The sequence below is a fragment of the Bombina bombina genome, chromosome 5 (assembly GCF_027579735.1).
Source record: "Bombina bombina isolate aBomBom1 chromosome 5, aBomBom1.pri, whole genome shotgun sequence".
In the NCBI taxonomy this organism is placed as follows: Eukaryota; Metazoa; Chordata; class Amphibia; order Anura; family Bombinatoridae; genus Bombina; species Bombina bombina.
In genome coordinates, this window is record NC_069503.1 from 70,566,676 (window position 1) to 70,638,764 (window position 72,089).

Consider the following 72,089-nt stretch of genomic DNA (forward strand, 5'->3'; position numbering starts at 1 on the left):
CTTTGTGTTTTACAGCTGACAAAGCCCTTTATAACAATAACATTAGTTTATATAAATGTATATACAGGGGCAGACTGAGACCAACCAGGGCCCCTGGGCAAAAAGTGTGACAGGACCCCCCACCCTCTTTAATTCCAGTGACCATAAAGATTAGAGCTGTCATTCCCTGCAGATTTACATCCTGAGCTCCCCAGCAGCACAGAAACCCTATAGATGTGCATTCAAATAAATGTGTTATTCACCCTAATTTCACATAGATGATCCCAAAAAAGAGAAATACATAGAAAATCCACCTGTGAGAGCCCATGTGCATGGTCTAGGGAATAATTGGATCCATTGAGAAATCCCTGGTCTGTACTTTTTTGGTTTCCGTCATTGCCATAATAAATATATAATATATTACTGCTTGAGCTAACCCAGGTTTAGACCCTGCTAAGTAGCGTTAAGTGTACCCAGTGATGCACTGAAGTATAAGCCGGTGGTGTAGTATCATTAAAGGGACCTGAAACACAAACGTTTTTTATTCATGATTTAGGTAGAAGATTCTATACACTATTGGTTTCTAACTGAACACATAGGGGCCTAGTTATCAAGCCGTCAACCTCAAATACGCTGGAATCCCGCAGCGTTTTTGTGGCGAGGCTGATTCGCCTTAGTTATCAAAGGCTAGAGACCGGCAAAAGTAGAATTTTGTGACGTAAGCTTTCGATCCGCCGGACTCAGTCCGACACAGATCGATTCTTACGTCACTCCAGATGTTCCGCACACAAGTGCGGCACAATCTGACTACTTTTACTAGTTATCAAAAAACTAGCAGGTACGCTCGGCACTTTTACGGCCCAGCGTACCTGGTTTTCAAACCACCACCCTGGAGGCGGCGGATCCCATAGGAATCAATGGGAGTCTGACCATAGCGAAAGTACAAGTTCGCTGCTGCCAGACATCCCATTGATTCCTATGGGAAACGTCTGCACCTAACACCCTAACATGTACCCCGAGTCTAAACACCCCTAATCTGCCCCCCCCTACACCGCCGCAACTAAATAAAGTTATTACCCCCTAAACCGCCGCTCCCGGAGCCCACCGCAACTATAATAAATGTATTAACCCCTAAACCGCCGCTCCCGGAGCCCACCGCCACCTACATTATACCTAGTAACCCCTATCCTGCCCCCCTATACTGCCGCCCTCTATAATAACGTTATTAACCCCTATCCTGCTGATCCCGCACCTCGCCGCAAATAGTTTAACCCCTAAACCGCCGCTCCCTGAACCCGCCGCAACCTATATTAAATTTATTAACCCCTATCCTGCCCCCACTACACCGCCGCCACTGTAATACATTTATTAACCCCTAAACCTAAGTCTAACACTAACCCTGAAACCCCCCTAACTTAAATATTAATTAAATAAATCTAAATAATATTTCTATTATGAACTAAATTAATCCTATTTAAAACTAAATACTTACCTTTAAAATAAACCGTAATATAGCTACAATATAAATAATAATTATATTGTAGCTATCTTAGGATTTATTTTTATTTTATAGGTAACTTTCAATTTATTTTAACTAGGTACAATAGCTATTAAATAGTTATTAACTATTTAATAGCTTACCTAGCTAAAAAAAGAGAAATTAACCTGTAAAATAAAAACTAACCTAAGTTACAATTACACCTAACAGTACATTATACTTAAAAAATGTATTCCTATTTAAAACTAAATACTTACCTTTAAAATAAACCCTAATATAGCTACAATATAAATAATAATTATATTGTAGCTATCTTAGGATTTATATTTATTTTACAGGTAACTTTGTATTTATTTTAGCTAGTTAGAATAGTTATTAAATAGTTATTAACTATTTAATAACTACCTAGCTAAAAGAAATACAAAATTACCTGTAAAATAAATCCTAACCTAAGTTACAATTAAACCTAACACTACACTATCATTAAATAAATTAAATAAATTAACTACAAATAACTACAATTAAATACAATTACATAAACTAACTAAAGTACAACAAATATTACAACAATTTTAAGCTACTTACACCTAATCTAAGCCCCCTAATAAAATAACAAACCCCCCCAAAATAAAAAAATGCCCTACCCTATTCTAAATTAAAAAAGTTCAAAGCTCTTTTACCTTACCAGCCCTTAAAAGGGCCATTTGTGGGGCATGCCCCAAAGAATTCAGCTCTTTTGCCTGTAAAAGAAAAATACAACCCCCCAACATTAAAACCCACCACCCACATACCCCTAATCTAACCCAAACCCCCCTTAAAATAACCTAACACTAATCCCCTGAAGATCATCCTACCTTGTCTTCACTCAGCCGAGCAGCGATGGAACCGAAGAGAACATCCGGAGCGGCAGAAGTGATCATCCAAGGGGCGCTGAAGAAATCTTCCATCCGAAGAAGTGATCCTCCAAGCGGCGCTAAAGAAGTCTTCCATCCGGGCGATGTCATCTTCCAAGAGGCGCTGAAGAAGTCTTCTATCCGGGCGATGTCATCTTCCAAGCCGGGTCTTCAATCTTCATCCCGCCGACGCGGAACATCCTTCTTTACCGACGGACTACCGACGAATGAAGGCTCCTTTAAGGGACGTCATCCAAGATGGCGTCCCTTCAATTCCGATTGGCTGATAGGATTCTATCAGCCAATCGGAATTAAGGTAGGAAAAATCTGATTGAATCAGCCAATCAGATTCAAGTTCAATACGATTGGCTGATCCAATCAGCCAATCAGATTGAGCTTGCATTCTATTGGCTGAATATCCCGTGACGTCACTGATCGGGAGGCGTCGTCTCTGTAGGGAAATCCTATTGGTCAGGATAACTTGACAGATGAACTATAGCGGCCGCTATATTGTAGATGTTGAACCCCGCTCTTAGTGCAGAATCGCACGCAGGTTCATAGTATATCCAGATTTCTCCCGTAGACCCTGTAGTAAAAGGATTTTGGTGTGCAACTTGAAACCGGCCTAGCTTAGGCGCGTAGCCCTCCACAATGCAGTCCTCTTGCTCTCCGTGGGTAGCTGAAGGGATTTCAATGTGCAACTTGAAACCGGCTTAGCTTAGGCACGTAGCCCTTCACAATGCAGTCCTCTTGCTCTCCGTGGGTAGCTGAAATAACTTGTCACTTCAATAAAGTATTAAAGTCCTGATAGACAATAAATTAAGTGTAAGATAGCTGTAACTTTCATCAACGCGTTTCTTTCTTGAGAAAGCCCTGTAAGAGGGAGAAATGCAGCACAGAAACCCTATAGATGTGCATTCAAATAAATGTGTTATTCACCCTAATTTCACATAGATGATCCCAAAAAAGAGAAATACATAGAAAATCCACCTGTGAGAGCCCATGTGCATGGTCTAGGGAATAATTGGATCCATTGAGAAATCCCTGGTCTGTACTTTTTTGGTTTCCGTCATTGCCATAATAAATATATAATATATTACTGCTTGAGCTAACCCAGGTTTAGACCCTGCTAAGTAGCGTTAAGTGTACCCAGTGATGCACTGAAGTATAAGCCGGTGGTGTAGTATCATTAAAGGGACCTGAAACACAAACGTTTTTTATTCATGATTTAGGTAGAAGATTCTATACACTATTGGTTTCTAACTGAACACATAGGGGCCTAGTTATCAAGCCGTCAACCTCAAATACGCTGGAATCCCGCAGCGTATTTGTGTCGAGGCTGATTCGCCTTAGTTATCAAAGGCTAGAGACCGGCAAAAGTAGAATTTTGTGACGTAAGCTTTCGATCCGCCGGACTCAGTCCGACACAGATCGATTCTTACGTCACTCCAGATGTTCCGCACACAAGTGCGGCACAATCTGACTACTTTTGCTAGTTATCAAAAAACTAGCAGGTACGCTCGGCACTTTTACGGCCCAGCGTACCTGGTTTTCAAACCACCACCCTGGAGGCGGCGGATCCCATAGGAATCAATGGGAGTCTGACCATAGCGAAAGTACAAGTTCGCTGCTGCCAGACATCCCATTGATTCCTATGGGAAACGTCTGCACCTAACACCCTAACATGTACCCCGAGTCTAAACACCCCTAATCTGCCCCCCCCTACACCGCCGCAACTAAATAAAGTTATTACCCCCTAAACCGCCGCTCCCAGAGCCCACCGCAAGCTACTCTATACATATTAACCCCTAAACCGCCGCTCCCGGAGCCCACCGCAACTATAATAAATGTATTAACCCCTAAACCGCCGCTCCCGGAGCCCACCGCCACCTACATTATACCTAGTAACCCCTATCCTGCCCCCCTATACTGCCGCCCTCTATAATAACGTTATTAACCCCTATCCTGCTGATCCCGCACCTCGCCGCAAATAAATAGTTTAACCCCTAAACCGCCGCTCCCTGAACCCGCCGCAACCTATATTAAATTTATTAACCCCTATCCTGCCCCCCACTACACCGCCGCCACTGTAATACATTTATTAACCCCTAAACCTAAGTCTAACACTAACCCTGAAACCCCCCTAACTTAAATATTAATTAATTAAATAAATCTAAATAATATTTCTATTATGAACTAAATTAATCCTATTTAAAACTAAATACTTACCTTTAAAATAAACCGTAATATAGCTACAATATAAATAATAATTATATTGTAGCTATCTTAGGATTTATTTTTATTTTATAGGTAACTTTCAATTTATTTTAACTAGGTACAATAGCTATTAAATAGTTATTAACTATTTAATAGCTTACCTAGCTAAAAAAAGAGAAATTAACCTGTAAAATAAAAACTAACCTAAGTTACAATTACACCTAACAGTACATTATACTTAAAAAATGTATTCCTATTTAAAACTAAATACTTACCTTTAAAATAAACCCTAATATAGCTACAATATAAATAATAATTATATTGTAGCTATCTTAGGATTTATATTTATTTTACAGGTAACTTTGTATTTATTTTAGCTAGTTAGAATAGTTATTAAATAGTTATTAACTATTTAATAACTACCTAGCTAAAAGAAATACAAAATTACCTGTAAAATAAATCCTAACCTAAGTTACAATTAAACCTAACACTACACTATCATTAAATAAATTAAATAAATTAACTACAAATAACTACAATTAAATACAATTACATAAACTAACTAAAGTACAAAAAATATTACAACAATTTTAAGCTACTTACACCTAATCTAAGCCCCCTAATAAAATAACAAACCCCCCCAAAATAAAAAAATGCCCTACCCTATTCTAAATTAAAAAAGTTCAAAGCTCTTTTACCTTACCAGCCCTTAAAAGGGCCATTTGTGGGGCATGCCCCAAAGAATTCAGCTCTTTTGCCTGTAAAAGAAAAATACAACCCCCCAACATTAAAACCCACCACCCACATACCCCTAATCTAACCCAACCCCCCCTAAAAATAACCTAACACTAATCCCCTGAAGATCATCCTAACTTGTCTTCACTCAGCCGAGCAGCGATGGAACCGAAGAGGACATCCGGAGCGGCAGAAGTGATCATCCAAGGGGCGCTGAAGAAATCTTCCATCCGATGAAGTGATCCTCCAAGCGGCGCTAAAGAAGTCTTCCATCCGGGCGATGTCATCTTCCAAGAGGCGCTGAAGAAGTCTTCTATCCGGGCGATGTCATCTTCCAAGCCGGGTCTTCGATCAGCCAATAGAATGCGAACTCAATCTGATTGGCTGATTGGATCAGCCAATCGGATTGAACTTGAATCTGATTGGCTGATTCAATCAGCCAATCAGATTTTTCTAAATTAATTCCGATTGGCTGATAGAATCCTATCAGCCAATCGGAATTCGGCGGACGCCATCTTGGATGACGTCATTTAAAGGTACCTCATTCGTCGTTCAGTAGTCGTCCAGGATGGATGCTCCACGGCGGCGGAGCGAAGAAAGAAGATTGAAGATGCCGCCGGAAGAATGAAGACTTTGCTGCCGCTTGGAGGAAGACGTCGCCGGAGGAAGAATTCTTCTTTGCCGCTTGGAGGAAGACATCGCCGGAGGAAGAATTCTTCTTTGCCGCTTGGAGGAAGACATCGCCCGGATCGGATCAGGAGTTCGGCCCGGTGTGGTGAAGACAAGGTAGGGAGATCTTCAGGGGGGTAGTGTTAGGCTTTTTTAAGGGGGGTTTGGGTGGTTTTAGAATAGGGGTATGTGGGTGGTGGGTTGTAATGGGGGGGGGGTATTGTATTTGTATGCAAAAGAGCTGAATTCTTTGGGGCATGCCCCACAAAAGGCCCTTTTAAGGGCTGGTAAGGTAAAGAGCTTTGAAATTCTTTTAATTTAGAATAGGGCAGGGAATATTTTTTTTGGGGGGGGTTTATTATTTTATTAGGGGGCTTAGAATAGGTGTAATTAGCTTAAAAATCTTGTAATCTTTTTTTTATTTTTGGTAATTTAGGGTTTTTTTTTTTGTAATTTAGTTTAGTTAATTTAATTGTATTTTTATATAGATGTTTGTAGTTTATTTAATTTATTGATAGTGTAGGTGTATTTGTAACTTAGGTTAGGATTTATTTTACAGGTAATTGGGTAATTATTTTAAATAGGTAGATATTAAATAGTTAATAACTATTTAATAGCTATTATACCTAGTTAAAATAATTAACAATTTACCTGTAAAATAAATATTAACCCTAACATAGCTACAATGTAATTATTAATTATATTGTAGCTATCTTAGGGTTTATTTTATAGGTAAGTATTTAGATTTAAATAGGAATATTTTAGTTTATAAATGAATTAGATTAATTTAATATAAATTTAGTTAGGGGTGTTAGGGTTAGATAGAGTTAATATAGTTAATATAAATACTATAGTAACTATATTAACTATATTAACCCTAATATAATTAGGGTTAATATAGTTAATATATATAATGTAATACCTATTTTAACTATAATATACTTAGGGTTAATATAGATAATATAGCTGGCGGCGGGGTAGGTAGATTAAATTAGGGGTTAATCATTTTAATAGAGATGGCGGCGGTGTAAGGGGCTTACATTAGGGGTTAATAATTTTAATATAGATGGCGGCGGTGTTAGGGGCTCACTTTAGGGGGTTATAGATATAATATAGCTGGCGGCGGGGTACGGGAGCGACGGTTTAGGGGTTAATAACTTTATTAGGTTGCGGCGGGGTACGGGAGCGGCGGTTTAGGGGTTAATAGCTTTTTTATTGTTAGGATAGTGAGGGGGGATAGCGGATAGAGGGTTAGACGTGTCGGGCTATGTTAGGGAGGCGTGTTAGACGTGTCGGGCTATGTTTAGGAGGCGTGTTAGACAGTGCGAGTGATTTAGACTTTAGTCAGGTTTTATAGGCGCCGGCAGTTTCTAACGTGGCGCAAGTCACTGGCGACTCCAAAAATCTGTACTTACGCAGATTTCTGGACATCGCTGGTTTGTGAGACTTGCGCCACTTTAGCAAGTGACGGCGCCGCATATTGGATGGCTCGAGTTGCGAGCTGAAACTGCGGGCGACGTGGGTTCCCTCGCTTGCGCTGCAAAATGCGATCTATATCGGATCGCGCCCCTGATATTCATTGTTTTGTACAGGCTTTGGTTCGTATCAAGCCTGTCATTAATCAATTTCTCCTCCTTGGAGTCTTTTATTTTGGTTTTGAAGGCTTTACAGGCTCCTCCGTTTGAGCCTATGCATTCTCTGGTGATTAAATTACTTTCTTGGAAAGTGTTGTTCCTTTTGGTCATCTCTTCTGCTAGAAGAGTTTCTGATTTATCTGCTCTTTCTTGTGAGTCTCCTTTTCTGATTTTTCATCAGGATAAGGCGTTTTTTGCGGACTTCGTTTAAATATTTACCTAAAGTTGTGAACTCCAACAACATTAGTAGAGAAATTGTTGTCCCTTCATTGTGTCCTAATCCTAAGAATTCTTTGGAAAGATCTTTACATTCTTTATGGCTCATTCTACTAGGTCAGTTTCTACTTCCTGGGCTTTTAAGAATGAAGCTTCTGTTGATCAGATTTGCAAAGCAGCAACTTGGTCTTCTTTGCATACTTTTACTAAATTCTACCATTTTGATGTTTTCTCTTCTTCAGAAGCAGTTTTTTGTTAGAAAAGTTCTTCAGGCAGCTGTTTCAGTTTGATTCTTTTGCTTATAATTTCATTTTTTTTTTCATTATAAAGATTAAAACTTTTTGATTTGGGTTGTGGATTCTTTTTTCAGCGGAATTGGCTGTCTTTATTTTTATCCCTCCCTCTCTAGTGACTCTTGCGTGGAGTTCCACATCTTGGGTATTTGCTATCCCATACGTCACTAGCTCATGGACTCTTGCCAATTACATGAAAGAAAACATAATTTATGTAAGAACTTACCTGATAAATTCATTTCTTTCATATTGGCAAGAGTCCATGAGGCCCACACTTTTTGTGATGGTTATGATTTTTTTGTATAAAGCACAATTATTCCAATTCCTTGTTGATGCTTTCGCTCCTTTCTTATCACCCCACTTCTTGGCTATTCGTTAAACTGAATTGTGGGTGTGGTGGGGGTGTATTTATAGGCATTTTGAGGTTTGGGAAACTTTGCCCCTCCTGGTAGGAATGTATATCCCATAGGTCACTAGCTCATGGACTCTTGCCAATATGAAAGAAATTAATTTATCAGGTAATTTCTTACATAAATTATGTTATTATGATGCTTGCTTTATTCTCTATGTATCTTTTATTGAAGCAGCAATGCACTACTGGGAGCTAGCTGAGCACATAAAGTGAGCAAATGACAAGAGGCTTGTATGTGCCACTAATCAGCAGCTAGCGCACCATAGTGCATTATATGCTTTGTCACAAAGGTCCCCAAGGGAATAAAGCAGATTTGATAATAGAAGGAAATTGGAAAGTTGTTTAAATTTGAATCCTAAAAGTTTAATTGGGACTTTGCTGTCCCTTTAATGTGTTTCTAATTACTTGTTTTACCGGTGTATAAAATAGTATAAAGTGTATGGGAAATTTCACCTTTAGCTTTATTTTTTATTGAAAAGAGTTCTGGCATACAGCATGTAAACAATTACATACAGATAGTTTGTTATTATTCAAGGTCACACTTAATAAATTTAAAATAGATATTGTCAGAAAAACACGTTATACAACATATGAACATAGGAGACATTAACTTCAAGAGTATAGCATTATGAGCGACACAATTCTATGCGAATAAGAGGTGACTTTCCAAGACGTGTGATAAATTAAATTATGAAATATGAGCATATGGTAATACATTCAATACAGGTATACAATATGTTCATTGCACTTATTTACCTAGGCTTTCCCACTGTCTGTTGCCCAAACTCTCTCATTTTTAACTAAACTAAACAAATCAAGTTCCAAATAGGTCCAGAAGTATGTGAGCATCTGTCTTAATAGGACAAAATCGCAGCTAGATAGTTCTCCGCTAGATATGAATGATATGTGTAGATGGGTGTGCTACTCAGCACTGAAAAATATGTGTGGGAGGGGTGTTGGATAATAATTCACTGAAATAATATACCTGTCAAGGTGTGTCTGAAAGTAACAATGGTAATGAGGGTAATCTTGTTAACTGTTGAAATATACTGCTAGGCAAACTTCTTCCAATAAACATCAGTCTAGTAGCTGACTGAACAAATGAACCAGCCAAGACAAAACAGAGGAAACTCAGAGTTAAGTAAGAAACTGCCTCCATGAGAAAGTTTTGCATTATCACAATGGATCCCTAAAGAGTATTGATGATGTATGAGGTTAATTAAAAAATAAGACACATGTGGCTATAAATCATAGCAGGGTGCTATATGTGGATAAGTGTTAAGTAGTGATTTGCAGAGATTTTGTACAGCACAGAGATACGTCTGATAAAAGTATTATTTGCAAGGGGCATATTGTTAATTGATAGAATACTATTCTGAGCAGAGTGCTACTAGTAGGATATCATTCCCTTTGCCAGATTCTACCTCAGACCATTACAACTGTGCATGCTGAGTCAGTGGAACGGTGATCATTCGAATCTGTCTCAACAGATTTCTCTGGACTGCCGGTCGAGGGAGTCTCTCTCTTGGTGGCTTTGTCCGGATCATCTGTCCTGAGGGACATCATTCCTCAGACCATCCTGGGTGATTGTAACCACGGACGAGAGTCTGTCAGGATGGGGAGCTGTTTGGGGTTCCAAGAAGGCTCAGGGCATGTAGAGTCAGGAGGAGAGTTCTCTCCCGATCAACAACCTAGAAATTCGAGTGATCCTCAATGCTCTAAAGGATTGGCCCCTACTGGGTGCGTACCAGTTTATCAGATTCCAATCAGACAACATAACCTTAGTGGCTTAAATCAACCACCAGGAGGGTACGAGAAGTTCCATATCAATGAGGGAGGTATCTCAGATTCTGGAATGGGCAGAGGCCCACAACTGTTTGCTTTCAGTGATCCAAATTCCAGGTGTAGACAACTGGGAAGCGGATTTTCTCAGCAGACAATCTTTCCATGCTGGGGAATGGTCTCTCCATCCCAAAGTGTTTGCAGAGATTTTCAGCAATTGGGGGACTCGAGATAGACCTGATGGCATCCGTCTCAATACCAAGCTACCCAGATATGAGTCGAGGTCCAGGGATCCCCAGGCAGAGCTAATAGATGCATTAGCAGTGCCATGAAGGTTCAATCTAATTTATCTGTTCCCGCCAATCCCACTACTTCCTCGGGTGGTGGCTCAAATCCGACAGGAGCAGGCATCTGTGATCCTGATTGCTCCGTGGTGGCACGAAGGATATGGTTCGCGGATCTAGTGAGGATGTCATCTTCTCCTCTGTGGAGGTTACCTTGTCGCAGGGATCTCCTGGTACATGGCCCCTTCCTTCATCAAAATCTAGATTCTCTGAGGCTGACTGCATGGAGATTGAATGCTTAGTCTTAGCCAAGAGATGATTTTCAGAAAGTGTTATTGACACTCTCATTCAAGCTTGTAAACCGGTTACTCGTCACATCTATCATAAGGTGTGGAAGACCTACCTATTCTGGTGTGAAGAGCGTGGGTTTTCCTGGCACAAGGTAAGGGTTGCCAGGATCTTTTCTTTTCTCCAGGATCGACTGGAGATGGGCCTATTGGCTAGTTCCTTGAAGGGACAGATTTCAGCCCTATCTGTTTTACTACACAAGAGGCTCGCTGAGCTTCTTTACCTGCAGTCTTTTGTTAAGGCTCTGACCAGGATCAAGCCGGTGTATAGATCTACTGCTCCTCCTTGGAGTCTAAATCTTGTTCTTAAGGTTTTGCAGAGGGCTCCATTTGAGCCTATGCATGAGATTGACAAGGCCCAGACTGACTATTGGGTATAGCGGGCAAATGCCCAGTGGGCCGCTGGCTCCCTTATCCCCGCCCACCTATTAACTACCCCCCAATCTTTAAAAGCTAGTTGGTGTATTACTTGTGGGCAGACAGTAACTAAGTGCTGCGCACAATGTTTTGAAAGTGGACTGAACAGAGGAAGTGGGTGGAGCAAATGATGAACCTCAATAGTAATAATTAGAGTGGGCTCAGGAACTAAGCAGCTTGATGCAGGACAATTAAGACTGCCTTGATGAAAGTGTTAGTGCCGGGTACTGGGGAGTGTCTGTGTAGGCTTGCATATAATTTTATTAGCTTTCAGCTTGCTTAGATGTAGAGAACGGTCTTGTGTGGGGAGGTTAAGACTTGAGTTTTGCCTGCTTATATGACCTGCTGAATGGTGCTCTAGCTGTAACGTAAATCACTCCCTCTGGAATGTTGGCTTCTCAGTTCCTGCTACTTTCCAAAAAAAACAAACAAAAAATAGGGCTTTCTCTAACATCCTCTCCCCGCATGGTGCTGCTGCCCTGTCTGGCTGTCATATCAGCACACTGCCGTAATTAAGGTCCAGTCTGCAGATCATGTTACAGTCAGGAAAGGGTGAGTCTGTATATGGCAAGTAATATGTGGCTCTGTATTTGCAACACAAGTTACTGGGATCCTGCTGCTAAAGGAAAAAAAAAATTGTCTCATACTTATAAATATCAAATAGTAATTAAACCATCACTACGCTGACCCTTCATTTAAATATATGCTTATTAATTTAAAGACTTGGGTAAATCAAATAGGATGGCTTATTTATCTGTTTAAAATATTGATTCCTTATAAACATTACTCATTTTAAATGCTACATTTATCAGGTTTTCAGCTTTTCGAAAATAAAAGCCATTAATAAACTACTTTGTAGATCCGTGTCAGCAAGTGTGAAAGACACTAAATTATCTGTTTAATACAATATATACACAAATTCAGTTATTGCATTGATTACGACATGCTTGCTATTTTTTGCATCCCCCCCTCGGAAATATTCCTGCAAATGCCAATGTGTGTGTTTGTGTGTATTGTTTGTGGAGTGTGTGTGTGTGTGTGTGTGTGCGTGCAGCGTTTTTGTGTGTCTGTCCCTGACTGACTGTGTGCCTCTCTATTTCTTCTTCAGATGTCATCAAGCTGAGGCAAAAGTCGCTCCTTAGGTAAGAAAATGTCTATATCATTAATAGGTTTATAACTATATACAAAGTGTTTTATTGTTTATACAAATGTGTAATAAAAGTGTATAACTGTGTATTACAAGTTTACGTATGACACTGTGACAATTTTGAGTTAAAGTGGGACTTCTAAGAAATTTCATGGGACCCCACTAGCTTTTGGACAACTTTTTGAACCCCTGCTTATGCATTTTGTTGAAATTGTATAAATCTGTTACATGCTACTGGTTTTATTCTTAGCTCTAAGCACAAATAAAGTAGTCCTGGCTTTTAAATTTGTTTTATATCCTGATTCCTAGTTAAGTAAGATTATATATTGTTTTGTTTTGTGTGTGTATGTGCTGTGTGTGTGTGGTGTCTGCATGTATGTGTGTGATGTATACACAAGACTTGCTTTAGAAGAGTGTAGTAGTGGCAGGCATGCTAAACGTTTTCCTCTACAGATATGTTGACAGCCTTTCTAAAATGTAATCGAATACCGCTTGGTAAAATAAAACTTCCTTTTATTCCATCATTTAAAAAATATAGCAATGTGACTCACGTGCAGTAAAAAATGTGAAAACAAATACAATCTCACAGACTTAACAGATCAGTCTGACACGTTTCGGCTGACTGCCTTATTCATAGACTCATTCTACTAGCGTTACCTGTGGAGCTTTATACGCTCCCTCACATTCTCATTGGATACCTGTGTCTGTGTGCTCTCCTCCCATCTATTGCTATAGAGTACAATGGAACTCCATCCCCACTTCAATCACCAAATACCATATATATTTCCTTGAGAAATACTTTTAACAGTCATACACTTCCATAATACATAACTGCCTCTTTACATCATCTTTATGTCATCATTGTATTATACTCAACCTAAAGGGAAACAAGAACATGGATATACCTATTGCTTTGACCTGTGTTGTCTATTGGGTATAATAAAATCACTGTCTTGTGTGTAATCAATTTTAACTTTTGTTCAGGTCTTTCAATTTGTATTCTATATGCTTCTTTATTGATTGATGTTTTAAATTTTTAATTTTCAATTTTTGATACTGGAAACATATACACTTGTATACTTTAATTAGCTACCATATCTACTTCTAGTATTATCATTCCTGTAATTCTTTTAATCAGTTTAACTATGGCATCTTATGATACTGTAAATAATATATTATTTCCCTAAAGTGTATTGTATTATATAGTTGAGGAAAGCAATTAGAATCCTTATCTTGATAGTCTATTGTTGATTTCATTCCCAAAAGTTGATATCATCACCCTCAATATTCATACCCATCGGTTTGCGAGTGTTAAGGGTGAAGATCCAATAAGCTTCTCTACGAAACATTTCTTGGACTCTATTACCTCCTCTAGGCTTTTTGTTAATAACATCAATTATCATCCATCTGAATGAATCTACCACTCCTTGATGTTCTTAGAGAAAATCGGCTAGATTTAGAGTTTTGTCGGTAACGACCCGCGTAGCTAACGCTGGCTTTCTTTCCCCCGCACCTTTTAAATACCGCTGGTATTTAGAGTTCACAGAATGGCTGCGTTAGGCTCCAAAAAGGGAGCGTACAGACATATTTACCGCCACTGCAACTCTCAATACCAGCGGTGCTTACGGACGCGGCCAGCTTCAAAAACATGCTCGTGCACGATTCCCCCATAGAAAACAATGGGGCTGTTTGAGCTGTAAAAAAACCTAACACCTGCAAAAAAGCAGCGTTCAGCTCCTAACGCAGCCCCATTGTTTCCTATGGGGAAACACTTCCTACGTCTGCACCTAACACTCTAACATGTACCCTGAGTCTAAACACCCCTAACCTTACACTTATTAACCCCTAATCTGCCGACCTCGCTATCGCTGACCCCTGCATATTTTTTTAACCCCTAATCTGCCGCTCCGTACACCGCCGCAACCTACATTATACCTATGTACCCCTAATCTGCTGCCCCTAACACCGCCGACCCCTATATTATATTTATTAACCCCTAATCTGCCGCCCCCAATGTCGCTGCCAGCTACCTACAATAATTAACCCCTAATCTGCCGACCGGACCTCACCGCTACTATAATAAATGTATTAACCCCTAATCCGCCTCACTAACCCTATAATAAATAGTATGAACCCCTAATCTGCCCTCCCTAACATCGCTGACACCTAACTTAAAGTATTAACCCCTAATCTGCCGACCGGACCTCACCGCTACTCTAATAAATTTATTAACCCCTAAAGCTAAGTCTAACCCTAACACTAACACCCCCCTAAGTTAAATATAATTTAAATCTAATGAAATAAATTAACTCTTATTAAATAAATTATTCCTATTTAAAGCTAAATACTTACCTGTAAAATAAACCCTAATATAGCTACAATATAAATTATAATTATATTGTAGCTATTTTAGGATTTATATTTATTTTACAGGCAACTTTGTATTTATTTTAACCAGGTACAATAGCTATTAAATAGTTAAGAACTATTTAATAGCTACCTAGTTAAAATAATTATAAAATTACCTGTAAAATAAATCCTAACCTAAGTTACAATTAAACCTAACACTACACTAGCAATAAATTAATTAAATAAAATACCTACAATTATCTACAATTAAATAAACTAACTAAAGTACAAAAAATAAAAAAGCTAAGTTACAAAAAATAAAAAAATTAATTACAAACATAATAAAAATATTACAACAATTTTAAGCTAATTACACCTACTCTAAGCCCCCTAATAAAATAACAAAGCCCCCCAAAATAAAAAATGCCCTACCCTATTCTAAAATTAAAATAGAAAAGCTCTTTTACCTTACCAGCCCTTAAAAGGGCTGTTTGTGGGGCATGCCCCAAAGAATTCAGCTCTTTTGCCTGTAAAAAAAAACATACAATACCCCCCCAACATTACAACCGACCACCCACATACCCCTAATCTAACCCAAACCCTCCTTAAATAAACCTAACACTAAGCCCCTGAAGATCTTCCTACCTTGTCTTCACCATGCCAGGTATCACCGATTGTTCCAGGCTCCGAAGTCTTCATCCAAGCCCAAGCGGGGGCTGGCGATCCATCATCCGGCTGAAGTCTTCTATCAAGCGGCGGCTGAAGAGGTCCAGAAGAGGCTCCAAAGTCTTCATCCTATCTGGGAAGAAGAGGAGATCCGGACCGGCAACCATCTTGATCCAAGCGGCATCTTCTATCTTCATCCGATGACGAGCGGCTCCATCTTGAAGACCTCCAGCGCGGATCCATCCTCTTCTTCCGACGTCCTAAGTCCGAATGAAGGTTCCTTTAAATGACGTCATCCAAGATGGCGTCCCTCGAATTCCGATTGGCTGATAGGATTCTATCAGCCAATCGGAATTAAGGTAGGAAAAATCTGATTGGCGGCGATGTGGGGGGCCTCGGTTTAGGGGTACATAGGTAGTTTATGGGTGTTAGTGTACTTTAGAGCACAGTAGTTAAGAGCTTTATGAACCAGCGTTAGCCCAGAAAGCTCTTAACTACTGACTTTTTTCTGCGGCTGGAGTTTTGTCGTTAGATTTCTAACGCTCACTTCAGCCACGACTCTAAATACCGGCGTTAGAAAGATCCCATTGAAAACATAGGATACGCAAATGGCGTAGGGGGATCTGCGGTATGGAAAAGTCGCGGCTGGAAAGTGAGCGTTAGACCCTTTCCTGACTGACTCTAAATACCAGCGGTAGCCCAAAACCAGCGTTAGGAGCCTCTAACGCTGGTTTTGACGGCTAACGCCAAACTCTAAATCTAGCTGAATGTTTGGCTGCTCCAGTGGTGGTCTTTTCATTATCTATATCATTTAGATGTTCTCTAATTCTGACTCTAGCCTCCCTAGAGATGCAACCTACATACTGTATATTACATTTGTTACACTGTATCATGTAGATAACAAATTCCGTCCTACAATTGGTACATTGTTTACTTTCATACACCTTTTGTGTGTATGCAGACTGAAAGACCTTACTCACCAAAGTGTGACTACACGCTATGCAACTTCTTGTGCCACATTTGAAGTGTCCCTTACAACTTAACCAACTACTCACCTTCTTAGGATTTCTTAGAGCAGTAGGGGAAATCATGTTCCCTATAGTCAAATTCCTTCTGGATGTAAATCTACACCCCTTATCTACAATGTTTTTCAAAATATCATCCCCCCTCAGAATCGGGATATTCTTTTTAATTATATTGCAAATGCTCTTATACTGACTTGTATAAGTTGTCACAAAAGTAATTTCACTCTTATATTTATTACATTGTTCAATTTTATTTGACTGTAATAAGGTAGACCTAGGTATTAACCTCACATCATTAAGTGCTTTATTAACGGGACCTTCTGGATACCCCCTATCTCTCAATTTGTTCAATAATACCATACTTAATTTGTTCAATAATACCTTACTTTCTGCTTGATAATTTGTTAACAATGGAGTGGGTGAAGCGCTGAATCTATCCTCCACAGCCTCACTGAAAAACACTACCCCCTTCCTGGATAGTATATAATACAAATAGATCAATCAAAAATAGATACAGTGGGCGCATACAGCGGAAGGATATGTAGATATGTATGTTTAAATCACTTTATAGGGAATATTGTGACCACATTAAATACTTTTTAGGTCTATACTATATGACCCAGTCAAAAGAATATAATAAATTTAGAAAAACCGTTTCTATTATTCCCAGTATTTATTTAGACAATTCAACCTTATACACGAAAGATAAAAAAATACAAGTGACAACAATCTGAAAATATCCACTCACTCCCAACTATAGTTATACATACAAACACTCACACTATCATAAAATAGTATTAGGCTCAAATTTATAGAATGGTATCCAGTTCACAATATAAAGAGGTGTGTATACAATATAATAACATCTAATTCCCAGATAACGAAATTGTGCTTGATTTAGAAATGTCCCTTATTCAATTCAGAGGTGGAAATCCCCCTTATATGTTTCTGTATCCTTAAGGGTTAATGTTGGGTCTATTGCTTGTAACAACCCGTTACATCAGGGCTAGGTGTTTCTCAGAAAAGTTCCAAGTTCAAAATACTCCCAGCCGTCGGTATTTATCACCGGCGCTGTTTAAAGTTCACACTGAATATGTTAAATCAAGGAGGTCACTGAAATCTCTTATTTTTATTGTAAATGCTGGATCGTTGTTGCCAGCACTTCCTGCTTACCAATGTGTTTAGGCATTAAAATATTGAGGTAACTATCGCTGAATTCACGCTTAGTCCTCTCTACTTCATTCATGTCTTTTGTTAACCTATTGTTACCTTGTCACTAGGCTACCTAAGAACAGGAACATATTGCTTCTCCTAAATACAATGTTGCTTACTAACTATATTATCCAAAAGAGTAAACTATTAACCACTACAGGAATTTACTTCCCCATTTAAAAGCATGGCAATTACTTTAACAGATTTATGATCATAATAAGAACTTATTTTTTATATTCACTTGTCAAAAATGACTTATAACTTGTTCTGGTATTCTTTAGTCACACTGCTATTTAATGAAAAAATCCGGTGAGTTGTGATAGTTATTTTCAAAAAATAAATAAATAATAATAATGTTGTTGTTGTGAATATTGAATGGATGTATCAAAAACTATCATCTACTTTGGGCCATTCTAGGATATGTAGAAAAGTTTTGTGTAATAATTTACCAAAAATTGATAAGGTCAAATTCTGAGTTGAGACCTTCTGGAACCCTGGTTTTCAAACGGAATATCCAGAAGGCCTCTCTCTCACCCACTTTGCGGGTTCTATCCTCCCCTCTGTTCTGTGTGGGAACCCTCTCAATTATGGTCCATGTGAAGAACCTTGGGTCTTTTTGATGTAAGACCGAAAAGTGATTGATCAGGGGTGTTGTTAGTACTCCTGCTTTTATATCTGCCAAGTGTTCTTTTATTCTGACTCTTGCCTCCCTGGTCGTTAGACCAACATATTGGAGGGCACAATGTGTACATGATATTAGGTATACCACAAAATTTGACCGACAATTTAAACAAAGGCTCTTTTGGAAGGTTTCACCCGTGACCAGGGACCTGAATGTGTCCCCTACTGTCACACTTTCACAAGCCTTGCAAGGAAGAAAATTACATCTGAAGGTTCCATTTAGTCTCAGCCAGGCTGAACCATTCGCTTCCTCTCGTTTTAGTTTAGTAGGGGCTATTATGTTACCTATCGTTCGATTCCTTTTGTATGTGAACCGTATGCCTTTCCCTACTGTTGTTTTTAGAGCATCATCAGCTAGAAGTTGGTAATTACTTCTAATTATCTCACATATCTGATTGTATTGTCGTGAGTAATCAGTTATGAATTGAATCTTATTATTATCCTCATTCGCCCTTTCCTGCCTACTTTTGTTTTTATTTTTATTACTGGATTTTTCCAGAAGTTTTGCCCTATCAATTTTATTAACCATATTTCTTTCCTTGCTTATGGTCGACTTTTGATAGCCTCTTTCTAGTAGCCTGGCCGCGAAGTCATCCGCTTGTTTCTCATATACATGATGACTAGAACAATTCCTTTTTAGGCGGATGAACTGCCCTCTTGCTACTCCTCTAAAGACTCTCCTTGGCTGGCAGCTTGCCGCATGTAGGAGTGAATTCCCTGAAATGGGTTTGTGATACATTTCTGTTTTGATTGATTCTCCTACGTGGCCCTTTAATGTGATATCAAGAAAATTTACAGTATGTTTTTGTACTTCTGAAGTGAAGCTGATCCCTACTGTGTTCTTGTTAAGACCCTCTATAAACTTCTCCAGATCTTCCATTGATCCCCTCCAAATGAATAGGAGATCGTCAATGAAGCGCCTGTACCACACTATTTCCTGTCCGAAGGGGTTCCGCTCACCAAAGACGTGGGAGAGCTCCTACCAACCCATGAAAAGGTTGGCGTAGGAGGGGGCAAACTTTGCCCCCATTGCCGTCCCACGCCTCTGGAGAAAGAATTCCCCCTCAAACAGAAAATAGTTGTGGGTCAGGAGGAACCTTGTTACCCTCAGGATGTATTCAATGAACTCCAGATTCCCTGGGTATCTCCTGGAAAGGAAAAATCAAGAGCCTATAATCCCTTTTCATGAGGTATGGTCGAATAGAGAGATCTAACATCTACTGTGAGCCATCTGTAATCTTCTTTCCAGGTGATTTCAGATAGTAGGTTTAGAACATGTTTTGTATCAGCCAGAAAGCTCCAAAGGGTGCTCACTATCGGCTGCAGAATGTCATCCAGCCATTCTGAAAGGTGCTCAGTGAGGGAGCCTATTCCGCTGACAATTGGTCTCCCTTGGACATTTATGCACTTTCGGTAAGTGATTGAAAACCGGTGTTACCGGGTTTTGCACAAGCAGATACATTTTTGTTTCTTGGTCTATAAAACCCAGCTCTACTCCATCGTCCACAAGGGAGACCAATTGTCGCTGAAATGACCGAGTTGGGTCCTGTTGTAACGTCTCATAATCGCATTCATTTCTCAGCTATCTAAAAGCTTCCTGGACAAAATTTCCTCTGTCTTGAACCACAATGGCTCCGCCCTTGTCCGCAGATCTTACTACTATGTTCTTATTATTCCTCAAACTATCCAGGGCTTTCTTTTGTTTGTGTGTGATGTTTGATTCCTGTCCCCTTTGTGTAGTGTAGTGAAGTTTAACTAAATCATTTTCTACACGTTTCTGGAACTTCTCCAAAACGGGACCCCTACTCTGTATGGGGTAGAATGAGGATTTGTAATATGGGAGTTTCTAAACAACCTTGTTCTTCATGTTCTATCTCCCCTTGGAGAGATTCCAGAACCCTAACATCACAGAGTTCTTGGAAATCCATAGTTAAATTGGAATTCCCATTTTTATGTACATTGTTAATGGAACATGGATTCTCATTAGTTTCAAGGCACTCCCATTCTTCTGTCCCGAAGTGCTTTCTTAAAGTCAGATTACGAATCATGTTATTAATGTCCAAAAGAGTCCTGAATAGATTGAAGTCTGTAGTTGGTACAAAGGTTAAACCTAAACAAAGAACTTCCAATTCAAATTTATTTAATGCATAGCATGAAAGATTAATAACATTCAGTCCCTGTAGTTGCCCCTACTCCGTCCTCTCCTTTGGGGTATCTTCTCTGTTCTTTCGGTTGATGATAATACTCTGGATTGTCTCTTCCCCCCCCCTTCTGATTCTCTTGGGGGTACTTGAAAAACCTGCTCGATTTGGGATCTTTCCGTTTCTCCTGCGAGCCTTTGGTTCTCACTTGGTTGTATATCAGTGGAACACACAGTCCTCCAAGAGGAATAGACAACCAAGGAAATTCAAGAAGGGACATGTATCTGGAGTGAGAAACCAGACTATAGAACAAGGGAAAAAGCAAGTGACATTTTCAGACACTGAATCTGAGGATAATGGTATTTGTAATTGTTTGGACCATACTACCAGTGGGGGCTCCTCCTCAGAAGAAGGCCAGAATAATACTTTTAATGAGCGTCCCACGACAGTTCCATTCAACACTAATGAAGGTCACACTCACCCATCCACCACCACTACCAACACCACCCAGGCAGGGACTATAGGCATCCTCAAGACAGGGGGTAGGGGTATGAATACAGCTAATAGATAGATATATGATAGCTTCAGGCATACTGCCGCCCCCTACAAATTTTCCTTCAGTAGAGACAAAGGTTTTTCAGCAGGAAGAGGCCAGGGAGGAAGAGGCAGAGGAAAACCACTAGCCAAGAGGGAACAGTATACCCTCAGGAGGGGCAAACAAAACAAATACAAAATATGAGGGTCATTAATCTTCCAGGAGTAACACTGAGTACAGAAGAGATCAAGGTATTAGAGTTATGTCTCAATTTTGTACCTTTAATTGATTTTGATGTTTTTGATACACTCGTGGATGTGAACAGATTTGTACGGGCACTCACTGTAAATAAATTTTATTATGGTGAGGATACTTCAGAGTCTATCAAAACATCAGAATCAGAAGGAAGGAATGTGGAACATGATTACTTTAGGTTTACAGACGCAACTGACTTTCTTACACTAAGCCACCTAGAAAAGGAAAGTAGCGTATTAACTAATCCTAAAACCACACATGTAGGGTTCAAGAATAAATCAACATTTTATCCCACCCATTTTAGGGGGGCGAGGTTTTGTAGAGTTTCCATAAAAGGGTTGAAGAAGATTTGGTAAAGCTCAAACTAGAGAGCAACAAACATAAGTACAATCTCTCACATATTGAAAGACAAGGCCTTAAGAAACTAAAACAAAGGAAAGGCATAATTATTAAAAATGCGGATAAGGGAGGTACTATTGTTGTTATGGATGAGTTATCTTATGTGCAGGAAGCAAACAGACAGCTTAATGACAGAGAAGTCTACCAGTGTCTACCCTATGATCCAACTATGCAGTTTCAGAAAAGGCTCAAAGATCTGTTGGATGATGGATTAGAGGCAGGGGTGATGGACTTGTCTACCTTCGAGTATCTTTATGTTAAAGAACCAGTGGTACCGATATTCCATCATTTGCCGAAGGTTCACAAGTCCATCACCAATGTCAAGGGGAGACCAATCGTTTCGGGGATTGGCTCCCTTTTTGAAAATCTATCAAATTGCATAGAGTCACTTCCGCAACCGCTTGTTGGGAAACTCCCATCCTTCCTAAGGGATACAAAGCATTTGCTCAATATTATGGAAGAATTTACTTGGTCACCTGAGTTCGGATGGCTCACAGTAGATGTGGTTGGCCTTTATTCGGCCATTCCAAATGACAAGGGGCTGGTAGCCCTGAGATACATGATGGACCTTATGAGTGACTATGATTTAGGACTCAAGGACTTCATTTTGAGAACAATAGAGTTTTTGTTATGTCACAACTACTTTGAATTTGGTGGTAATTATTATCTGCAAAGACGTGGGACAGCAATGGGGGCAAAATTTGCCTCAGCCTACGCCAACCTTTTTATGGGTTGGTGGGAGCTGTCCCACATTTTTGCAGAGACCAATCCGTTTGGCGGCCTAGTGACATGTTATAAACGGTACATAGACGATCTGCTGTTTGTATGGAATGGCAATAAGAGCAATTTGTAGCCTATCTGAATAGTAACGATGTTGGTCTGGAATTTACATACACTTTTGATAGATCGAAAGTAGACTATTTGGATGTTACATTAACAGATGACATTACTGATAAGAAGGTTAAATCCACACTATATACCAAACCGATTTCAGCTAATGCCTTGATACATGCCAAGAGCTGTCATCCACGCCATATGCATATGGCATGGCTAAGGGACAGCTCATTAGGGAAAAACGTAATTGCTCTGTTGAAACAGCTTATCAAGCAGAAAGTAAGGTATTATTGAACAAATTGAGAGATAGGGGGTATCAAGAAGGTCCCATTAATAAAGCACTTAATGATGTGAGGTTAATACCTAGGTCTACCTTATTAGAGTCAAAGAAAATTGAACAATGCAATAAAGATAAGAGCAAAATTACTTTTATGACAACTTATACAAGTCAGTATAAGAGCATTTGCAATATAATTAAAAAGAATCTCCCGATTCTGAGGGGGGATGATATTTTGAAAAATATTGTAGATAATGGGGATTGAAGTGGGGATGGAGTTCCATTGCACTCTATAGCGATAGATGGGAGGAGAGCACACAGACACAGGTATCCAATGAGAATGTGAGGGAGCGTATAAAGCTCCACAGGTAACACTAGTAGAATGAGTCTTTGAATAAGGCAGTCAGCCGAAACGCGTCAGACTAATCTAAGTCTGTGAGATTGTATTTGTTTTTACATTTTTTACTGTACGTGAGTCACATCGCTATATTTTTAAATGATGGAATAAAAGGAAGTTTTATTTTACCAAGCGGTAATTGATTACATTTACTTGCAACCAGCCTAGGAGAGGGCTGGGGTTTACTGCAACAGGGCAGTTAGCCCGCCCGTTGGAGCTCCGGGGATGGCAGTGCAGACATAGCTGCCAGGATCAGTAATTCAGTTACAGGACAGACGGAACAGCACCAAGCTCACACAGACTTCCCTCATTGGCCGCGAACAACCACGTGTCTTAGACGTGACGTCAGACGCCATTGGAGGATCATCGAGCCACGGATTAGGTGGAGAGGATACGATAGAGTATGGATGGAGAGTTACCTGCGGCGGGGGTAAGTCTGTAACTGTGAATTTGACCGGAGTTGGCAGAGGTGAGAACGTCTTATTTCTCCAACATAGGTGTGTCCGGTCCACGGCGTCATCCTTACTTGTGGGATATTCTCTTCCCCAACAGGAAATGGCAAAGAGCCCAGCAAAGCTGGTCACATGATCCCTCCTAGGCTCCGCCTACCCCAGTCATTCTCTTTGCCGTTGCACAGGCAACATCTCCACGGAGATGGTTAAGAGTTTTTTGGTGTTTAAATGTAGTTTTTATCCTTCAATCAAGAGTTTGTTATTTTAAAATAGTGCTGGTATGTACTATTTACTCTGAAACAGAAAAGAGATGAAGATTTCTGTTTGTAAGAGGAAGATGATTTTAGCAACCGTTACTAAAATCGATGGCTGTTTCCACACAGGACTGTTGAGATGAAGTAACTTCAGTTGGGGGAAACAGTGGGCAGACTTTGCTGCTTGAGGTATGACTGGCCACATTTCTAACAAGACTTTGTAATGCTGGAAGGCTGTCACTTTCCCTATGGGAACCGGTAAACCATTTTCTTAGTTAGTTATAAGAATAAAGGGCTTCATAAGGGCTTAAAGACTGGTAGACATATTTCTGGGCTAAAACGATTACGTTCTAAGCATATTTTGAGGATTATAACGATTAATAGAGCTTATAATCTTGGGGATTGTTTTTAAAAAAACGGCAGGCACTGTATTGGACACCTTTTTCACTGGGGGCCTTTTCTAGTCATAGGCAGAGCCTCATTTTCGCGCCACTAATGCGCAGTTGTTTTTGGAGAGCAAGGCATGCAGATGCATGTGTGAGGAGCTAAGAACCACTGAAAAAGCTTATTGAAGGCGTCATTTGGTATCGTATTCCCCTCTGGGCTTGGTTGGGTCTCAGCAAAGCAGATACCTGGGACTGTATAGGGGTTAAATGTAAAAACGGCTCCGGTTCCGTTATTTTAAGGGTTAAAGCTTTCAAATTTGGTGTGCAATACTTTTAAGGCTTTAAGACACTGTGGTGAAATTTTGGTGAATTTTGAACAATTCCTTCATACTTTTTCACATATTCAGTAATAAAGTGTGTTCAGTTTAAAATTTAAAGCGACAGTAACGGTTTTATTTTAAAACGTTTTTTGTGCTTTGTTATCAAGTTTATGCCTGTTAACATGTCTGAACCATCAGATAAACGATGTTCTATATGTTTGAAAGCCAAGGTTTCTCCCCATTTAAATATATGTGATGATTGTGACATAGTGTCCAAACAAAATAGGGACAATGATGCCACTGATAATGATGTTGCCCAAGATGATTCCTCAAATGAGGGGAGTAAGCATGGTACTGCATCATCCCCTTCTGTGTCTACACCAGTCATGCCCACACAAGAGGCACCTAGTACATCTAGTGCGCCAATACTTATTACTATGCAACAATTAACGGCTGTAATGCATAATTCTATTAAAAACATTTTATCCAAAATGCCCACTTATCAGAGAAAGCGCGATTGCTCTGTTTTAAATACTGAAGAGCAAGAGGAAGCTGATGATAATTGTTCTGACATACCCTCACAACAATCTGAAGGGGTTAGGAGGGAGGTTTTGTCTGAGGGAGAAATTTCAGATTCAGGAAAAATTTCTCAACAAGCTGAACCTGATGTTATTACTTTTAAATTTAAATTAGAACATCTCCGCGCACTGCTTAAGGAGGTGTTATCTACTCTGGATGATTGTGACAATTTGGTCATTCCAGAGAAATTATGTAAGATGGACAAGTTCCTAGAGGTCCCGGTGCCCCCCGATGCTTTTCCTATACCCAAGCGGGTGGCGGACATTGTAAATAAGGAATGGGAAAGGCCCGGCATACCTTTTGTTCCTCCCCCCATATTTAAGAAATTATTTCCTATGGTCGACCCCAGAAAGGACTTATGGCAGACAGTCCCCAAGGTCGAGGGGGCGGTTTCTACTCTAAACAAACGCACTACTATCCCTATAGAAGATAGTTGTGCTTTCAAAGATCCTATGGATAAAAAATTAGAGGGTTTGCTTAAAAAGATGTTTGTTCAGCAAGGTTACCTTCTACAACCAATTTCATGCATTGTTCCTGTCACTACAGCAGCGTGCTTCTGGTTCGAAGAACTAGAAAAGTCGCTCAATAAAGAATCTTCGTATGAGGAGGTTATGGACAGAGTTCAAGCACTTAAATTGGCTAACTCTTTTATTTTAGATGCCGCTTTGCAATTAGCTAGATTAGCGGCGAAGAATTCAGGGTTTGCTATTGTGGCGCGCAGAGCGCTTTGGCTAAAATCTTGGTCAGCGGATGTGTCCTCCAAGACCAAATTGCTTAACATCCCTTTCAAGGGTAAAACACTGTTTGGCCCTGACTTGAAAGAGATTATTTCAGACATCACTGGGGGAAAGGGCCACGCCCTTCCTCAGGATAGGTCTTTTAAGGCTAAAAATAAGCCAAATTTTCGTCCCTTTCGCAGAAACGGACCAGCCTCAAATTCAATACCCTCTAAGCAAGAGGGTAATACTTCTCAAACCAAGCCAGCCTGGAGACCTATGCAAGGCTGGAACAAGGGTAAGCAGGCCAAGAAACCTGCCACTGCTACCAAAACAGCATGAAGTGTTGGCCCCCGATCCGGGACCGGATCTGGTGGGGGGCAGACTTTCTCTCTTTGCTCAGGCTTGGGCAAGAGATGTTCAGGATCCTTGGGCGCTAGAAATAGTTTCTCAAGGTTATCTCCTGGAATTCAAGGAACTACCCCCAAGGGGAAGGTTCCACAGGTCCCAATTATCTTCAAACCAAATAAAAAGACAGGCATTCTTACATTGTGTAGAAGACCTGTTAAGAATGGGAGTGATTCATCCTGTTCCATTAGGAGAACAAGGGATGGGGTTTTACTCCAATCTGTTCATAGTTCCCAAAAAAAAGGGAACATTCAGACCAATTTTAGATCTCAAGATTCTAAACAAATTTCTAAGGGTTCCATCGTTCAAAATGGAAACCATTCGAACGATCCTTCCTACCATCCAGGAAGGTCAATTCATGACCACGGTGGATTTAAAGGATGCGTACCTACATATTCCTATCCACAAAGAACATCATCAGTTCCTAAGGTTCGCCTTCCTGGACAAGCATTACCAGTTTGTGGCACTTCCATTCGGATTAGCCATTGCTCCAAGGATTTTCACAAAGGTACTAGGGTCCCTTCTAGCGGTGCTAAGACCAAGGGGCATTGCAGTAGTACCTTACTTGGACGACATCCTGATTCAAGCGTCGTCTCTGTCAAAAGCAAAGGCTCATACGGACATTGTCCTAGCCTTTCTCAGATCTCACGGGTGGAAAGTGAACATAGAAAAGAGTTCTCTGTCCCCGTCAACAAGAGTTCCCTTCTTGGGAACAATAATAGATTCCTTAGAAATGAAGATTTTTCTGACAGAGGTCAGAAAATCAAAACTTCTAAGCTCTTGTCAAGTACTTCATTCTGTTCTTCTTCCTTCCATAGCGCAGTGCATGGAAGTAATAGGTTTGATGGTTGCGGCAATGGACATAGTTCCTTTTGCACGAATTCATCTAAGACCATTACAACTGTGCATGCTCAGACAGTGGAATGGGGATTATACAGACTTGTCTCCCGACGATCCAAGTAGATCAAAGGACCAGAGATTCACTCCGTTGGTGGCTGACCCTGGACAACCTGTCGCAGGGAATGAGCTTCCGCAGACCGGAGTGGGTAATTGTCACGACCGACGCCAGCCTGGTGGGCTGGGGCGCGGTCTGGGAACCCCTGAAAGCTCAGGGTCTATGGTCTCGGGAAGAATCTCTTCTCCCGATAAACATTCTGGAACTGAGAGCGATATTCAATGCTCTCAAAGCTTGGCCCCTTCTAACAAAGGCCAAATTCATAAGGTTTCAATCAGACAACATGACGACCGTTGCATATATCAACCATCAGGGGGGAACAAGGAGTTCCCTGGCGATGGAGGAAGTGACCAAGATAATTCAATGGGCGGAGGATCACTCCTGCCACTTGTCTGCAATCCACATCCCAGGAGTGGAAAATTGGGAAGCGGATTATCTGAGTCGTCAGACCTTCCATCCGGGGGAGTGGGAACTCCATCCGGAAATCTTTGCCCAAATAACTCAATTATGGGGCATTCCAGACATGGATCTGATGGCCTCTCGTCAGAACTTCAAGGTTCCTTGCTACGGGTCCAGATCCAGGGATCCCAAGGCGACTCTAGTGGATGCACTAGTAGCGCCTTGGACCTTCAACCTAGCTTATGTATTCCCACCGTTTCCTCTCATTCCCAGGCTGGTAGCCAGGATCAATCAGGAGAGGGCCTCGGTGATCTTGATAGCTCCTGCGTGGCCACGCAGGACTTGGTATGCAGACCTGGTGAATATGTCATCGGCTCCACCATGGAAGCTACCTTTGAGACAGGACCTTCTTGTTCAAGGTCCGTTCGAACATCCGAATCTGGTTTCCCTCCAACTGACTGCTTGGAGATTGAACGCTTGATTTTATCAAAGCGTGGATTTTCAAATTCGGTCATAGATACTCTTATTCAGGCTAGGAAGCCTGTAACTAGGAAAATTTACCATAAAATATGGAAAAAAGATATCTGTTGGTGTGAATCTAAAGGATTCCCATGGAACAAGATAAAGATTCCTAAGATTCTATCCTTTCTACAAGAGGGTCTGGAGAAAGGATTATCTGCAAGTTCTTTGAAGGGACAGATCTCTGCTTTATCTGTTTTGCTTCACAAAAAGCTGGCGGCTGTGCCAGATGTTCAAGCTTTCGTTCAGGCTCTGGTTAGAATCAAGCCTGTTTACAGACCTTTGACTCCTCCTTGGAGTCTAAATTTAGTTCTTTCAGTTCTTCAAGGGGTTCCGTTTGAACCCTTACATTCTGTAGATATTAAGTTACTATCTTGGAAAGTTTTGTTTTTGGTTGCAATTTCTTCTGCTAGAAGAGTTTCAGAGTTATCTGCTCTGCAGTGTTCTCCTCCTTATCTGGTGTTCCATGCGGATAAGGTGGTTTTGCGTACTAAGCCTGGTTTTCTTCCGAAAGTTGTTTCTAACAAAAATATTAACCAGGAGATAGTTGTGCCTTCTTTGTGTCCGAATCCAGTTTCAAAGAAGGAACGTTTGTTACACAATTTGGATGTAGTTCGTGCTCTAAAATTCTATTTAGAGGCTACAAAGGATTTCAGACAAACATCTTCTTTGTTTGTTGTTTATTCTGGTAAAAGGAGAGGTCAAAAAGCTACTTCTACCTCTCTCTCTTTTTGGCTTAAAAGCATCATCCGATTGGCTTATGAGACTGCCGGACGGCAGCCTCCTGAAAGAATCACAGCTCACTCCACTAGGGCTGTGGCTTCCACATGGGCCTTCAAGAACGAGGCTTCTGCTGACCAGATATGTAAGGCAGCGACTTGGTCTTCACTGCACACTTTTGCCAAATTTTACAAATTTGATACTTTTGCTTCTTCAGAGGCTATTTTTGGGAGAAAGGTTTTGCAAGCCGTGGTGCCTTCCATTTAGATGACCTGATTTGCTCCCTCCCTTCATCCGTGTCCTAAAGCTTTGGTATTGGTTCCCACAAGTAAGGATGACGCCGTGGACCGGACACACCTATGTTGGAGAAAACAGAATTTATGTTTACCTGATAAATTACTTTCTCCAACGGTGTGTCCGGTCCACGGCCCGCCCTGGTTTTTTTAATCAGGTCTGATGAATTATTTTCTTTAACTACAGTCACCACGGTATCATATGATTTCTCCTATGCATATTCCTCCTTTACGTCGGTCGAATGACTGGGGTAGGCGGAGCCTAGGAGGGATCATGTGACCAGCTTTGCTGGGCTCTTTGCCATTTCCTTTTGGGGAAGAGAATATCCCACAAGTAAGGATGACGCCGTGGACCGGACACACCGTTGGAGAAAGTAATTTATCAGGTAAACATAAATTCTGTTATTTCCCCTGACACTGTTAGCAGCTAGGACACTTTGAACCATGACGTTACCACATTGACTTTATTAGCCTTTCTAAAATGTCCAGTTACTCTTTTCTGAATAGCAAAATTGTGTGTGTGTGTGTGTGTGTGTGTGTGTGTATATGTATGTGTGTTTGTGTGTGTGTATGTGTATATATATATATATATATATATATATACTCAGGGGTTAGGTTCCAGAAGAATGGTTGTAAATCGAAACTGTAAGTCAAAGGGAAGTGAGGGAGTTGGGTTCCAGGCCCCTCTCTAAATTGACATAAGTAACACCTAATACATTATTTCTCCTGTTAAGTGTAGTCAGTCCACGGGTCATCATTACTTATGGGATATTAACTCCTCCCCAACAGGAAGTGCAAGAGGATCACCCAAGCAGAGCTGCTATATAGCTCCTCCCCTCTACGTCACACCCAGTCATTCTCTTGCACCCAACTAATAGATAGGATGTGTGAGAGGACTGTGGTGATTATATTTAGTTTTTATATCTTCAATCAAAAGTTTGTTATTTTAAACAGCACCGGAGTGTGTTGTTTCTTCTCAGGTAGAATTTGAAGAAGAATCTACCTGAGTTTTTTGTATGATCTTAGCGGACGTAACTAAGATTCATTTTGCTGTTCTCGGCCATTCTGAGGAGTGAGAAAAACTTCAGATCAGGGGACAGCGGGCAGGTTCACCTGCAAAGAGGTATGTTGCAGTATATTATTTTCTAAGGAATGGAATTGACTGAGAAAATACTGCCAATACCGATATAATGTAAGTTCAGCCTTAAATGCAGTAGTAGCAACTGGTATCAGGCTGTTATGTATATATGTTTACACTTCAGTATTCTGGGGAATGGCACTTCACTGGGACAATACTGTATGCATATAACTTTTAGCCTAACTTGCAGTGTGAACGACTAGCAGCAGGCTTTTTAATGACATTTCATATTATTAGATTTTAAACGTTTGCTGGCATGTTAAATCGTTTAATTATCTGAGGTACTTGGTGAAAAATTGTTTTGGGCGCTATTTTCCACATGGCTGTCGTTTATTTTAAATTAAAAACAGTTTCACTGAACTTCCCTCACTGCTACGCATTAGAAATTCAGTCACAAGTCTGTTTCTCTCCCTACATGATCCGGAACGTCTCTACAGAGCTCAGGGGTCTTCAAAACTTATTTTGAGGGAGGTAATCACTCACAGCAGACCTGTGAGATTGTGCTTTGACTGTGATAAAAAACGCTTATATTTTAAATCTTATACATTTTTTCTGATATTAAGGGTTAGTCATCCATTGCTAATGAGTGCAATCCTTTGCTAATTTTATGCTTTTACCGGGAAAAATTTGGTTTTTATAACTACTCCGGTTCATTGTTATTCAACTGTCATAGTTTTTTCTGTGCTTCTTAAAGGCACAGTACGTTTTACATATTACTTGTAAATTTAGTTGAAAGGTATTTCCAAGCTTGCTAGTCTAATTGCTAGTTTGTTAAACATGTCTGACTCAGAGGAATATCTCTGTGCTATATGTGTAAAAGCCAAGGTGGAGCCCAATAGAAATTTATGTACTAATTGCATTGATGCTACTTTAAATAAAAGTCAATCTGTACATGTTGAACATCATTCACCAGACAACGAGGGGGAAGTTATGCCGACTAACTTGCCTCACGTGTCAGTACCTGCATCTCCCGCTCGGGAGGTGCGTGATATTGTAACGCCAAGTACATCAGGGCGGCCATTACAAATCACTCTACAGGACATGGCTAATGTTATGACTGAAGTTTTGTCTAAATTGCCAGAACTTAGAGGTAAGCGAGATCACTCTGGGGTGAGAACAGAGTGCGCTGATAATACTAGGGCCATGTCAGATACTGCGTCACAATTTGCAGAACATGAGGACGGAGAGCTTCATTCTGCAGGTGACGGATCTGATCCAAATAGACTGGATTCAGACATTTCAAATTTTAAGTTTAAACTAGAAAACCTCCGTATACTGCTAGGGGAGGTATTAGCGGCTCTGAATGATTGTAACACCGTTGCAATCCCAGAGAAATTATGTAGGCTGGATAGATACTATGCGGTACCGGCGTGTACTGACGTCTTTCCTATACCTAAGAGGCTTACAGAGATTATTACCAAGGAGTGGGATATGCCCGGTGTACCCTTTTCCCCCCCTCCTGTATTTAGAAAAATGTTTCCAATAGACGCCACCACACAGGACTTATGGCAGACGGTCCCTAAGGTGGAGGGAGCGGTTTCTACTCTGGCTAAGCGTACCACTATCCCGGTGGAGGATAGCTGTGCCTTTTCAGATCCAATGGATAAAAAGTTAGAGGGTTACCTTAAGAAAATGTTTGTTCAACAAGGTTTTATATTGCAACCCCTTGCATGTATTGCGCCTGTCACGGCTGCGGCCGCATTTTGGTTCGAGTCTCTGGAAGAGACCCTTGACTCAGCGCCAATAGATGAGATTTCAAACAAGCTTAAAACCCTTAAGCTAGCTAATTCATTTATTTCAGATGCCGTAGTACATTTAACTAAACTTACGGCTAAGAATTCCGGACAGCATGAATTGAGGGCCCCCGATCCGGGAACAGATCTAGTGGGGGGCAGACTTTCTCTCTTCGCCCAGGCTTGGGCAAGAGATGTCCAGGATCCCTGGGCGTTAGAGATCATATCTCAGGGATATCTTCTTTACTTCAAAACCTCTCCCCCAAAAGGGAGATTACATCTTTCAAGGTTGTCAACAAACCAGATAAAGAAAGAGGCGTTTCTACGCTGTGTACAAGATCTTTTACTAATGGGAGTGATCCATCCGGTTCCGCGGTCAGAACACGGACAAGGGTTTTACTCAAATCTGTTTGTGGTTCCCAAGAAAAGAAGGAACCTTCAGACCAATCTTGGATTTAAAGATCCTAAACAAATTCCTAAGAGTTCCATCGTTCAAAATGGAAACTATTCGGACAATCTTACCCATGATCCAAAAGGGTCAGTACATGACCACAGTGGATTTAAAGGATGCCTACCTTCACATACCGATTCACAAAGATCATTACCGGTATCTAAGGTTTGCCTTCCTAGACAGGCATTACCAGTTTGTAGCTCTTCCATTCGGGTTGGCTACGGCTCCAAGAATCTTCACAAAGGTTCTGGGCTCTCTTCTGGCGGTACTAAGACCGCGAGGAATTTCGGTGGCTCCATACCTAGACGACATTCTGATACAAGCGTCAAGCTTTCAAACTGCCAAGTCTCATACAGAGTTAGTACTGGCATTTCTAAGGTCGCATGGGTGGAAGGTGAACGAAGAGAAGAGTTCTCTCTTACCTCTCACAAGGGTTCCCTTCTTGGGGACTCTTATAGATTCTGTAGAAATTAAGATTTACCTGACAGAAGACAGGTTAACAAAGCTTCAAAATGCTTGCCGTGTCCTTCATTCCATTCAACACCCGTCAGTGGCTCAATGCATGGAGGTAATCAGCTTAATGGTAGCGGCAATGGACATAGTACCCTTTGCACGCCTGCATCTCAGACCGCTGCAATTGTGCATGCTAAGTCAGTGGAATGGGGATTACTCAGATTTGTCCCCTACTCTGAATCTGGATCAAGAAACCAGAAATTCTCTTCTATGGTGGCTTTCTCGGCCACATCTGTCCAGGGGGATGCCCTTCAGCAGGCCAGACTGGACAATTGTAACAACAGACGCCAGCCTACTAGGTTGGGGCGCTGTCTGGAATTCCCTGAAGGCTCAGGGATCATGGACTCAGGAGGAGAGTCTCCTTCCAATAAACATTCTGGAATTGAGAGCAGTTCTCAATGCCCTTCTGGCTTGGCCTCAGTTAACAACTCGGAGGTTCATCAGGTTTCAGTCGGACAACATCACGACTGTAGCTTACATCAACCATCAAGGAGGGACAAGAAGCTCCCTAGCGATGATGGAAGTATCAAAGATAATTCGCTGGGCAGAGTCTCACTCTTGCCACCTGTCAGCGATCCACATTCCGGGAGTGGAGAACTGGGAGGCGGATTTCCTAAGTCGTCAGACTTTTCATCCGGGGGAGTGGGAACTTCATCCGGAGGTCTTTGCCCAAATACTTCGACGTTGGGGCAAACCAGATATAGATCTCATGGCGTCTCGCCAGAACGCCAAGCTTCCTTGTTACGGGTCCAGGTCCAGGGACCCGGGAGCGGTCCTGGTAGATGCTTTGACAGCACCTTGGACCTTCGGGATGGCTTATGTGTTTCCACCCTTCCCGATGCTTCCTCGATTGATTGCCAGGAGAGAGCATCGGTGATTCTAATAGCGCCTGCGTGGCCACGCAGGACCTGGTATGCAGATCTAGTGGACATGTCATCCTGTCCACCTTGGTCTCTGCCTCTGAGACAGGACCTTCTGATTCAGGGTCCTTTCAAACATCAAAATCTAATTTCTCTGAAGCTGACTGCTTGGAGATTGAACGCTTGATTTTATCAAAGCGTGGATTTTCGGAGTCAGTAATTGATACCTTAATACAGGCTAGGAAACCTGTTACCAGAAAGATTTACCATAAAATATGGCGTAAATACTTACATTGGTGCGAATCCAAGAGTTACTCATGGAGTAAGGTTAGGATTCCTAGGATATTGTCTTTTCTACAAGAAGGTTTAGAAAAGGGTTTGTCTGCTAGTTCCTTAAAGGGACAGATCTCAGCTCTATCCATTCTTTTACACAAACGTCTGTCAGAGGTTCCAGACGTTCAGGCTTTTTGTCAGGCTTTGGCCAGGATTAAGCCTGTGTTTAAAACTGTTGCTCCACCATGGAGCTTAAATTTAGTTCTTAACGTTTTACAGGGTGTTCCGTTTGAACCCCTTCATTCCATTGATATCAAATTGTTATCTTGGAAAGTTCTGTTTTTAATGGCTATTTCCTCGGCTCGAAGAGTCTCTGAGTTATCGGCCTTACATTGTGATTCTGATCTGATTTTTCATTCAGACAAGGTAGTTCTGCGTACTAAACCTGGGTTCTTACCTAAGGTAGTCACTAATAGGAATATCAATCAAGAGATTGTTGTTCCATCATTGTGTCCTAACCCTTCTTCAAAGAAGGAATGACTTCTACACAATCTGGATGTAGTCCGTGCCCTGAAATTTTATTTACAGGCAACTAAAGATTTTCGCCAAACTTCTTCCCTGTTTGTCGTTTATTCTGGACAGAGGAGAGGTCAAAAAGCTTCTGCTACCTCTCTCTCTTTCTGGCTTCGTAGTATAATACGTTTAGCCTATGAGACTGCTGGACAGCAGCCTCCTGAAAGAATTACAGCTCATTCTACTAGAGCTGTGGCTTCAACTTGGGCCTTTAAGAATGAGGCCTCTGTTGAACAGATTTGCAAGGCTGCAACTTGGTCTTCTCTTCATACTTTTTCCAAATTTTACAAATTTGACACTTTTGCTTCTTCGGAGGCTGTTTTTGGGAGAAAGGTTCTTCAGGCAGTGGTTCCTTCCGTATAAAGATCCTGCCTGTCCCTCCCGTCATCCGTGTACTTTAGCTTTGGTATTGGTATCCCATAAGTAATGATGACCCGTGGACTGACTACACTTAACAGGAGAAAACATAATTTATGCTTACCTGATAAATTCCTTTCTCCTGTAGTGTAGTCAGTCCACGGCCCGCCCTGTTGTTTATGGCAGGTCTAAATTTTAAATTATACTCCAGTCACCACTGCACCCTATAGTTTCTCCTTTCTCGTTTGGTTCTCGGTCGAATGACTGGGTGTGACGTAGAGGGGAGGAGCTATATAGCAGCTCTGCTTGGGTGATCCTCTTGCACTTCCTGTTGGGGAGGAGTTAATATCCCATAAGTAATGATGACCCGTGGACTGACTACACTACAGGAGAAAGGAATTTATCAGGTAAGCATAAATTATGTTTTTTAAAGCTTTGAAATGAAGATTTTAAATGCTAAACAGCATTATACACCTATTTAAATAATCACACAACATACTATCGCCTAGATTTAGAGTTTTGCGGCCAAAGGGGTGCGTTAGCTACGCGTTCTTTTTTCTGGCCGCACCTTTTAAATACCGCTGGTATTTAGAGTTCACAGAATGGCTGGGTTTTCAGTGCGTTAGGCTCCAAAAAGGGAGCGTAGAGCATAATTTAACGCCACTGCAACTCTCGATACCAGCGGTGCTTACGGACGCAGCCAGCTTAAAAAACGTGCTCGTGCACGATTCCCCCATAGGAAACAATGGGGCTGTTTGAGCTAAAAAAAAAACCTAACACTTGCAAAAAAGCCGCGTTCAGCTCCTAACGCAGCCCCATTGTTTCCTATGGGGAAACACTTCCTACGTCTGCACCTAACACCCTAACATGTACCCCGAGTCTAAACACCCCTAACCTTACACTTATTAACCCCTAATCTGCCGCCCCCGCTATCGCTGACCCCTGCATATTATTTTTAACCCCTAATCTGCCGCTCCGTACACCCCCGCCTATCCGTACACCTACATTATCCCTATGTACCCCTAATCTGCTGCCCTAACATCGCCGACCCCTATATTATATTTATTAACCCCTAATCTGCCGCCCCCAACGTCGCCTCCACCTAACTACACTTATTAACCCCTAATCTGCCGACCGGACCTGAGCGCTACTATAATAAATGTATTAACCCCTAATCCGCCTCACTCCCGCCTCAATAACCCTATAAGAAATAGTATTAACCCCTAATCTGCCCACCCTAACATTGCCGACACCTAACTTCTAGTATTAACTCCTAATCTGCCGATCGGAGCTCACCGCTACTCTAATAAATTTTTTAACCCCTAAAGCTAATTCTAACCCTAACACCCCCCTAAGTTAAATATAATTTTATTCTAACAAAATAAATTAACTCTTATTAAATAACTTATTCCTATTTAAAGCTAAATACTTACCTGTAAAATAAACCCTAATGTAGCTACAATATAAATTATAATTATATTGTAGCTATTTTAGGATTAATATTTATTTTACAGGCAACTTTGTAATTATTTTAACCAGGTACAATAGCTATTAAATAGTTAATAACTATTTAATAGTTACCTAGTTAAAATAATAACAAAATTACCTGTAAAATAAATCCTAACCTAAGTTACAATTAAACCTAACACTACACTATCAATAAATTAATTAAATAAAATACCTACAATTATCTACAATTAAACCTAACACTACACTATCAATAAATAAATTAAATACAATTCCTACAAATAAATACAATTAAATAAACTAACTAAAGTACAAAAAATAAAAAAGAACTGTTACAAAAAATTAAAAAATATTTACAAACATTAGAAAAAAATTACAATTTTAAACTAATTACACCTACTCTAAGCCCCCTAATAAAATAACAAAGACCCCCAAAATAAAAAAATGCCCTACCCTATTCTAAATTACAAAATTTCAAAGCTCTTTTACCTTACCAGCCCTTAAAAGGGCCCTTTGCGGGGCATGCCCCAAAGAATTCAGCTCTTTTGCCTGTAAAAAAAACCCATACAATATCCCCCCCCCAACATTACATCCCACCACCCACATACCCCTAATCTAACCCAAACCCCCCTTAAATAAACCTAACACTAAGCCCCTGAAGATCTTCCTACCTTGTCTTCACCTTGCCGGGTTCACCAATCGGTCCAGAAGAGGGTCCGAAGTCTTGATCCAAGCCCAAGCGGGGGGCTGAAGAGTGACGTCCATCCTCGGGCTGAAGTCTGGATCCAAGCGGCGGCTGAAGAAATCCATCATCGGGCTGAAGCCTTGATCCAAGCGGGCGCTGAAGAAGTCCATCATCGGGATGAAGTCGGAAGTCCATCATCGGGATGAAGTCTTCTATCAAGCCGCATCTTCAATCTTCTTTCTTCCGGAGCGGAGCCATCTTCTTCCCAGCCGACGCGGATCCAACCTCTTCAAGCGACGCCTACTAGCCGAATGACGGTTCCTTTAAATGACGTCATCCAAGATGGCGTCCCTCGAATTCCGATTGGCTGATAGGATTCTTTCAGCCAATCGGAATTAAGGTAGGAAAATTCTGATTGGTTGATGGAATCAGCCAATCAGAATCAAGTTCAATCCGATTGGCTGATCCCATCAGCCAATCAGATTGAGCTCGCATTCTATTGGCTGTTCCGATCAGCCAATAGAATGCGAGCTCAATCTGATTGGCTGATCGGATCAGCCAATCGGATTGAACTTGATTCTGATTGGCTGATTCCATCAGCCAATCAGAATTTTCCTACCTTAATTCCGATTGGCTGAAAGAATCCTATCAGCCAATCAGAATTCGAGGGACGCCATCTTGGATGACGTCATTTAAAGGAACCGTCATTCGGCTAGTAGGCGTCGCTTGAAGAGGTTGGATCCGCGTCGGCTGGGAAGAAGATGGCTCTGCTCCGGAAGAAAGAAGATTGAAGATGCGGCTTGATAGAAGACTTCATCCCGATGATGGACTTCCGACTTCATCCCGATGATGGACTTCTTCAGCGCCCGCTTGGATCAAGGCTTCAGCCCGATGATGGATTTCTTCAGCCGCCGCTTGGATCCAGACTTCAGCCCGAGGATGGACGTCACTCTTCAGCCCCCCGCTTGGGCTTGGATCAAGACTTCGGACCCTCTTCTGGACCGGAAGAAGAAGATGGGTCCGCGGTGGAGGTCTTCAAGATGGAGCCGGTCGTCATCGGATGAAGATAGAAGATGCCGCTTGGATCAAGATGGTTGCCGGTCCGGATCGCCTCTTCTTCCCGGATAGGATGAAGACTTTGGAGCCTCTTCTGGACCTCTTCAGCCGCCGGATGATGGATGTCTAGCCCCCGCTTGGGCTTGGATGAAGATTTCGGAGCCTGGAACAATCGGTGATACCTGGCATGGTGAAGACAAGGTAGGAAGATCTTCAGGGGCTTAGTGTTAGGTTTATTTAAGGGGGGTTTGGGTTAGATTAGGGGTATGTGGGTGGTGGGTTGTAATGTTGGGGGGGTATTGTATGTTTTTTTTTACAGGCAAAAGAGCTGAATTCTTTGGGGCATGCCCCACAAAAGGTCCTTTTAAGGGCTGGTAAGGTAAAAGAGCTTTGAACTTTTGTAATTTAGAATAGGGTAGGGCATTTTTTTATTTTGGGGGTCTTTGTTATTTTATTAGGGGGCTTAGAGTAGGTGTAATTAGTTTAAAATTGTAATTTTTTTCTAATGTTTGTAAATATTTTTTTAATTTTTGTAACTTAGTTCTTTTTTATTTTTTGTACTTTAGTTAGTTTATTTAATTGTATTTATTAGTAGGAATTGTATTTAATTTATTTATTGATAGTGTAGTGTTAGGTTTAATTGTAGATAATTGTAGGTAGTTTATTTAATTTATTTATTGATAGTGTAGTGTTAGGTTTAATTGTAACTTAGGTTAGGATTTATTTTACAGGTAATTTTGTAATTATTTTTACTAGGTAACTATTAAATAGTTATTAACTATTTAATAGCTATTGTACCTGGTTAAAATAATTACAAAGTTACCTGTAAAATAAGTATTAATCCTAAAATAGCTACAATATAATTATAATTTATATTGTAGCTATATTAGGATTTATTTTACAGGTAAGTATTTAGCTTTAAATAGGAATAATTTATTTAATAAGAGTTAATTTATTTTGTTAGAATAAAATTATATTTAACTTAGGGGGGTGTTAGGGTTAGGGTTAGAATTAGCTTTAGGGGTTAAAAAATTTATTAGAATAGCGGTGAGCTCCGGTCGGCAGATTAGGGGTTAATGTTTGAAGTTAGGTGTCGGCGATGTTAGGGAGGGCAGATTAGGGGTTAATACTATTTATTATAGGGTTATTGAGGCGGGAGTGAGGCGGATTAGGGGTTAATAACTTTATTATAGTAGCGGTGCGGTCCGCTCGGCAGATTAGGGGTTAATAAGTGTAGGTAGGTGGCGGCGACGTTGTGGGGGGCAGATTAGGGGTTAATAAATATAATATAAGGGTCGGCGGTGTTAGGGGCAGCAGATTAGGGGTACATAAGGATAACGTAGGTGGCGGAGCTTTGCGGTCGGCAGATTAGGGGTTAATTATTGTAGGTAGCTGGTGGCGACGTTGTGGGGGGCAGATTAGAGGTTAATAAATATAATATAGGGGTCGGCGGTGTTAGGGGCAGCAGAATAGGGGTACATAAGTATAACGTAGGTGGCGGTCGGCAGATTAGGGGTTAAAAAAATTTAATCAAGTGGCGGCGATGTGGGGGGGCCTCGGTTTAGGGGTACATAGGTAGTTTATGGGTGTTAGTGTACTGTAGAGCACAGTAGTTAAGAGCTTTATGAACCGGCATTAGCCCAAAAAGCTCTTAACTACTGACTTTTTTCTGCGGCTGGAGTTTGGTCGTTAGATTTCTAACGCTCACTTCAGCCACGACTCTAAATACCGGCGTTAGAAAGATCCCATTGAAAAGATAGGATACGCAATTGACGTAAGGGGATCTGCGGTATGGAAAAGTCGCGGCTGGAAAGTGAGCGTTAGACCCTTTCCTGACTGACTCCAAATACCAGAGGGCGGTAAAAACCAGCGTTAGGAGCCTCTAACGCTGGTTTTCACGGCTACCGCCCAACTCTAAATCTAGGCCTATATCATCAAACTAAAAAAAAAAAAATTTACTTGCATTTTTCTACAAACAGTTCTCTGCATTGTTAGCATGTTTAGATAATATTGGGTCTGCACCTTTTCTATGCATTTCAGTCTGGAGTGATTAATAGGCAGTTAGGCACCCTCACCTCAAGCAGCTGGGCAGGAAGATAATAGGGAAGTGGCTGCTAGATCTTATTGCTCGATAGCTAAGGTCTATTCTGTGTACACAGATTAATTTAAGTCTGCTAAGCTTGCATAACATTGCTCCAACACAAGCAGACAGCTCCTCCTACTGGCTATTTTAATTAGTGCACTGCTTTTCAATAGCAGTCACATGACTGAAAAAAGGTTGTTATTCTGAAACGGCACAAATTGAACCGGCGTAAACCGAGGGCCACTTGTATATATAATGTGCACATACACACACCCACAAACATTCTGTATGGATTTATGACTTTTAAGTCCAAGAGCATTGCTAATCTGGGCTAAAAAATATGATTTTTGTGTCATGTGCTTGCATATAAGTGTGTAAGTGGGTGTATGCATGGTGTGCTTGCATATAAGTGTATATTTGTGATGTGCGTGCATTATGGTATAAGTGGGTGTATGTGTGATGTGTGTGCATAATGGTGTGTGTATGTTGGGTCTGCAAGTGTATTTCTGTAGTGCTGGATGTCACACATTGGGGTGAATTTACCATCCCTAAATGTCCCTTACTAGCAGGGAAAAATTTAACATGGCTCAAGAGGATTCTTGTGCAATGCCATCCCCTGCTCTGTTGGGCTAGAGCACAGCATGTCAATCACCCCAAACAAGCTGTTTTAAATAAGAAACCGGGGGGGCTGCTTTCCCTTAAAATGCCTGGACCTATTTTTGGTCCCAGTCCGGCCCTGAGATTGACATTAAGTTATTGTCTTGGAAGGTTCTTTTTCTTTTTGCTATTGCTTCTGCACGCAGGGTCTCTGACATTGCTGGACTGCTATGTGATCCTCCTTATCTGGTGTTCCATGCCGATAAGGCTGTTCTACAAACTAAGGTTGGTTTTCTTCCCAAGGTTCTGTCAAATCGCAACATTAATCAGGAAATTGTGATGTCTTCCTTATGTCCTAATCATTCTTCCTTGAAGGAATGTTTACTGCGTAATCTGGATGTGGTCCGTGCCTTGAAATTCTATCTTCGGGCTACAAAGGATTTCAGACAAACTCATTCTCTGTTTGTTATCTATGCTGGGAAGCATACAGGTCAGAGGGCCTCTGCGGCTTCCTTATCTTTTTGGTTGAGGAATATCATCCTCTTAGCATATGAGACAGTGGGACACAAGCCTCCTCAGAGGATTATGGCTCATTCTACGTGAGAGGTGGCTTCCTCTTGGGCCTTCAAAAATGAGGCCTCTATGGATCAGATATGTAAGGCGGCTACTTTACATACTTTTTCTAAATTCTACAAGTTTGATGTTTTTGCTTCTGCTGAAGCGGCCTTCAGAGAAAGGGTTTTGCAGGCTGTGGTGCCCTCAGTTTAGGGGCCACCTCCCTTTTTACCCTTCCGTTAGCATTCAGTGTCCTCTGGAGCTTAGGTATAATTTCCCAAGTAAGGAATGCAGCTGTGGACTCCCCTGTATCAAGAAGGAAAACATAAATTATGCTTACCAGATAATTTCCTTTCCTTCTGTACAGGGAAAGTCCACAGCTCCCGCCCGTGTTCTCCGATGGGCGGCCCTAAATTTTAATTTCTCCTTCTGGCACCTTTTTCACCCTGATATTTCTCCTACTGTTCCTTGATCCCTCGGCAGAATGACTGGGGGATGAGGGGAGTGGGGGAGGAATTTAAGCCTTTGGCTGGGATGTCTTTGTCTCCTCCTGGTGGTCAGGTTCAGTATTTCCCACAAGTAAGGAATGCAGCTGTGGACTCTCCCTGTACAGAAGGAAAGGAAATTATTTGGTTAGCATTTTGTTATTTTCTTCATTCACTAGATATCCTTTATTGAAGCAACTGCAATGCACTACTGGGAGCTAGCTGAGCACATAAGGTGAGCCAATGACAAGAGACTTGTATGTGCCACTAATCAGCAGCTAGCGCACCATAGTGCATTATATGCTTTGTCACAAAGGTCCCCAAGGGAATAAAGCAGATTTGATAATAGAAGGAAATTGGAAAGATGTTTAAATTTGAATTATAAAAGTTTAATTGTGACTTTGCTTTCCCTTTAATGTGTTTCTAATGACTTGTTTTACCGGTGTATAAAATATTATAAAGTGTATGGGAAATTTCACCTTTAGCTTTATTTTTATGTAAAATAACTGTTTGCTGTTTGTAATTTATTTTCATTATTAAATTGTACACAGCCTTTTAAATGACCTGAGGCTCCGGCTCCTACTTAGCATATGCAGGAAATCACATTATATAAAAATATGAGTCTGTTATTGGCTGATAGCTGTCACATGGTACAGGTGCAGAACTACATTTATCAGAAAACAATCTATTGCTCTTTTTAAATTTCATAGTAAGTTTATTGCATTGTATTTTTATTATGCATCTGTGGTTTTGTAATTCTATATTTTATGATCCTTTTAAATGGACTGAATTTACCAAAAGAACATCTCATTATAGTCTCACTCTATGTAAACACAAATTCTTTATTTTCTTAACTCTATACATGGAAACAATTGAAATTAACATTTTAGTGCCTATCTCTCCCACATCCCATTGCAATGTGATTTACGACAACTCAGTATTGACCAAGAGAAGTTAAAGGACTGGGTGTTAAGCACATGACAAAATGTCTGACAGTGAGAATTAGTAGGAAGTACACTACCAATACTGCAGTATCCAATTTAAGTTATATTTAAACAACTGATATTTAACATTTCTTTCAGGAGAAAATATTTTTTCATATAAATGATAAAAACAAAGATTATAATATATTTGTAAAGTTGTGATATGGCCCCACTTAAATACATTTTCTTCCATTATGTTGTGTAGCTCTGATTCATATCTAAGGGGCAATTATAACACTCACAGAGATAACTGTACTAAATGCTTGTTGATGAATCAGCATCACATATGTAATAACCTAACCAGCTGATCTTTATCATATGAATTGTAGTGTACCTTATGAGAATTATTATTTCATTATCTGTCTAAACCATTTAATATACTTTTTACAGACACGGCCAGAGCACTGAGAGATATCAGGTATTGATGTAACTGGAGTGAATAAGGGAACCTTCTTCCTGAGCACAGACATTGGAGCCTGTTATCAGCATGAACTCATATGTGTTAGGTGAGTAAAATAGATATTATGCTGACTTTAATTACTAGGAAATAAGAATAGATCACTCATTAAACAAATATAAACTATTATATTTATATCTGAATCTTTAAGAGTGTTTGTGTCAGTGACAGTTATAAAGAAGGAGCAACCCCCATTGGGCTGAGGAGGAGGGTAAAAAATACTACTCCCCCCCTCTGTCCTTTTAGACAGATCATGTCCAACAACTGCCTAACCTCACCCCTGACCTGGTTCATTACTCAGAACACCGGCAACTCCACCTTCCTCTGCCCTGACGTCGCTCATTGAACACCCATAACTACACTTATGCCTACCTTGTTCCCATGTGTGGAACACCCACATCTCCCCCAGTGTTCCCCACACCAGAACCACCACTAGTTTGTGTGCTTAATTTTACAGTAAGTATTATTAAACGAATAAAGTTTTTGGCTGTTTATATAAATTGAACAACACAGCCAAAAGCTAAAGATTATCATAAGGTCACTGCTTCTTACCCTCTCAAAACATCTCACACTGTTTATTAGTCTGTGATGATTAAGACATCATGTTCTCGCCCAACTGGTTGAGCATGAACAGGGCAGGGCTGTATTTGCAGTTGCTTGTGCAATGTTAAATGAGAATGGTGAATGTCGCCTCTCTTGCCCAGAATACAGATGTACTTGTTCCCTGGCTGAGAACATTATCCACATGCACTTTGTTTAATGCATAGTTTTACTATGATGTAGTAATGTTTACAATCTATGTCATGCTTTTTTAATTTGTGATTTACAGCTAAATAACTTTAAAAATACAAAACAGAAGACATTTTTGAGAAAAAATGTTTTTTAATTGAGATAGATTATATTATAATGAATAAACATTCTTATTTTTCTTTATTCCATTTCTTTTTATGTAGACAAACACGTGAATAGTTCATATATATCCTTCACTACAGGAAGCATCAGAATGATACCGCAAACTCCAATAGTCTTAGACACTAATGACTATTCACAAACATTGGGGATATCACATGCGATATTTAAAGGAGATGATGAATTGGCAGGAACTGGGCAGCAATCATTCTGTACCGAGAGTAATTTAGTCATCAAACAAGAGGACAACATTTTTGACTTATCTAGTGAAATTAATATCCCTGAGGATAAACCACACACATTTACTGAGCATTCAAAACATATTAAAGATAGGAAAAGTCTACAGTCTAGCCAAATGATTCATTCAAAGGAGAGACCTTTCACATCTACAGAATGTGAGAAAAGCTTTAGATGGAAGTCTCCTCTACTAGGACACTACAAAATTCACACAGTTGAGAAGCCACACACATGTACTGAGTACAGCAAATGTTTTACACAAATGAATCATCTGAAAACTCATAAAAAGATTCACACAGGAGAAAAGCCTTTCACATGTACAGAGTGTGGAAAAAGTTTTACATTAATGGTTAATCTGAAAAATCATGAAAGGATTCACACAGGAGAAAAGCCTTTCACATGTACAGAGTGTGGAAAAAGTTTTACACAAAAGAGTAATCTGAAATCTCATGAAAGGATTCACACAGGGGTAAAGCCTTTCACATGTACAGAGTGTGGAAAAAGTTTTATACAAAAGAGGGGTATAAAAACTCATGAAAGGAGTCACACAGGAGAAAAGCCTTTCACATGTACAGAGTGTGGAAAACGTTTTACACTAATGGATCATCTGAAAACCCATGAAAGGAGTCACACAGGGGAAAAGCCTTTCACATGTACAGAGTGTGGAAAAAGTTTTTCAAAAAAGAGTAATCTGAAATCTCATGAAAAGACTCACACAGGAGAAAAGCCTTTCACATGTACAGAGTGTGGAAAAGGTTTTATAAAAAAGAGTAAACTGAAAACTCATGAAATGATTCACACAGGAGAAAAGCCTTTCACATGTACAGAGTGTGGAAAAAGTTTTACAAAAAAGAGTCATCTGAAAAGTCATGAAAGGATTCACACAGGAGAAAAACCTTTCATATGTACAGAGTGTGGAAAAGGATTTACAGAAAAGTGTAATCTGAAAAGTCATGAAAGGATTCACACAGGAGAAAAACCTTTCAAATGTAAAGAGTGTGGAAAAAGTTTTACAGAAAAGAGTAATCTGAAAATACATGAAAGGATTCACACAGGAGAAAAGCCTTTCACGTGTACATGTGGAAAAAGTTTTACACATATGAATAGTATGAAAACTCATAAAAGGATTCACAAGGGAAGAAACCTTTCACATGTTTAGAAAGTGGAAAAAAGGTTTTTATTGAAATCTGGTATCGCAAAACACCAAATATTTACACACAAATAAACTTTTATATGCACAGTATAGAAACCTTTTTACAATTATCCTAAAGAGGACAAACTCTCTAAATAGATGCATCAAAAAAGGATGATATTTTAAATATTACTTTCTGAATCCCAGTTTGACTAAGGGTTGATAGCCCGAAATGTAGTCTTGTATTTTGTACCTGCTCCTGGTGAAAAGGAATAAAGAAAGTTTGAAATAATTGGTTGTGCTGCCTTTCTTTGGAACTTTTGAGGTATTGCAAGGTATGCAGTAACCTTTTTTGGTGTGCACAACCTGACGGCTTGAGTGATGGATTTCATTTGACATTAAATCCCAGTTATAAAAGCCGTAAATTGGAAGTGCTCTCCTGCTGTCCTTTATTCCTCTATATATGTGCACCTCAGTTTCTCTCATATCAATGTGATAGAATCCAAACACCACACAGGAATATACAGATTTGTCCTCATACTGACCAGTTTACACAATCATTCACCACCAAAGCACCCCCAGTTTTGTTTATTAATATGCCAGTGTTAGGAGTTGTACATTTGTTTTACATAGGGGATAAAATAATTACATTTACAGAATAAAGGAGTCTTTATATGAATAGAGTGTTAGATAATTATATAAACAAGAACATCAGTCTCAAATGATTGACATCTGGGAGATATATTTAATGTGCACATCATGTGGATAAACCTTTTCTTATAGCAATAGATGCTTAGCATTGTACATGTTATATACCAGAGGAATTACTGAGGGGAAACTGATTTTATTTCATGAGACACAATATCAGTAACCGGTACATACGTGATCATAATCAGTTTAATTTAAATGGCTACTATAACCTACATGTATACTGGGTATGTAATATGTGTGTCATGTGATCATAATCAGTTTAATTTAAATGGCTACTATAACCTACATGTATACTGGGTATGTAATATGTGTGTCATGTGATCATAATCAGTTTCATTTAAATGGCTACTATAACCTACATGTATACTGGGTATGTAATATGTGTGTCATGTGATCATAATCAGTTTCATTTAAATGGCTAATATAACCTACATGTATACTTGGTATGTAATATGTGTGTCATGTTCTGTAACTTGATATTATGTCTGTTAGATGTTTTCATGTCAGTTAGAAGCCACAAGAACTGATAATGGCACATACTGTATATATAAAGGGAACATTATATGTCTGATAAATCCCTTTGTATCAAGAGCACAAGTGTTAGGTATATTTATACCATTGTGTGCATATATCATGTAATGCTGCTTTTTACTATATAATGATATACAATGTTTTTTCATGCAAATAAAAAGTGATTGTAATCCAGACCAGTACTTTGTGGGTTTTGTACAATTAAAAACACAATATCACAGAATAATTAGGAAAACATCATCGAAGACAGAAGCTAAGACTGACAAAGTTAAACGCTGATAATTCAGATAGAGCAGCAATTGTACCCAACTTTCCTATTTACTTCTATTATCTAATTTGCTTTGTTCTTTTGGTATCCTTTGTTATGGAGTTAACCTAGGAAGCTAATATTATGTGAACTTAGGGGTGTGCACGTGTAGTTAGGAGCGTGCACCTGAAGCTGTCTCGCGCACTGCGGGTAAAGGCCAGGTATGTTTGTCCTTGCACAGTCTCCACTGCGCATGACAGCTTTGGACAAACATACTTGTCCTTTTATTATATAGGTTATGAAGTTCCCAAGAGCTAATACACAGATATGGACCACTTTAGTACAACAGATAACTGTGCCTATGTACAGCACGTGAGAGGGGAAATAAAGTTATCAGATTTACATAGAAAAATCTTCTAAGTCATTGAAAAACAAACACTCTGAGGATGGACATTATGGTGTTGAATATCTAAAGCTCTGGGATAGCGAGATTATTTAAAGGGATAGTAAAGTCCAAATTAAACATTCATTATTCAGATAGGGCATGTAACTTTAAACAACTTTCTGATTTACTTTTATCAACAAATGTGCTTTGTTCTTTTGGTATTCTTTTGGTATTCTTAGTTGAAAGCTAACCCTAGGTAAGTAACTACTTGGGGGACGACACTTGGCCGCTGCTGCACTGAATATGTGGGGCCAGGCTTTAAAAAAAAAAAAAATATATTGACAAGGCATATTATTTTACATTTAAAAAAGGGTATTTTTTTGGCCTGGGAACTTTTCTGGGGGACGGGGCAGGTGGGCGCTCAAATGTGCAGTACTGTGGCAAATGTGCAGTACTGTGGAGGGCTAGGGGTATGAGCGGCAAGTGCTCTGTCTGTGGATATAGAGAGACAGTCCGTTATGAAGTGGAACAGAAGGAAGAACTTGTCTGAATTGAAGGTAACATGATGTGGCCGTGCACTTTAGCAATCCAGCCTGGAGTTGTTTAGCTCTGACTGCAGTAATCAGCACACTCAGTGAAGGAGCCTGCTGTGCAGTTGTTTTTTTAAATTCCCCTCCCCACATTCCTCTTCTTATCCAGCCTCTGCCTGCCTTCATTATGTGTGTGTGTGCTGTGTTAGTTAAACATTTTACGGCACGTCCACCACTGCTATCTAACTAATAAATCAAGTGCTGCAGAGAAACTGGCAGCAGTAGTAAGAAGCTACACATGTCGTCAAACATAATTTGACAGGTGCCACACCCCTTTTAATGTAAATCCCGCCCAAGTCTCCGCCCATGTTCCTGCCCCTAGAATTCGCCCCTTTTTAATATTGATAATAATTTTGATATGGTAATGATATAGTTGCATAATAAATAAAATTTATTTTTATTGATTGTAATGATTTTGATATGGTAATTATATAGTTGTGGTATAAATAAAATGTATTTTTATTGATTGAATAATTGTTTGATGAATGAGCGCAATGTTTCTCTTGTAAGATGTATTGAGTCCACGGATTCATCCTTTACTTGTGGGATATTCTTCTTCCCAACGGGAAGTGGCAAAGAGAGCACACAGCAGAGCTGTCCATATAGCTCCCCCTCTAGCTCCACCCCCCAGTCATTCTCTTTACCGGCTCTAAGCAATCGGAAGGATAAAGTGAATGTGGTGTTAGAATTGTAGTTTATATTTTCTACAAGCAAGAGTTTGTTATTTTAAATGGTACCGGTGTGTACTATTTACTCTCTAGCAGAAAGGAGATGAAGATTTCTGCAGGGAGGAAGATGATTTTAGCATGTTGTAACTAAAATCCACTACTGTTCCCACAAAGGACCGAGGAGTGCAAGAAAACTTCAGTTGGGGGGAACGGTTTGCAGGTTAGGCTGCAATAAGGTATGTTCAGACATTTATTTCTAGACAAGACTGAGATAATGCTAGAAAAGACTGATAATATCCCCATGAGGGAAGGGTAAGCTGTATTCAGAGACTAAGTATGGAATTTCAAGCTTACATAACAGGGCTAGTTTATGCTGGTTGACACTACTTTATGGCAAACGTTTTTTATTGAAAATATCGTTTTTTTAAGACACTTTGAAGGTTCCTTTGGGTTTTTTTCAGGGGTTGTTACCCACATGGCTATTATTAAAACACTTGGGAGTGTTTCTTTAGGCCTCACAAGCACCGTAGTGAGGCGGGAGGGGCCTAATTCCGCGCCTCAGATGCGCAGTTATATTTGACTAGAAGTTCAGGCTGTTTCACATGGAGGGTCCTGCTGCAGTTTGAGGGCCTATAAGAAGCTTTTTCCCCACAAATCTGGTTCCTAAGGGCAGGTAGGGCCACAGCAGAGCTGTGGCAAGGTGCTGAACGTTTTTTAACCGTTTTTTTTACTTACTGTCGATCCGGTTTGGGCATTAAGGGGTTAATCGTTTTTATTGCTAGTGGTGCAATCTTACTAATGCTTTAGGTACATGCTGTAAAAATTTCGAAAAGTTTGCTGCATTTTTTCACTGTTTTGCAAAATTGTGTGCCTTTTTTATCTCTTAAAGGCACAGTAATGTTTTTTTCAAAGTGTGTTTTTACTTGATTAAAGTGATTTCCAAGCCTGCTTGTTTTACTACTAGTCTGTTAAACATGTCTGACACCAAGGAAAATCCTTGTTCAATGTGTTTAGAAGCCATGGTGGAACCCCCTCTCAGAATGTGTCCCACTTGTACTGATATGTCTATACACTTTAAAGAACATATGTGGCCCAAGATGATTCTCAGACAGAAGGTAATGAGGTTAGCCCGTCAACCTCTCCCCAAGTGTCACAACCAGTTACGCTCGCTCAAGCGATGCCTAGCACCTCTAGTGCGTCTAACTCTTTTACCTTGCAAGACTTGGCGGCAGTTATGAATAATACCCTCTCAGTGTTCTTATCTAAACTGCCTGTGTTACCTGCAAAGCGTGATAGCTCTGTTTTAAGAACAGATAGTGAGCATTCTGACGCTTTAGTAGCCGTATCCGATATACCCTCACAACGATCTGAAGTTGGGGTGAGGGATGGGCTGTCTGAGGGAGAAATTTCCGATTCAGGAAAGGTTTCTCCTCAGACAGATTCAGATACGTTGGCTTTTAAATTTAAACTAGAACACCTCCACTTATTGCTCAGGGAGGTATTAGTTACTCTGGATGACTGCGACCCTATGGTGGTTCCAGAGAAATTGTGTAAAATGGACAAGTAACTAGAAGTTCCTGTTTACACTGATGTGTTCCCGGTCCCTAAGAGGATTGCAGATATCGTTACTAGGGAGTGGGATAGACCAGGTATTCCCTTCGTTCCCCCTCCTGTTTTTAAGAAAATGTTCCCCATATCTGACCCCATGCGGAACTCGTGGCAGACGGCCCCTAAGGTGGAGGGGGCTGTTTCTTCACTTGCTAAACGCACAACTATACCAATTGAAGACAGTTGTGCTTTTAAAGACCCTATGGATAAAAAATTAGAGGGTTTACTTAAGAAAATTTTTGTTCAACAAGGTTTTCTTCTCCAACCTATTGCGTGCATTGTTACTGTAACTACTGCAGCTGCTTTCTGGTTCGAGGCGCTGGAAGATGCGCTCCAGACGGAGACCTCATATGTGGACATTATAGACAGAATTAAGGCTCTTAAGTTGGCTAATTCTTTTATCACAGATGCCGCTTTCCAACTAGCTAAGTTAGCGGCAAAGAATTTAGGTTTCGCCATTTTAGAGCGCAGGGCGCTATGGCTAAAGTCCTGGTCGGCCGATGTGTCATCAAAATCTAAACTCTTGAACATCCCTTTCAAAGGAAAGACCCTCTTCGGGCCTGAATTGAAGGAGATTATTTCAGAAATCACTGGGGGAAAAGGCCATGCTCTCCCTCAGGACAAGTCCTTCAAGATAAAGAACAAACAAAATAATTTTCGTTCCTTTCGGGATTTCAGGAGCGGTCTCGCTTCATCCTCCCCTGATGCAAAGCAAGAGGGTAACGCTTCACAACCCAGGTCAGCCTGGAAACCTTACCAGGGCTGGAACAAGGGTAAACAGGCCAAGAAGCCTGCAGCTGCCTCCAAGACAGCATGAAGGGGTTGCCCCAGATCCGGGACCGGATCTAGGAGGGGGCAGACTCTCTCTCTTCGCTCAGGCCTGGGCAAGAGATGTACACGATCCCTGGGCCTTAGAGATTGTATCCCAGGGATATCTTCTAGAATTCAAGGACTCCCCTCCAAGTGGAAGGTTCCACATTTCTCGTCTGTCTACAGACCAGACAAAGAAAGAGGCGTTCTTACGCTGTGTAGAAGACCTACATACAATGGGAGTGATCCACCCTGTTCCAATTGCGGAACAAGGGCTGGGTTTTTACTCAAACCTGTTTGTGGTTCCCAAGAAAGAAGGAACTTTCAGACCAATTCTAGATCTCAAAATTCTAAACAAATTCCTCAGAGTCCCATCATTCAAGATGGAGACCATTCGGACAATCTTACCAATGATCCAGCAGGGTAAATATATGACCACCGTGGATTTAAAGGATGCATATCTGCACATTCCTATCCACAAAGATCATCACCAGTTTCTCAGGTTCGCCTTTCTGGACAAGCATTACCAGTTTGTGGCTCTTCCTTTCGGGTTGGCCACTGCTCCCAGAATTTTCACAATGGTGCTAGGGTCCCTCCTGGCGGTTCTAAGACCGCGGGGCATAGCAGTGGCGCCTTATCTAGATGACATCTTAATTTAGGCGTCGACTTTCCAAAGAGCCAAGTCTCACATGGAAATTGTATTGGCCTTTCTGAGGTCTCACGGGTGGAAGGTGAACGTCAAAAAGAGTTCTCTCTCCCCACTCACAAGAGTTTCCTTCCTTGGAACTCTGATAGACTCGGTAGAAATGAAAATATTTCTGACGGAGGTCAGAAAGGTAAAAACTCTTAACCACTTGCCGAGCCCTTCATTCCATTCCTCGGCCATCTGTAGCTCAGTGCATGGAGACAATCGGACTAATGGTAGCGGCAATGCACGGATACACCTCAGACCACTGCAACTATGCATGCTCAAACAGTGGAATGGGGATTATGCAGATTTGTCTCCTCAAATACAGCTGGACCAGGGGACCAGAGATTCTCTTCTCTGGTGGTTGTCTCAGGATCACCTGTCTCAGGGAATGTGTTTCCGCAGACCAGAGTGGATTATCGTAACGACCGACGCCAGTCTGTTGGGCTGGGGTGCAGTCTGGGACTCCCTGAAAGCTCAGGGCTTATGGTCTCGGGAAGAAGCTCTTCTCCCGATAAACATTCTGGAACTGAGGGCGATATTCAACACGCTTCAGGCATGGCCTCAGCTAGCTGCGGCCAAATTCATCAGATTTCAGTCGGACAACATCACGACTGTAGCTTACGTCAATCATCAAGGGGGAACAAGGAGTTCCCTAGCAATGACGGAAGTAACCAAAATAATCAGGTGGGCGGAGGATCACTCCTGTCATCTCTCAGCAATTCACATCCCAGGAGTAGACAACTGGGAGGTGGAATTTCTAAGTCGTCAGACTTTTCACCCGGGGGAGTGGGAACTCCACCCGGAGGTATTTGCCCAGCTGAATCAGCTATGGGGCACTCCAGAATTGGATCTGATGGCATCCCGTCAGAACACCAAACTTTCTCTTTACAGGTCCAGGTCCCGGGATCTCCAGGCAGTGCTGATAGATGCTCTAGCAGCGCCTTGGTCCTTCAATCTGGCCTATGTTTTTCCACCGTTTCCTCTCCTCCCTCGTCTGGTTGCCAGAATCAAGCAGGAGAGGGCTTTGGTGATTCTGATAGTGCCTGCGTGGCCATGCAGGACCTGGTATGCAGACCTAGTGGACATGTCATCTGTCCCACCATGGACACTACCAATGAGGCAGGACCTTCTAATACAAGGTCCTTTCAAACATCCAAATCTAATTCTCTGCGTCTGACTGCTTGGAGATTGAACACCTAATTCTATCAAAGCGTGGTTTCTCTGAGTCAGTTATTGATACCCTGATTCAGGCTAGAAAGCCTGTCACCAGGAAAATCTACCATAAGATTTGGCGAAAATATATTTTTTGGTGTGAATCCAAGGGTTACTCATGGAGTAAGATTAGAATTCCCAGGATATTGTCTTTTCTCCAAGAAGGATTGGAGAAAGGATTATCAGCTAGTTCATTAAAAGGACAGATATCTGCTTTATCTATTCTTTTCCACAAACGTCTGGCAGAGGTACCAGACGTTCAAACATTTAGTCAGGCTTTAGTCAGAATCAAGCCTGTTTATAGACCTGTGGCTCCGCCATGGAGTCTGAATTTAGTTATTTCAGTTCTGCAAGGGGTTCTGTTTGAACCTTTACATTCCATAGATATTAAGCTTTTATCTTGGAAAGTTTTGTTTTTGGTAGCTATTTCTTCTGATCAAAGAGTTTCAGAGTTGTCTGCTTTACAGTGTGATTCACCTTACCTGGTTTTCCATGCAGATAAGGTAGTTTTGCGTACCAAACCCGGTTTTCTTCCTAAGGTTGTGTCTAATAAGAATATTAACCAGGAAATTGTTGTTCCTTCTCTGTGTCCTAAGCCTTCTTCGAAGAAGGAACGTCTGTTACACAATCTTGATGTGGTTCGTGCTTTAAAGTTATATTTACAAGCAACTAAGGATTTCAAACAAACATCTTCATTGTTTGTTATCTATTCTGGTAAGAGGAGAGGTCAGAAGGCGACTGCTACCTCTCTTTCCTTTTGGCTGAAAAGCATCATCCGTTTGGCCTATGAGACTGCTGGCTAGCAGCCTCCCGAAACAATTACTGCTCATTCTACCAGAGCAGTGGCTTCCACATGTGCTTTTAAAAATGAGGCTTCTGTTGAACAGATTTGTAAGGCAGCGACTTGGTCTTCACTGCATACTTTTTCCAAATTTTCCAAATTTGATACTTTTGCTTCTTCGGAGGCTATTTTTGGGAGAAAGGTTTTACAAGCAGTGGTGCCTTCCGTTTAAGGTACCTGTCTTGTTCCCTCCCTTCATCCGTGTCCTAAAGCTTTGGTATTGGTATCCCACAAGTAAAGGATGAATCCGTGGACTCGATACATCTTACAAGAGAAAACAGAATTCATGCTTACCTGATAAATTACTTTCTCTTGTGATGTATCAAGTCCACGGCCCGCCCTGGCTATTAAGTCAGGTAGATTTTTTTGTTTAAACTACAGTCACCACTGCACCCTATGGTTTCTCCTTCCTAACCTTCGGTCCAATGACTGGGGGGTGGAGCTAGAGGGGGAGCTATATGGACAGCTCTGCTGTGTGCTCTCTTTGCCACTTCCTGTTGGGAAGGAGAATATCCCACAAGTAAAGGATGAATCTGTGGACTCGATACATCACAAGAGAAAGTAATTTATCAAGTAAGCATAAATTCTGTTTTTTACTTTGCTGTGTTATATGTAATATCCAATAGGTTTTGTAGTGAATATTTTTAATAGGCTTTAAATTATTTATGTTTAAGGCTATGGGCATGACAAAGCAGTAATAAACATGTTCGTACTAGCGGCAAGTCAGAGCATGTCGAAGCCAGTAGAGTCATGTTCTGTCTTGTCGCTAGTAAAGGAATTCTCTTTTGCGGACAAGTCCAAACATGATTATTACTGCTTTGTGTGCCCCCTTAGTAAGTAATTTTGTGTGCATGATATTTTTTTTAGGCTCCTGTGTTTAAGAGAGTCCAATTGTGTAATGTATTACTACAGATTAATAGTTTAAATAATAGAATAATTTAACACAAATACAAATTTCAATAGTTTTATTATGGAGAAAAAAACATTTAAACAATAACAAACTTACAAAGATAATACAAAATAAGAAAAAAAAATCTTTTAAAACTCAATCATTTATTTACATGTTCAACCAAGTAGTTGGTTGTATAAGTCTACTAGTTCTTTTTTTAGGTAGTAAATAACCATGAGGACTTGTTAGACCAGGGGGGCTTAGTGAGCTGGACCTTAAAAAGAAGGCTCCTTTATCTCTTTCTTGTGAAGGGTTTTGAACATTAGTTGCTGAATTCTCATTTAAGATCTTTAAACCATCAAGGTGTTCCCTGATTGTTGTATTACCAACAACACGCCATGGTATGTTCAGTTCAGCCATTGCACTCAGAAATGTATTCCAACCTTGTGGTGTCTTCCTAATTGTAACATTATTATTTTGTGTAACACCACGCACCAGATCGAGTTTATTTCACCCAGGCACAACACGCTCTTTGTATACAAATTCTCCTTTGTCATTCCACCCAGCAACGTGTTTAGCCTGAACCATTTTACGGAGTAGAAGTTCAGCATTCTTTTTAAAGTGGTCATTTACACTACTAACCACTTCACGAATTATAGAATTAGTTTCTGTATCTGTAGCATGTAAAGTCTTTTCTTCTGGTAGTGGATTAACAGGCAGCATTAACAGCTTTAAACTCATTTTCCCCCCTCATTTTGTTTAGCACTCACAAAGTATTTTTGCCCCACAGTTGTATACCTCTTTATTTTTTCCCCATCAGATAAATCACTCTACAAAATAGAAGTCATTTCTGCATCCAAGTTTTGCACCACTGACTTCCGAGAATTTGCTACAGAATTTGTTATATTTTGTAAACATTTAGGCCTAGATTTAGAGTTCGGCGGTAGCCGTCAAAACCAGCGTTAGAGGCTCCTAACGCTGGTTTTGGCCGCCCGCTGGTATTTGGAGTCAGTGATTAAAGGGTCTAACGCTCACTTTTCAGCCGCGACTTTTCCATACCGCAGATCCCCCTACGCCATTTGCGTAGCCTATCTTTTCAATGGGATCTTCCTAACGCCGGTATTTAGAGTCGTTTCTGCAGTGAGCGTTAGAGCTCTAACGACAAGATTCCAGCCGCCTGAAAATAGCAGGAGTTAAGAGCTTTCTGGCTAACGCCGGTTTATAAAGCTCTTAACTACTGTACCCTAAAGTACACTAACACCCATAAACTACCTATGTACCCCTAAACCGAGGTCCCCCCACACCGCCGCCACTCGATTAAAATTTTTAACCCCTAATCTGCCGACCGCCACCTACGTTATACTTATGTACCCCTAATCTGCTGCCCCTAACACCGCCGACCCCTGTATTATATCTATTAACCCCTAACTTGCCCCCCACAACGTCGCCGCAAGCTACTTAAAATAATTAACCCCTAATCTTCCGACCGCAAATCGCCGCCACCTACGTTATCCCTATGTACCCCTAATCTGCTACCCCTAACATCGCCGACCCCTATGTTATATTTATTAACCCCTAATCTGCCCCCCTCAACGTCGCCGACACCTACCTACACTTATTAACCCCTAATCTGCCGAGCGGACCTGAGCGCTACTATAATAAAGTTATTAACCCCTAATCCGCCTCACTAACCCTATCATAAATAGTATTAACCCCTAATCTGCCCTCCCTAACATCGCCGACACCTACCTTCAATTATTAACCCCTAATCTGCCGACCGGAGCTCACCGCTATTCTAATAAATGTATTAACCCCTAAAGCTAAGTCTAACCCTAACACTAACACCCCCCTAAGTTAAATATAATTTTTATCTAACGAAATAAATTAACTCTTATTAAATAAATGATTCCTATTTAAAGCTAAATACTTACCTGTAAAATAAATCCTAATATAGCTACAATATAAATTATAATTATATTATAGCTATTTTAGGATTAATATTTATTTTACAGGCAACTTTGTAATTATTTTAACCAGGTACAATAGCTATTAAATAGTTAAGAACTATTTAATAGTTACCTAGTTAAAATAATAACAAATTTACCTGTAAAATAAATCCTAACCTAAGATATAATTAAACCTAACACTACCCTATCAATAAAATAATTAAATAAACTACCTACAATTACCTACAATTAACCTAACACTACACTATCAATAAATTAATTAAACACAATTGCTACAAATAAATACAATTAAATAAACTATCTAAAGTACAAAAAATAAAAAAGAACTAAGTTACAGAAAATAATAAAATATTTACAAACATAAGAAAAATATTACAACAATTTTAAACTAATTACACCTACTCTAAGCCCCCTAATAAAATAACAAAGCCCCCCAAAATAAAAAATTCCCTACCCTATTCTAAAATACAAATATTACAAGCTCTTTTACCTTACCAGCCCTGAACAGGGCCCTTTGCGGGGCATGCCCCAAGAATTTCAGCTCTTTTGCCTGTAAAAAAAAACATACAATACCCCCCCCCCCAACATTACAACCCACCACCCACATACCCCTAATCTAACCCAAACCCCCCTTAAATAAACCTAACACTAATCCCCTGAAGATCTTCCTACCTTGTCTTCACCATACCAGGTTCACCGATCCGTCCTGGCTCCAAGATCTTCATCCAACCCAAGCGGGGGTTGGCGATCCATAATCCGGTGCTCCAAAGTCTTCCTCCTATCCGGCAAGAAGAGGACATCCGGACCGGCAAACATCTTCTCCAAGCGGCATCTTCTATCTTCTTCCATCCGATGACGACCGGCTCCATCTTGAAGACCTCCAGCGCGGATCCATCCTCTTCTTCCGACGACTAGACGACGAATGACGGTTCCTTTAAGGGACGTCATCCAAGATGGCGTCCCTCGAATTCCGATTGGCTGATAGGATTCTATCAGCCAATCGGAATTAAGGTAGGAATTTTCTGATTGGCTGATGGAATCAGCCAATCAGAATATAGTTCAATCCGATTGGCTGATCCAATCAGCCAATCAGATTGAGCTCGCATTCTATTGGCTGATCGGAACAGCCAATAGAATGCGAGCTCAATCTGATTGGCTGATTGGATCAGCCAATCGGATTGAACTATATTCTGATTGGCTGATTCCATCAGCCAATCAGAAAATTCCTACCTTAATTCCGATTGGCTGATAGAATCCTATCAGCCAATCGGAATTCGAGGGACGCCATCTTGGATGACGTCCCTTAAAGGAACCGTCATTCGTCGTCTAGTCGTCGGAAGAAGAGGATGGATCCGCGCTGGAGGTCTTCAAGATGGAGCCGGTCGTCATCGGATGGAAGAAGATAGAAGATGCCGCTTGGAGAAGATGTTTGCCGGTCCGGATGTCCTCTTCTTGCCGGATAGGAGGAAGACTTTGGAGCACCGGATTATGGATCGCCAACCCCCGCTTGGGTTGGATGAAGATCTTGGAGCCAGGACGGATCGGTGAACCTGGATGGTGAAGACAAGGTAGGAAGATCTTCAGGGGCTTAGTGTTAGGTTTATTTAAGGGGGGTTTGGGTTAGATTAGGGGTATGTGGGTGGTGGGTTGTAATGTTGGGGGGGGGGTATTGTATGTTTTTTTTTACAGGCAAAAGAGCTGAAATTCTTGGGGCATGCCCCGCAAAGGGCCCTGTTCAGGGCTGGTAAGGTAAAAGAGCTTGTAATATTTGTATTTTAGAATAGGGTAGGGAATTTTTTATTTTGGGGGGCTTTGTTATTTTATTAGGGGGCTTAGAGTAGGTGTAATTAGTTTAAAATTGTTGTAATATTTTTCTTATGTTTGTAAATATTTTATTATTTTCTGTAACTTAGTTCTTTTTTATTTTTTGTACTTTAGATAGTTTATTTAATTGTATTTATTTGTAGCAATTGTGTTTAATTAATTTATTGATAGTGTAGTGTTAGGTTAATTGTAGGTAATTGTAGGTAGTTTATTTAATTATTTTATTGATAGGGTAGTGTTAGGTTTAATTATATCTTAGGTTAGGATTTATTTTACAGGTAAATTTGTTATTATTTTAACTAGGTAACTATTAAATAGTTCTTAACTATTTAATAGCTATTGTACCTGGTTAAAATAATTACAAAGTTGCCTGTAAAATAAATATTAATCCTAAAATAGCTATAATATAATTATAATTTATATTGTAGCTATATTAGGATTTATTTTACAGGTAAGTATTTAGCTTTAAATAGGAATCATTTATTTAATAAGAGTTAATTTATTTCGTTAGATAAAAATTATATTTAACTTAGGGGGGTGTTAGTGTTAGGGTTAGACTTAGCTTTAGGGGTTAATACATTTATTAGAATAGCGGTGAGCTCCGGTCGGCAGATTAGGGGTTAATAATTGAAGGTAGGTGTCGGCGATGTTAGGGAGGGCAGATTAGGGGTTAATACTATTTATGATAGGGTTAGTGAGGCGGATTAGGGGTTAATAACTTTATTATAGTAGCGCTCAGGTCCGCTCGGCAGATTAGGGGTTAATAAGTGTAGGCAGGTGTCGGCGACGTTGTGGGGGGCAGATTAGGGGTTAATAAATATAACATAGGGGTCGGCGATGTTAGGGCAGCAGATTAGGGGTACATAGGGATAACGTAGGTGGCGGCGGTTTACGGAGCGGCAGATTAGGGGTTAAAAGTGTAATGCAGGGGTCAGCGATAGCGGTGGCGGCAGATTAGGGGTTAATAAGTGTAAGGTTAGGGGTGTTTAGACTCGGGGTACATGTTATGGTGTTAGGTGCAGACGTAGGAAGTGTTTCCCCATAGGAAACAATGGGGCTGCGTTAAGAGCTGAACGCTGCTTTTTTGCAGGTGTTAGGTTTTTTTTCAGCTCAAACAGCCCCATTGTTTCCTATGGGAGAATCGTGCACGAGCACGTTTTTGATGCCGGCCGCGTCCGTAAGCAACTCTGGTATCGAGAGTTGCATTTGCGGTAAATATGCTCTACGCTCCTTTTTTGGAGCCTAACGCAGCATTTGTTTGAACTCTCGATACCAGAGTTAAATTTATGGTGCGGCCAGAAAAAAACCCGCGGAGCGTTAACAGCCCTTTTACCGCCGAACTCCAAATCTAGGCCTTATTTAGGAACAAGATAGATTTTCTCACTATAATCCATTAGCGGTTAGTCAAAAGACCAGTTAGCAATGGTATAGCAAAGCCAAGCAGCGACCCAATAAATCCTCTAGACTGTTTCACTAATCGTTTCTTTTTAACAATAGATTTTTTTTGTTGCTCAAAGCTTTTATAATTTTGCGCCACTTTTTAAGTGCTTCTATTTGTCTAGTCGATAAGGGTATTTTACCTTTTAGAGTATTGAGCGCAATCTCACATATCGTAGTGACTAGATCATTAGATGCTGAACCAAAATTTTTTTCTTTTAGCTACTGATGCACTCATAAAGCTGGCCATTTGCGATGGAGTCTTTTAGACATGTTTGCACCGCGACAGTTGCTACAATAAATGACTAAAGGCGTCAATTTTATCTCTTTTTAGTGTTTTTTTTAAAGATATACACAGCTGGTAATTCAGGGGGAAAGATACAGTTTCTTAAACGGTATTCATCAGGTGTAGTAGATCTTAAATCAACTAATAAATAACCGTAAGGTTTACTTGTGGCATCTTCAAAAGACTCTAAAAAAATTTGTGATTTACCAGGATACATTTGGCGGGCTAATGTTGTAATTTGTAACTTATCCCTAGGATTTTTAAAAAGGACCATATATTTAGTATTTAAATTATTTGTTCTGCTTTTTTTACCCTGACAAAACGCATTCTGTACAAGGTACATTATACTCAGATTTCTGTGATGTACATACTTGGTGAATGCCTTTTCAATTTCAGAACTATCACTCGCAGCATCCATCAAATCATCAACAACAGTCAGATTAATTTTTCCAATGGGGAAAAGTGTATCGTCATTAAAAGTGTCTGGCAAACCTTCTATAAATCTGATATAAGGCACTATGAGTAATAGTCCGTCATAGATTTTTTGCCAACATGCATAAAACCACACAATATTGTCAACCCGGTGTGATAAAAGTGTACCAGCATTTTGTAGTAATTTTTTTACAAAAAACTTTTCCCTGAATTAGAAGGACCTGCCAAAATGCATGAAAATGGATGTTGTAGTCTGACATCCATAGCTTAATAACCAAATGGTAGAGTTGTGAAGACGTCTGTCAGTTGGCTCTTATATATAAGTGAGTTTTCTGTAATTGTCTTGTCTCTATTTGCCAGTACCTTTTATTTCTCACAATACCATTGTGTCGAACTATAATTTTTTTCTGTTTATCAGGGTGCAAGGGATAGTCCAATACTAAATCTTTTAAACTGTCAAAGTTTACTAATTGTACATTAGCAGCATTTAGAGTAATTCCTTTAACTTTTATACATGTTTTACCTGTTGTCAGTCTATAGCCATAAGTTTTTGGGCCTGCCGAAACAAATTCTGTGATGTGTGTTTCAGAGGGTAATTCACTAGTCAGTTCCCCTAAATAGTCACACAAAGGAGGCTTCCAGTCACCGGGGCTGCTGACAAAAATGACAGAGTCAGTGTCGTGGTGGAGACAACGGTCTTGCAGTCTGTCTAAAAGTTTGTACAGTTCCAGTCGTGCATAGGCTGTGGTGAAACAAGCTATGAAAATGTTTGTGTTACGTGCTAATGTGTGAGAGTCCTTTGTTTATTTCCAACTGACCATAGCAGTGTCATCGTCTAAGAAATGTAAAGATGACACTGCAAACTTTGGTAGAAACAGATAACGAAAAAGCTTGTCAGGGTCAGTTACAATACTTATTCTACAAATTGCTTTTTTGACCAAATTTACCCCATAAAGAATTTAGAAAAAGTTTGGAAATTTGTCTTTTTGCAGGATAGACCTTTATTTCATGCGGTCTCAGTGTGACACCCTCTTTGTCAAAGTAGTCAGATACATATTTTTGTTTTTTACCCTCGTCTGTACACCAATCAGGGTAACCTGATGCCTCCTGTTTGTCCCTGAGATGTACCTTGATGTATTCTGTGAATAATGCGCCTGTACGCTGTTCAAAATGCCAGACTTCAAATATTTTACATAACCTGTACCCTTTCTCCAAAGCCTTTGCTATTTCAACCGTACACCATGTTTCTGTCAAGGCCCGCTCTTCCTCAGTATGCTCGCAAGGTGTCAGTTGGTTGGTGCTGGCACATGCGTGGCATAATGGGAACATCAGTTTGCCATTCATTTTTACAGGTAGTACAGGAAAGAACAAAGTTCTTGGGGGATAGACTTTTACCTTAGCAATGCCAAAAAAATTGTCAAAAGGTTTAAAATCATCATAAATAATGACAGGGTGACCAATTGGGTATGTTTTTGTTTTGTTAATGAAAGGGTATAGGCTTGTGAAATCATAATAATGTATGCGCTCTTCAGGAGTTGTTTTATGGTACAATTTAATAGCATTTGTTCTACCACCATACAGAGCATCTCTTGGATTCAGGGGTTGTGGAAAATTACTTTCACAAATAAAGCCCTTTACATCTTCGTCTGATTCTAGCATAGCATTCCACTCATGCTCCCACATTTCACGTACATTGTAACCACGTTTTTTAAGGCAATGTGTTTTAAGCATAATTTTATGATACAACTTACCATAGGTAGAACCTGTGACAGTATTTGAATCTTGTGCATTGTAACACAAAGGGCAACCATGGTAAAAAATAGCCATTAAATTCAAAAGCAGTTGTGTACACCAGCTATAAAAGCATAACCATCTTAAGAGTAATTATCCACCATCTTCTCACCACCTCTTAAAGCATGTAGTATGGCGATACCCTCTTTGTGAGCAACATACATTAACCACTGTATAGCGGGTGTAGAAAAATGTTTTTTGTTGTGTGTGGTAATTATTAGGCTGTACTACAGCTATTGTGTTTTCAGGTAAGAATTTAAATTTATACATGGCCATGCATACAGATGCTAATGTTGTGAGTTGGAAGGGATCAACATTATAGGTAACTTCTACCGGGGTTTCATTTTTTTTTATGTTTAAGCACCTTTTTCTTAGTCATGGCCATTACCCTCTTTCTAAAACACTTGCACGCCTCTTTTAAAATTTTGACATCTTTTATGCAATAGGTTTTTAGGTCTTCCTGAAAATTAAATTTCCTGTCTTTGTTGTCCTGATACCAATTCATGAACTCTGATTTTTCATCAGGCATCATGTGTTCATACCCATAATCTTATATAAATCTAATTTTGATTCTACTGTGTTAAAAAGTGTGGAAAATGCCCTTTACACTCCTCAAACATAGAGCTTTTCATGGGGAGGAAGTTCAGTGAGTCAATAAACCATATACCTAAATCTTTCACCATTACACACAATAGTTTACCACCCTGAGCAAGTAAATCTATCTTTATATTTTCCTTAAGCAGTTGTACCACAAAATAGGCGTCATAACGGCCGGCATTATGTGCAATAAAGGTAAAACCAGAAAATCGCTTGACTATGAATTTTATCACAAAATCTGCAAGGCATGTTAGACCACTAAACTCCCAACACTTTTTATCACTCCCTATGCATAATTAGGGATGTGTATGCCGGTCTCCTGCATGCACTCAAAATCATAAAAAATGTAGTCATCTGACTCATCAGGACATTTAAGTTGTCGCAAGTAACACAAATGCCCTTCAAATGTTTTAATATATTCATAACAACCTCTGCACTGAAAGCCTCTACACTCACCAAAATCATGAGATTCACCAACATAACAACCACACTTGTCACAATATATTTTACTCAGGCAATCTATTTTTTAGACTGCGCCAGTTTCATGTTTGTTAGTAAGCAATCATTTGACCGACAAAACGTCTGGAATCTAGGAGATCTAGCCGGCTCAGAAGTAATTTCTACACAATTCTTTCTGTGACAAGCCCTACAAAGATACATGCACGAGTGGTTACCTTTATGATAGAAAGGCGTGTGGCAGTATTCACAAAAATATGATTCACCTAGGAATGCTTTTATATCTTTGACACTGTAGTAATGATTTTCATGATGAAAAACATATACAACGGTGTCTTTGCAAAATTCATCAGTCTCATAATATTGCCATGACCCGCGGTTGTGGTATAACACCTTTATAGTTATATTTAAATGTTTTTCAAAAGCTGTTATATCATTAAAGCTAACTAAGCGGTCATCTGGAATAAAGCTTTGTGAATAGCTCTAGCCCTTTCTATTAGCACAGAGTCTGCAACATCTACCTTTTCCAAAATAGCACAAACACTAGCCGCCAGACACAAATTATTATTATAATTATTAAAATCAAACAAATGCCGTCTTTTAGTACCAATAACACAACTGTACGGTGTAGATCTCAGGCGTCTACGGATTACCACACCACCAGCTCTATTGCTAACAATTAAGACAACAAGTCTTAAACTACCATCCCCAAAAACTCAGCGTTACTCTGTAAAAGATTAGTTATATCTTTCAAAAAACTCTCAGCATTTAAGTTGTCCCTAAAATAGCGAACAGAGTATAAAGGGTTATTCATTCCACCACCCTCTAATCTTAGTTGTACCATATCCCCCAGCCCTACATTGTGCATTAAATAATTCAGCATGTGTTGTATAGAATTATGCACAGCCTGCATTGCAGAATCAAAAGACTGTATTTGTTCAAGATTAACAAAGCGGAAATGGTCATAATACTCAACAGCATTAAAATTATCATGCTGTCTTTGGTAATGTGCTACAAATCACAAAAAACATATTGATGCAGTACAATTTCTGCATTTTCCATATTATTTTGTGCCACAATCTGAGCATTTGGTATATCTATTGGTTGTTCTATATTTTGGCTTTCAATTTCATCAAATTAATTATTTTGTATGCTATTTTCTGCATTTTCAGCAACTGGGTATTGATCTATATTTTGGTCAACAATTTGAGGATTTGATGCATCTATGGGTTGTTCTATACAGTCATTAGAGTTGTACAATTCAGGCTGTGCATGATTCTCATTTTCAGTTTCGGGAATGTGAATCTGTATCTGGTGTATGATTCACCCCTGTGATTGATGTATGACGATTTCTTTTACCAGATTTTTCACTTTTTTTGTAAGTTATCTGATTTTTACGTTTACCCATGTCAAATCTTATTTTTTTAAGCAATTTTAAACCGGTGTAAAGTGTGTGTTTTGAATTGTCAAATGTTAATCTTATTGCACCACCCCTCTGCAGTCCACAGTCACACTCACAAGCCCTTTAAACAAAATAAACAGGTCTTTAAAGGCGTCCCTTATTGAAATACAACTCCCTAATATATTACTGAACCAGTCAGCAACAAAGTCTTCAGCATCAATATCTTGGGTAAGTGTTATTTCTGAGCAGTCAGTTGTGTCAGATTCTGTCAGTTTCTATGGAGCTGGACTACAAATTTTATTTGTAGACTGTGTGTCGTTAACAGAATTTACGTTGAGAAATTTTGAAAAAAAGAAAATTGAGTGTTCAACTCTATTTTTTATGTTGGCATCTTTATAAATTGGGTTATCTGTAACATTCAAACAGTCTAAGTCCAATTCAAATATTATACCTTTAATGGCTAACGTTGATTTTAATAATAATCTATATGCCAAAATAGCCCAATCACCTAAATTATCAGTAGCAATTTGTGTGTCATTTGTAGACTTGTGCGCGGCGAAATTTTTTTGTTTTGGATCGATTTGGATGTTTTCGGATCGATTCGAATTTGGATACATTCGAATGCATTCGTTTCGGATTCATTCAGATTTGAATAAATTCGGATGTATTCGGTTCGGATTCGATTTGTAAGTTTGGAAGTTCGGTATGTGTTAGGTGGGATGTGCTGTGTATTAGACTAGTATTATGTACTGTAATATTAGGTGTAACCCATAGCAGAGTGATATTACCTAATATACAGTACAATACTAGTGTAATTGTTATTAGTCCATGGCCATCCGAATGTTACGAATAAATCCAAACTAATTCGGATTTATTCGTTAGATTCGGTGCTACGGTAATTCGGAAATTAGAATCAATCCAAATCTCCGAATTTGACAAATTCGTCCGAATTTAAATTCGGAACGAAATGCACATGTCTAGTCATTTGCACATTGTGAATTTTCTACAACGGTTACAGTCTGTGAGATAGGTAATGTGGGGGTTCTCTTGTTAATAGTAATCAAAATGTCCTCTAAAGCCGTCCTAGGTTTTTTAAACAAAGATTGGCCGCTATGTCACACTTTTTCTTGGTAGAAAAACAGGTCTTATTTTCATAAAATTCTTGTGTCTGGGTTGACAATTGTTGTTGTGGTTTTACATATGTTGGCTTACCAGTATTAATTAGATTAGTTGTGTTAACACTTTTTTGCGGCTCCTTAAATGTTCCTAAAAAGCTGCTTTTTACACTCTTTAAACACGTTATTGGTTCATGCGTCAAATTCGCTGCGGATGTTAAAGCCGCCTCACCATCTTCTATGTAATATTTGTTGCGCCAGTATTTTCTTGATAACTTTGAAACTGAAAAAATAAAAAATAAAAATAAAACCATTAGCTGCAGAATAAACATGTTGTTCTATAATACAATGGTTTAAAATAAAGTTCTAATGAATTAAATGCGATTTCCGTGTAAAGATGAATTAGTAGATTTGGAATAAATAAATGTAATAAATATATACCTTTTTTCACATATAAATCCTTTTACTGTTCTTCGTGAACGTTGTTTTCAAGCGCAATGGCGGGTACAATTGTCGCAGTATGGCTCTCAAGCGGTACAATGCAGTTTTCTTTTGTTAATGTGGATATTTCTGGGAAAATAAACAAACAATATTAATTTATTTTGGAAAAAACTATCACCGAGATTACGAATTTTGCGTTAGCCTTAAAAAGCAGCGTTGAGACGTCCCAACGCTGCTTTTTATCTAACACTGGTATTACGAGTCTGACAGGTAGAGGCTCACCGCTCACTTTTCTTCCACGACTCGAGGCTACCGCAAATCCCCTTACGTCAATTGCGTATCCTATCTTTTTAATGGGATTTGCCTAACGCTGGTATTACAAGTCTTGGAAGAAGTGAGTGGTAGACCCTCTCCTGTCAAGACTTCAACCGCATTTAAAAGTCAGTAGTTAAGAGTTTTATGGGCTAACGCCGGAACATAAAACTCTTAACTAAAGTGCTAAAAAGTACACTAACACCCATAAACTACCTATTAACCCCTAAACCGAGGCCCCCCCACATTGCAAACACTATAATAAAAAAAATGTTGAACCCCTAATCTGCCGACCGGATATCGCCGCCACCTACATTATACTTATGAACCCCTAATCTGCTGCCCCTAACATCGCCGCCACCTACATTATATTTATTAACCCCTAATCTGCTGCCCCCAATGTCACCGCCACCTACCTACAATTATTAACCCCTAATCTGCCGACCGAACATTGACGCCACTTTAATAAATGTATTAACCCCTAAACCTTCGCACTCCCACCTCGCAAACACTAGTTAAATTTTATTAACCCCTAATCTGCCATCCCTAACATCGCCGACACCTACTTATATTTATTAATCCCTAATCTGCCACCCCCAACATCGCCGCTACTATATTAAAGTTATTAACCCCTAAACCTAAGTCTAAACCTAAGTCTAACCCCCTCCCTAACTTAAATATAATTTAAATTAAACGAAATTAATTTAACATAATTAAATTATTCCTATTTAAAACTAAATACTTACCTATAAAATAAACCATAAGATAGCTACAATATAACTAATAGTTACATTGTAGCTAGCTTAGGATTTATATTTATTTTACAGGCAACTTTGTATTTATTTTAACTAGGTAGAATAGTTATTACATAGTTATTAACTATTTAATAATTACCTAGCTAAAATAAGTACAAAATTACCTGTAAAATAAATCCTAACCTAAGTTACAATTAAACCTAACACTACACTATCATTAAATAAATTACCTAAACTACCTAAAATTAATTACAATTAAATTCAATAAACTAAATTACGAAAAAAAACACTAAATTACAGAAAATAAAAAAAAGAATTACAATAATTTTAAACTAATTACACCTAATCTAATCCCCTAATAAAATAAAAAAGCCCCCCAAAATAATAAATTTCCCTACCCTATACTAAATTACAAATAGCCCTTAAAATGGCCTTTTGCAGGGCATTGCCCCAAAGTAATCAGCTCTTTTACCTGTAAAAGAAAAATACAATTCCCCCCCAACATTAAAACCCACCACCCACACACCCAACCCTACTCTAAAACCCACCCAATCCCCCCTTAAAAAAACCCTCTCTAACCCCCTGAAGATCTCCGTACCTTGAGCCATCTTCACCCAGCTGGGCACAAGTGGTCCTCCATATGGCAGAAGTCTTCATCCGATCGGCGCAGAAGAGGTCCTCCAGACGGCAGAAGGCTTCATCCAGGCTGCATCTTCTATCTTCATCTTTCTGGAGCGGAGCAGAGCCATCTTCTATCCAGCCAACGCGGAGCCATCCTCTTCAAACGACGTCCTAACGAAGAATGAAGGTTCCTTTAAATGACGTCATCCAAGATGGCGTCCCTTGAATTCCGATTGGCTGATAGGATTCTATCAGCCAATCGGAATTAAAGTAGGAAAAATCCTATTGGCTGATGCAATCAGCCAATAGTATTGAGGTCGCATTCTATTGGCTGATTGGAACAGCCAATAGAATGCAAGCTCAATCCTATTGGCTGATCCAATCAACCAATAGGATTTTTTCTACATTAATTCCAATTGGCTGATAGAATCCTATCAGCCAATTGGAATTCAAGGGACACCATCTTGGATGACGTCCCTTAAAGGAACCTTCATTCTTCATGAGGACGTAGTTTGAAGAGGATAGTGTAGTGTTAGGTGTAATTGTAACTTAGGTTAGGATTTATTTTACAGGTAATTTTGTACTTATTTTAGCTAGGTAGTTATTAAATAGTTAATAACTATTTAATAACTATTGTTCCTAGTTAAAATAAATACAAAGTTGCCTGTAAAATAAATATAAATCCTAAGCTAGCTACAATGTAACTATTAGTTATATTGTAGCTAGCTTAGGGTTTATTTTATAGGTATTTAGTTTTAAATAGAATTAATTTATTTAATTATGTTAAATTAATTTCGTTTAATTTAAATTATATTTAAGTTAGGGGGGGTTAGACTTAGGGTTAGACTTAGGTTTAGGGGTTAATAAATTTATTATAGTAACGGCAACGTTGGGGGTGTCAGATTAGGGGTTAATAAATGTAAGTAGGTGTCGGCGATGTTAGTTACGGCAGATTAGGGGTTAATAAAATGTAACTAGTGTTTGCGAGGCAGGTGTGCGGCGGTTTAGGGGTTAATACATTTATTAAAGTGGCGGCAATGTCCAGTCAGCAGATTAGGGGTTAATAATTGTAGGTAGGTGGCGGCGACGTTGGGGGCGGCAGATTAGGGGTTAATAAGTGGAAGATTAGGGGTGTTTAGACTTGGGGTTCATGTTAGGGTGTTAGGTGCAGACATAAATTTTATTTTTCCATAGGAAACAATGAGGCTGCGTTAGAAGCTGGACGCTGCTTTTTTGCAGGTGTTAGGTTTTTTCCAGCCAGCTCAGCCCCATTGTTTCCTATGGAGAAATCGTGCACGAGCACGTTTAGCCAGCTTACCGCTACCGTAAGCAACGCTGGTATTGAGGTGAGATGTGGAGCTAAATTCTGCTCTACGATCACTTTTTTGCGGCTAACGCCAGGTTTAAAAAAAACCTGTAATACCAGCGTTGGCTTAAGGTAGCGTTAGAATAAAAAAAATGATCAAAAGAGCAAAGCAAGTGTTCAGTATAAGGATTCCCCGAGGGGGCTATAAGTAGTGTAAGTATAACACCCTCTTGTTTCCAGGGAATCAGTCCCAATAAAATCCGTATTTCTCAGGGACAACAGTCAGTATGCAGTAAATACAAAAGTCCCAGCGTTGGTTCCTGGTGTTTAAGCTCCGTGTTTAGGTAATCGTATAGATGCCACTCCAACCTAGATGTCACGGGTGTCTAAGTGCAGAGATATAGACAGTCATAGTGAACTTATCCGGAAGATCTCTTACCCTCCACAAGACTTGGTGGGGTGCCTGGGCGCACTGCTGTACTTCTCCTCGGACTGGCGTAGAAACCCTTCCGTGGGGGTGCAGCGTGTGGGTCCTTCTTGGCGTGCTTGGAGATCCGGCTCTGGTAGCGTGGTGTGCTCTTGCGCTCCCCGTGACGTCACTGGGTGGATTGTGGGTATTGTAGTTCCGGGCACTCCCGGAAATCAACGCTGGTTGGGCTACTGGTGCAACAGAACAGTAAGCGGTATATCCTCCGCTATAGAACAATGATCAAAAAAGAAATGAAAGTCTGTTGACTCAATGATGTTATGCTGGAAAAAACTTGTTTTATTGCGAAAGTCCAAAACAAGTTGAAGTAATCAAATGTGAACAAAGTATAGTACAAACAGGTCACAGTGAGGGACGCCTGACGCGTTTCGCGCATGCGTAGATGCGCTTCTTCAGAGGCTAATTAGTTTGTGGCCAATACAACTATTTAAACAATACTACCACCAATCCTAGGGTAGCTGTTGGGGATGGCCAATGGGTGCTACATGTCCAAGCTGCAGTGTGTTAACATATAATATGTAATCAAGGTATATTACAGATACTTGCTGTTTGGAAAGGGCACATCAAAATACAGAATTCACTGTTAACAACTCTTCAAAATATAAAACATGTAAATAAGCAATATTCCCTAAGGAACCGGACGATAGACAATACCTATAAATGAGATTATAAAATGAAATAAAATATATGTACTAGAAATCAATAATTAAAAGTAATAGTTAAAAATAATGAATGGGAAATGAAAGTAGCTGTGTCATATGGTTTGCTATTCGTCCTAGAATAACATAAATGAGAATATGATATATTTAGTCCCAAGAATGTCTCAATAAGGCATAATTCAGGCAAGATAGGGGGTGAACCAGGACGGGGTCTAAACAGACAGGGCTGAAAACTAATAAAATATTTAAATAAGGCAAAAACTAATAAAACTAGAGAGGTATCTATATAGAAATAGATACGGGGAAAGGGAAGGTATGTAAAATCTTTGACAAAATTGTCTGCAGGGTCTTCTAGACTGAAATCAAAGTAAGGATATCAAAGGAGGATGTATATCTATCCATCTCCTATTGGTGTGGATATTGAAATTAATGTTATAGAGTCTACACTTATATGGGTAGTTATGTTTCTTGTGTTATAACTATGCATATGATATGGATCAGTTATTTCGATAGCTAGTGTACCTCAGACCCATGGATATTAGTTTGCTAAGGTAAGATTATTTAGAATATTAAGAGTATTAGGAAAACTACTGATTCCCACTGGTTTAATACTGGGGTTAGTTAGGGTAATAGTACCTATACATATAGGTCAACATCTAGTCTTTTATTGATGCCATGGGGGTGTCTTGTGTTCAATTTTAGGATCCAATATACTTCTCTTTTTAGAAGCCTAGCTGTTCTATCTCCTCCTCTGGCATTTTGTACAATTCTCTCAATCCCCATAAAGGAGAAAAATGTAGTCCCTATTCCATGTTGGCGAAAATGTTTCGCCACTGGTGTTTTGGGATCTTTTTCAGTTAGGGACAATAAATGCTCTCTTATTCGGTCCTTTAAAGGACGTGTGGTAATTCCTGTATATTGTTGGAAACAATATTGGCATGTAATCAGATAAATAACGTATTGCGATGTGCAATCTATTCTTTGTCTAATAGTGTATGTTTCTTTAGTGTTGGTTGAGGTAAAAGTGTGGTTTTTTTCTGTGTAGTCACAGCTCTTGCAAGGTGTGTGACCACACTTAAAGGAGCCTGGGGTCAAACTAAGCCAGTTTGTCTGGGTTGGATAGATAGGAGATGGATAGATATACATCCTCCTTTGATATCCTTACTTTGATTTCAGTCT

General features: G+C 40.0%; 1 protein-coding gene across 1 annotated transcript; it reads left to right on the forward strand.

Moving 5' to 3' along the window:
• Positions 1–12,483: 12,483 nt before the first annotated feature.
• LOC128659886 (gastrula zinc finger protein XlCGF26.1-like) lies at positions 12,484–47,255 on the forward strand. Its single transcript, XM_053713471.1, has 3 exons — positions 12,484–12,518; positions 43,495–43,610; positions 44,515–47,255. Exons 2-3 carry the CDS (start codon positions 43,592–43,594, stop codon positions 45,864–45,866), a joined length of 1,371 nt encoding a protein of 456 aa, XP_053569446.1. The 5' UTR covers positions 12,484–12,518; positions 43,495–43,591; the 3' UTR covers positions 45,867–47,255.
• Positions 47,256–72,089: the final 24,834 nt, after the last annotated feature.